Source organism: the organism of the source record quoted next, unplaced genomic scaffold (assembly GCF_019419815.1).
Source record: "Pyrus x bretschneideri cultivar Hongxiangsu unplaced genomic scaffold, Pyrus_bretschneideri_v1 Contig71, whole genome shotgun sequence".
In the NCBI taxonomy this organism is placed as follows: Eukaryota; Viridiplantae; Streptophyta; class Magnoliopsida; order Rosales; family Rosaceae; genus Pyrus; species Pyrus x bretschneideri.
The window spans coordinates 4,919-77,007 of record NW_025999811.1 but is presented as its reverse complement, the minus strand read 5'-3'; the positions used below and the strand labels follow the sequence as shown (position 1 = coordinate 77,007).

Genomic DNA, 72,089 nt, shown 5'->3' with positions numbered 1-72,089 from the left:
GCCTCATTGAATGTTGCCTATTTAATCTAATGATGGACAAGTAATGTATTTTCTTATTGTCAAGGTTAAAAGGATTCATAGTGTTAGATTTGAGCTTGTTGCTAAAGTTGTTTAAGAAGTCCATGTGGGTTGTATTCTCATTAGGCCAGCTATGGTTTATGTACCAGGAAAGACAAAACAACACATCCATGTATAGGAAATGAAATGGATTTTAAGACGACTACAGAAAGAAAAAAATAATCAATGCCTGGGATATTAGGAGTGGTGAGCTATGTTGTATGTATATTTAAAACTCGTTGGCAATCCATACATGTATGGCTCTAACTTTTTGGTATGTCACACAGATACAACAGGGGTACAATTGCAATTTCCCTTCAAATGGGTTTCTTGGTTTTTAAAGCAAGCATGAGGGCTTACCTTGTAATATTCAAAATATTTCTGAGCCAGCCACAGAAGACCATCCTTTCTCTGCTCCTTGTTGTTTAAAATCATGAGACAGAGGCTAGGGTTGTTTTATGATTACCACCATGTAGGAGGAAAAAAGTAAAAGAAAGAGAAGGAAAAAGAAAAGAACTCACCTTTTCATATACCCAGCTCTATCGTAGGAGTAACGAACCTTATAAAACTGCCTAATGTTTTTTCACCCAGAGAACTAATTGGATTGCCTTCTTTTCTCTGCTCCTTTCTGGTTCGACAAGATAAAAGGGGCAAGTTTTTTAAAGTATTTTTCAAGCATTCACTAATTATTACACTTGTGTTTCTCTTTTTTAAAAAAGTTTGGATATTTGTCTAGTCTAGTTTATAACATAACTACTACTTCCCTATATTAGAGATAAAATGCCTCAAGAGTCATCCTCAGTTACCAAACTGACAACACAGCATCTATCTTAAGTAATTAAGTTAATTGTCGTTTAAGGTCATACAATTGAAAGATTCTAAACATTCTAGGCATTTGACTTTTTCCTTAAATGGTAATGATGGAAATTACAACTAATTGGGAAACCGTATCGGCGATGCATCAACTACATCGAAAGCTACAACATTCAAATCGATGCCAACCAATGATTATGAAACATAGATTTGTTTACTTACACTTGCTTGCATCTTTGAACAAAAATCCTCACAAGAATCATAATAGTTTTCAAGTCAATTCTATGGAGTGTTTTTGTAAAAAGTGGGTTTACTCAATAGTCTTATTTGTCGTGGTTCTTTAATTTTCAACATGTAGAATTTTTTTATTAAGAGCCCAATTACTTGTAAGTTGTAATTTATTCATTTAGAAGCATTTCCTTAGGTGTGCTGCCAAAAGAACTCTCAAGCAAGCCATAAACAGTGCACAGTGGTTTTGCGTAAAGGCTACACTCCCTACTTAATGATATGTTGAAGGTCTAACTCCGGCACTCTGAGTTATTGATTGCATGAATCAAGATATTTTTTTTATCATATTGGAGCCATATTTTTACATTGGCATGTATAACTGTTTTTATATAAGCTTTAGTGGATTACATAGAAAGGTAAGTTGGACAGAACGAAGAGACTTTCTAATTTTTTTGGCTAATTTTGTTTTTTCCTTCAATCAGGTGGATGGATATCCTGTGTATAGCATGGCTACACCAACAATTCCTGGTGCCAAAGAGATGTTGGCATATTTAGGTGCCAAACCCAAGGCAGAAGGATCTGCTGCTCGGAAAGTGGTTTTAATTGATCTGAGAGAAGAAGCAGTTGTCTACATTAATGGCACACCATTTGTCCTACGGGAGCTAAACAAACCTGTTGATACACTCAAGCATGTGGGAATCACAGGCCCAGTGGTGTGCACCGATGTTTTTTCTTTCATATTTCAAGTACAATTCTTTAAGTTAACTATAAACTCCAATTTTAAATTCAACGGAACCATTTGCAGGTGGAACACATGGAAGCACGACTAAAAGAAGATATACTATCTGAGGTCAGGCAGTCTGGTGGCCGTATGCTTTTACACCGTGAAGAATATAGCCCGGCATTGAACCAGTCCAGTGTCATAGGATACTTAGAAAACATCTTTGCAGATGATGTTAAGACACCGGCTGAAGTATATGCCGCTCTGAAAGATGAGGGTTATAATATTGCATACAGGAGAATACCATTAACTAGAGAAAGAGAGGCTTTAGCGTCTGATGTGGATGCAATTCAATACTGCATAGATGAGTAAGTATCCACGCTTCGTATGATTCCCATCTGTAACTGGTGATACCACTAAAGATATCAAAACTAACAAAATTATACCAAACAATGAAAATTGTGAAACAAAATTTATAGATGTGAATTACAAGTACTCTCAACACCATTATTTCTTTTGGGAATTTTATCTTTGCCCTCTGTTACGATAACAAAGTTGTATGCTGCAGGGATTTTTCCTAATCATGATACCACAAACATGTTACGGGAGTTTATTTTATATTTTTCTAAATGAAAAACACTCGGAGGTTTTACAGTAATACACCACTTCTGGCATCTGGATACCGCAAACATATTATGGGTGTTCAATTTGTGAATTTATTTATGAATTTAATTATAAAATTCAGTAAAATTGACTTTTACCTATAGCTCTGCAGGGTGTTACCTTTTTGTATCACACACAGGGTTTGGAGGAGTTGCATATGCAATGGCTATTATTTGTATCAGAACTGGTGCAGAAACAAATTCCCTACCAAAGGATCCACAACCATTGGTTGGAACAAACCTCATGTGTACACCTGAAGAGGATTTGCCTTCTCGAGCTTCTGATGAAGAAGTTCTGAGGATGGGTGACTACCGGGACATACTAAGCCTTACAAGAGTTCTTGTGTACGGCCCTAAGAGCAAAGCAGACGTTGACATTGTTATTGAAAGGTATTTTATATATGAAAAAGTCCATGTGGAACTTCTCTCCTTATGGTACTTCCTACTTGTCTAAGCATCAGGTAATGTCTTCAAATGTAAAAGCAGGTTTAGCAATTAGTAGTGTAGAAAAAATAAATTGGGGTGTTGGCTGTGTCATTATTAACCAGGAATTTCATACAATAGCTGGAACGACCCTCACAAATTGCAAATACTAATTTGTAGGGGCATTGGCTGTGTCATGTAACCCATGTCTTCAGTCGACATAGAAAAGAAAATAATGCTTCTATGCTTGTGAGATTGTGTTTCATTTGTGTAATTATGCACTTGCTCCATTTTTGCTTATTTTACATTTGTGGGGAGTAAATGATCCTTAACATACCTTCAGCTGCTAGTAATTGGCACTTCTTGTTGATGTTTCTTACTTTGTTTCTTCAATTAAAAGGTGCGCAGGCGCGGGACATCTGCGAGATGACATTCTTTATTATAGTAAGGAACTCAAAAAGTTCCCTGATGCTGATGACGAGCAACGAGCATATCTCATGGACATGGGGATCAAAGCATTAAAGTAGGTTGAAGTAGCATTGTCCTGCTTTTCTTTAATTTATTATGAATGTTTGCATCGTGTCTTCCACCTTTAGATAAGAAGGTTTAGCCTATGTCAAACCTTTTGAATTGCATTTCATTTACCTTTTAAAGTATTGGATAAATATAGTCAGTCCAGGTGGTATATGAAAACCAATTCCAACAGTAGGAGGTTGCATATTAGTAGAGGATAAGAACTCTTCTTTCATCTCCGAATTTTATGTTAGGAATGACAATGTCGATCCTGTGTAGTGTGTGAGCTGGTGTCATGTTGCCTTATCGCAATAGCGAAGTTAGCTTATTTGCTTTGGTTTAGGTTTGGGCCTAAAGATTTGGTCTTGGCTACAATATTATACCCCTTAAGTATTCTCTTTACATTTCTCTTTGGGCTTCAGGTTTGTCATAGTTTAGGGATTTATTTACTTTCGACTATCTTGCTAGACAGGGCGGCAGCAGAAGATGTTAATATCATGGATTTGTTATGTGGCTGCTGTAGATTTCTGCTAGTTCCCTTTGTATCTGGCTTCTGGTTGTTCACTGGTTACTTCTAAATAAATTTGTTCCTTTTCATAAAAGAAAAGAAAGAAAGAAAGAAAAAAATCATTAATTATGAGTTATTTCTTGTGTTGTATTGAGTCTTGACAATAGGTTCTCCATTTCTCATCTTACCGTTGAAACCCACAGAACCTGAATTTGTACTGCATTGATCCCGGATATGAATTCTTCACATGGATATGTTCAGCAAGCAACAACGTTTTCGTTGAGTTCATGATTCATTTTTTTGTTATATTAATTTAACCCACTCTTTCCATCTGCAGGCGTTACTTTTTCCTTATCACATTTAGGTCCTACCTTTACTGCACTTGTGCGGCTGATATAAAGTTCACATCATGGATGGACGCGAGGCCTGAACTAGGACATCTATGTAATAACCTTAGGATTGATAAATGAGTGTAAAATAAATTTTTGTGCAGTTGGCAATACATTGCCAGTCATGATTTTCATCTCTCCCTTGTTTTGTCTCTGATCGTATCACCCTGCAGTGGCATCACTGGTATGCATGCAAGTGGTCGATAGCCCTGTGGTGGTTTGGGCCTTCGAATTTGTCCCACTGCACCTGTTTCAAAACTTTCCCCCTTAAAACTAGTGTGCAGTCCTGAATGATACGATATAAAACGATCTGGCATTCAATTTCAGCCTTAGGCTCTGAATGCTGGGCAAATTTAAGAGGTTATTTCAGTTGTGCACATGCATAGGGATGACGAAAGTCCCTGATCCAAGGGAGAAGGGAGTGTTTAGAACTCGGGAACGGCTTCTGTGCTAGTTTTTGAAGAGTAAATCAGGATGCTTATATTGAGGCTGATGCATGCATCATGTATGTGACATTATTATCTCATGAAATTCCAATGCATAATGCCTTTGATATGTGGACTCTCGAATGAAGTATGAGCTTATTTGTGATAAAAAAATATTACAATTCGTTGCAGTTTTTTTTAATAATCTTTTCCATTCACTTTGTCCCACGAGTTTGTAAGGTATTTCTGAAGGGTCGTGGTTTTTGGAAGAAGAGCAGCCACCTACAAAGCCAAATAGCCCTCGCTATGAACTGAACTTTAGCTCAGTTTGTACCACTTCCGGTGGTATGGAGACATTGACATATCCAAAAGAAGCTCCAATGCCCGATTTACTATAAATATGGTCCTCTATCGAAACCAACACACAGTGAGCACCTCGATACCCCGAACAAAAACATAAGTGAAAAAAGTCGAGGAGACGTGAGGACCGATAGTCGAGAACCAGAGCCAAAATTCCCAAATCAAACCGAAGGATAAGAACCTTGATTAATGGATAGACATGCAGCTATGTGCTGGAGATCTGGCTCCATCAAATTCAGTACCACCGTTGCTTCTGAGCACGCAAAGTCATGCTATATTACATAAAAAAAAGGCAATGCTTTCGCGAAAATATGAGTTTTCGGCACATACACTGCAATGGACACCGTATTTTATATAGTACAAGCTACTCGACTCCTTTTTATTAGCTAGATTTTCCATCTTGGCATTTTATCTCCTCATGACGCGGTGACGCTCTCGTTTGCGGAAGCGCTCGAGCATGAACTGATCTGTTGCAGCTTGCCTCTGCCCTGCTGCTTCTGTGCCAGTATCATTTTGTCTGGAAACACCACCATCATCCTGTGAACTTCTGTCTTTGTAGAGTTCAGGATGTTCTGTGAGTTTCATGTTTGTTGTTAGTAATTGGTAGCATGCCATACACATAATATAATTATAAAGAATTCAACAAAAAGAAATATTTTGTGAAGTTAAAACAAAGATTAACATAAAAGGAACCTAGATCTCTTTTGTGACTATGATCGCCCTTGTCTTGCCAGTTTGGTCGGAAGTCAATCTAGGTAATCTACTTATATTGTTCAATGGAATGAAGAAGCAAAGCTAACCAACCTCGTCTAAGCTTTTCAGCATAATCCCTGCCACGCTGGAAATAGTCAGCACTGTAACTCGAAGGGATGCTAAATTCTGATTTTGTCCGTCCAATGAGCCGCTTCTCCTGCAAAAACTTCTTGGCAGCCTCAGTTTCCTCAATATTTCTCAGCTTATATCTGCAACCATTAGAAGGAAAAATGTATAGCATAAATTAAGTATCATGAGAATACATGCAAGGATTGTGCCCTCATTCTATCAATGCAGATCTAAACAACCAAGGCATAACCTTGCGGGGATCAATGCTCTATCATTAATGTCAAACGAGAATTTTCAATAACATATACAGTGTAACAAATCTAAATTTAGAAGAGCTTTACTCAATGGGAAGCTGAACCTCGGCAATCCCAGTAGTCCATTGAGTGGAGCTTTCTTCTGAGTTCCGCCTTTTCACCTGGCAGGGAATGAACCAAGTTAAAAGAAGCCATAGGTCTAGATAGGTTCGATGTTACTAACGTAGCGTAGAGCATTTTACAAAAGAAAACTAGAGGACTGAGTGACTCACTTTAAGATGGTCAGGTATTTTGTACAACTCATCTTCAGCACGCTTTAAATCATTTTCAACTTGATCTGAAGTATCAATTTTTTTGCCCCTCTTCTTTGCTAGTTCGTGTTCAACATATTTTAACCTGTCAAATGAATGATCAATATATAAGTCTGTCCTAATCATGCTGAGCGATAACAGCAGTCTATCATAGTCCCATTCAACTACACCTAATGTGAATATTGTTTGTATGGATTATGTGGGTGGCCGATGCAGTGGAGGTTTTAGAATACAACATGTGATTTGAAATACCAATGCAACTCCGGAGAACTCAAAAGCAATAGCAACAGCAAAATAGCAAGAGGACATTACATATTGGGATCTTCAGCCATGACGGCAGTTTCCTGAGCAAAAGTATCTTGGAGAACCAGATCGTCCTTGTCGCCATCGCCTCCGCCTTCACCGTTGTTGTTATTACTCGGAGAATGAGTGTCGTCACTACCTCTTTTGTTCTTGTTCTTATTAAAGCTAGCATTATTATTGCTGTTACTATTGTTGTTATTAGTGGAACCGGGAAGAGTCTGCGCGGCGGCGTTATTATTAATTAAGGCGGGGATCCCAGACTTCCTCTCCCTCTGCTTCTGAAGGAATTTCACCTCCTCCAGCGCCAACCTAAGCATTCAGTTCAGTTCCATTATTTGCAGAAACATTACATATTCTTTCTTTTCAAAATAAAATTACAGTAGAATCTGTATTTCTACTTTTCAGACAGATTTATAAATCGAGAAACGAAAACAATACCTCCTTTCTTTTTCTTCTTCATCTTCTTGGGTTTTATCACAATCTTGGTCGTTATCCTCCGCCGGAAAGCTTCTTTTTCTGAAATTCTTCGTCATCTTCATCTTCTGCTGCTGCTGCGATTGCAATCTATTCAATCTTTCCCCCAAATTCAAATTCAATTTCAGTTTCAATCTCAATTTAAGCACTCGTTATTAGATTCTAATTTTCTTAACCCTAGGCGTAGGCTACCTCCATCACAGTACGTGCCACGCGCGCGACACCCTTCTTATCTGCCCGTTTTGGTGTTTTTTTTCTTTTGTTTTTTATTTATTTTTTTCTTCTTTTTTTTTTAAGTGTACAATCATCTCATTTTGTTGAACACTACCGTACATACTAACCCCACGCCCATTTTTAAAATGAAAAATTATATTTAATATACCTCATTTACCTATCCAAACTACTCTCACTTTCCACAATCTGCACATAAAATTTTAGCACGTATTTGCCAAAACTACATAAAATTTCGGTAGGCCTTCGGTGTTAAATGGTACACCTTTCTCAAGCCCTGCCATCGCAATTCTGCTCTCCTAAGGTCTTCACTTTGAGAATGTACGGCGATCACATGAATATTAGGTACAAGATTATATTAGTTTAGAAGCTTAAAATATTTGATAATTTAATAAAGCAAAATCAATTTAAATTCCATGAATCATTAAAATACTCATTTTCTTGTTTTACTTTATTAAGTTGTTAAATATTAGATCTACATATTATTACTAATATGCATTTGGTCCTCACAGGCACATGTCCTTAAAATGAAACCTTAGGAGAGCAAGACTTCTGCTATCGATAGCTCAAAAAGTGAAGCTTTTGTTGGACATGGTTAAAGCTTCCAAGATTATTTGACTTTGGGGATTGTTTGTGCAACTAAGAGTGTCAATGCAATTAGTGTTGTTGCGATCAACTACGTTAAAAGAGTGATTTTGTTTACACTCCAAAATAGTTTCTGGACACTCAATTTCTCTGACTGTTGACTTGTATAATATTTCCCATTAATTCTGGGATTCTTATAATATTGGGTTTCCTAGTTCAGGTTGTAGATTGATTGTAATTATTCTTTCCTTATTGTAGTAGGATTGTACATGATTATATATACCTCAAAATGAGAAGAATACAATTAACACATTCAAAGCATTTTCTTCTTGGCACCAGAGCCAGGTCGTAAAAAAAGGAAAGAAAGTTTCTAACCCTAACAGGGTTTATTACTGTGCCGTGCCCAACACCACCGTGGTGCCTCTAACGAACAGCAAGCAACGTGAAGTTGTTGCTGTGTCCCGATCTTTTACCCCAAATTTTGGTGAGCAACATGTGTTGTTGCTGCCCTGAGTACCTTTGCCACTGCACAGGTTTCCTATTCTTCGTGAAAGATGTTTGTCGAGAACAACCAAATCGTTTATGCTACCACTCTGATCATGGTTTAGCCGGATAATTCAAGCTTTAACATTGAGATGGTTTTGGATGAGAAGAACTATGATTTATGGGCTTCTCTTATTCAAATTCATATTGTTGAAGGAAGAAGATGGGATATCTTCATGGGTCCATTAAGGCCCCTGCAAAGGATGATCCCAAATATGATGATTGGTTCTCTGAAGATCAGAGAATTAAGAGTGGCTCTTGTCGACAATGAAGTTGAAGATCATGAAACGTTCTATTCGATTGTCAACTTCTAAAGAGATATGGGATGCTCTTAAGAGTGCTTATTTTGATAAGAATGACGAGGTTATAATTTATTCATTAAATCAGAAAGCTTCACGTGTAACGACCCGTCCTTAAAAATTTTAGTCTTTGTAAATTTTAAATGTGAATTTACAAAAATGACCTTCGAGGCAAAGATGTTGACTTTTGTTGGCCATCTTGTCATGTCACATAAGGTTCGTTTTCTTGGCATATCCTTGTAGTACTCGTCGTAACGAATGCGTGGGCGTAAACGGAACACAATTTGGAGTTATAACGAAGAAGTTATTAACGAACGAAATCAAAGATAAAATGGTCAATTTATTATTTTCTGGAATGCTCCAGATTTTTGGAGCAAAATCTGGAAAGCCATGTGTGTGGCCCAGATGAAAAGGAAAAAAAGAGGGGTGGTTGAGATGAAAGACAAAGGAGGGGTGGGACGCCCAATCAGAAAGAAGAGAAAGAGAGAGTGACCAATAGGGAAAGCAGGAAAGGATGGGAAAGGAGAGAGTGGAGGAGGACCGGATCACCCTGACCTGGTTCCTCCCCATGTGACCGACCCAATTCTCTTCAAATTTTCCAATGGTTTTCTTCGATTTTCCTTCAATTTTCCAACAAATTGTAGCCAACCAACACCACCAATTAACTTTGTGTCATACGAGCTTCCATTGCCACCCAAGTTTGATGGCTACTGATCGTGATTTCACGACGAACACTCACGTCTGCTCCAAAGACACCCACGGCGGTGAATTCCGCCATTCCTACAACAATTTTCTTTTGATTGCCACCACTAATATACTTCCCTTGAGCTCAGGAACAATGCCCATTCACTAGTTGGAGTGTCGGAGTTGATTTGAGGACAAATAAAAAAGCCCAAATTCTAGGGTCTCGGTGAGTTCATGGCGATTTGAGGCTTTTCTCGGCCAAATTGGACTTGGCCACAGGTATAAAACTTGTTCTACTTACTGAGATCTTTATTTTTGTGAAGTTTAAGAATTTTTAGAAATAGTTGATTTTTCCGACAAGCCGGGGTGGCCGACCGCCTTGTACGGCGGTGCGTGGGCCAAGGCATCCTCTGACCTTCCTAGGCTAAATTTGATTCTCCAATTCCATACGTGAAGTTTGATTGACGAATTTTCGTCGTTTAAACCTAGTTCCATTAAAGTCCGTCGCTTGATTATTATAACAATCGACGCCAAACTTTGATACGTTATAGTACGTAATATTTGAGGACATTAGAAATTTACAGATTGGGAATCCAACGTACGGATCTTCCTGAATATGATACATAAGTTATGTGTTCTATTGATAAGAATTCTGAGACGTGATTTGATAATTGTTCTAGGCACCAATCGTTTGTGACACCTCAATATTCGTGCTAGGGAGTTGTACCACGTACCTCAGGTGAGTGGGTATTTTTTCTTTTATAGTATATATATACCTTACGATTTTCCATAAATGTTTTAAATTGATTATGCATAGCATGCCATGATTTAAATGTGTATATTGCATTGTGATGAGATTTGTGGTTATGACAAATGATCCTACAGAGGCGCAGGTAAGTTTAGGTGAGTTATTATGTGATTGAAATGGTTGAATATATGAGCATGCATATATTCATTTAGAGCTCATCAATGCTGCACCCCGGTATTAGTGCTCCCGCCATAGGCCAAGGCACATGCTTTACGTGATTGTTCACCTTTCGCACCACACGCTTGCCTTGGATCCAAGTTAGGTGCTAACCTGTTGTACAAGTTGCATTAGGCGACTCCAACTCGTAGGTGACCTACACATAGTGCTAGCTTTCACGTGATCGTAGCATTATAACGTACATATTTACACCCAACCTGTCATACAGGTCACACTAAGTGACTCAAACTCATGTGCTAGCATGGACTGATGAGCAATAGGTCCAGTCGTACATGTCACATTTGGTGACTCCGACTGTCATGTTATTTTAGACTGATCTCACACCTGACTTACATTTATTATTGCTGAGATATTGTGGCATGGCATGTTTTTGTTTTTACTGCACTTGTGCATTCATTTTTCGTACCTACATAGTATTATTTTGTGGAAACTATACGTATTTTACGACGAGGAGTTATAACGCTTTCAAAAGGTTTTTTTTAAAACTTTATTTTCAGACGCACTTACCCTTATTTTTTGCCCCTCCAGGTTCTAGTAGCAGAGTTTTCGTACCGACGAGGATTATCGGCAAATCTTGGGGTAGACGGTTACCATCGATGGTATAATTGTCACCCTATTTTACTGTATTGTACTTATGCTCTCTCATCATGTGTGAAATGAGTTCATACCCGCTCACCGCACACTCTTGTACTTAGACACTTTTAGGTTTAAATTTATTCACATCTTCCACATCAATACACTTTATGGCTTCGTCACCTTCCAAGTGTCGGCCAACATAACTCGATTCGGAGTCCAAGTGGACATCTCTGGACAGTGTGTATCATCACGTCTCAAGTAGAATGAGCGGTCTTTAGCTAGTTACTTTGGAAAATTGAAAGATGTTTTTCAGGAATTAGACCACTTTAACAAAGTGGCCATGACATGTGAAAAAGATGTTCTGATTTTCCAGAAGACAACGGAGCGATAAAGGTTGCATTTGTTTCTTGGTGGACTTAATGTTCATGGAGAAATACTGCACAAAGACCGACCACTTGGACTTATGGCGTCTTATGCGTTTGTCCGTTGGGAAGCAGATCGCAAGTAAACTATGAAGATGGAGGGCCAAAGCTCAGAACTGGCTGTAATGGCAACCAAGGCCCGCAACCCCTCCAATCGCACCAACCGAGGTGGGTCCAAGAATAAAAGTGGGCAACCGATAATCGGCCAACCCAGTCGTGATCGTTCTCAGGGTAAATGTCTCTATTGTGGTATGACGAGACATTCCAAAAGTCCATGCTTCGAGCTAATTGGGTATCCCGAGAATTGGGATAAGACATGTGACCCTTGCTTCAACAAACCTCGAGCTTTCGTTGCAGAAACCAATGATGATTCAGAGGATGTAGCAAGCAAAACATCAGCTCTAATTGTAGCGGCAGGTACAGATGGTAAGGCACTAATGTCTCAAATTATGTTATGAATAATACATGGATAATTGATTCTGGAGCTATTGAACATATAACTTGTGATTCTAGACATGTTTCATCACTAAAAAACTCTACCGACATTGAGGTTAATGTGGCTAATGGTGATGCCGCCCCAGGCCTTGGGGAAGGCATAGTTTCCCTTTATGATACCATGAAACTTGATACTGTTCTTGTGATTCCCTCATTGAATTATAATTTATTATTGGTTGCCTAAATAACCTTTGCCTTACATTGTTTGGTGGTGTGTTGGCCTTATTTTTGTGTATTTAATGACATCCGGACGCGAAAGGATGATTGGTTATGGTATTAGACGAGGGAAGCTATACTACCTTGAGTTAAATTCCAGTAGCTCGGGATTGCTCACTTAAGCATTGTCAATGAATGAAACTCCGGCCGAGAATAATAAAGGGTCCGATGTGTAGATGTGGCACCGTTGTCTTCGCCATACTTCATTTGGTTATTTGCATAAGTTATTTTCTAGTTTGTTTGTGAAAAATGATGTTTCTCAGTTTAAGTGTGATGTGTGTGAAATGGCCAAGAGCCATCAAACTTCTTTTCCTCTAAGTTTAAATAAGAGTTTCGTTCCTCTTATGATTGTGCACTGGGATGTTTGGGGCCCTTCCAAAATTGCCTTTCTTAGTGAAGCTCATTGGTTTGTCACATTTATTGATGATTGTACGAGAATGACTTGGGTTACCTTGCTATGAAAAGTGATGTGAATATGGCCTTTCAAAAATTTCACAAAATGGTTTCGATACAATACAATATGAAAATTCAGGTGGTTCAAAGTGATGATGGAGGCGAGTATGTTAATACTGAACTTCGCACTTTCTTTGATACACACGGTATTGTTCATCAGACCACATGTTGTATACTTCTCAGCAAAATGGGGTGGCTGAATGGAAGAATTGACACTTGTTAGAAATGGTTCGTGCTTCTCTTATTAAAGCACGTTTTCCCTTGTATTATTGGGGTGAGGCCATCACGTCGGCTACTTACCTTATTAATCGGCTTCCCTCTCGTACCCTAGAGTTTTAGACACCATTTCAGATTTTTATGTCTCTGCTCAACTGCCTGCCAATCCCTAACCTTTCCCCTCAAGTTCTCGTCTGCATGGCTTTTGTCCACGTGCATCATTCACAACGGTAAAACAAACTTGAACCTCGAGCTTTTCGATGTGTGTTTATGGGGTATGCTACTACTTAGAAGGGTTATTGGTGCTGTCACCCTCCTACTAAGAAAATGTTTATCACTGATGATGCCATTTTTCATGAAACTGAGATATATTTTGGTTCCTCTGAGTCTTCACTTCAGAGGGAGTTTCAAGGCAATGAAGTTCGTATGTTTGATTATGGAACTAAACAACAAGCTATGATGTAGCCACCCACCATTGAACGGCAGACCACTTCACAACAGCCTGTCGCCAAGTAGCATGCTATGTTGTAGTAGCAAGCCACCGAGCAGTAGGCTACTGCGCAGCAACCTACTACTAAACCCGTGTCGACTGCATAGCAGGTAAGTTCCGAGCAGGTTGTTGCTGCATAATAGCTTCCTGCCAAGTCCTAGATAGTAGGAGACATGACCCCCTTGCAGGTGGAACCTGTGGTTCTAGAAGAAACAGTACATGCCCACTCGTCTCTTAGTGATTCTCATAACCAATCGTTTTCTATGCCAGATGGACCACTGCTTCGTAGTCTCCTAGAAAGAATTAATCGAGATATTCCTAAAGCCACTTATAAGGCAGACCCTAAGTGTAAAACTAAGTATTTAGTGAGCGAACCAACCCATAACTCAAGAGTGAAGTACCCATTAAACAACTATGTGTCTACCTGTCACTTGTCTGAATCAAATAAGTTGTTTGTGAATCAATTGTCTACTGTATATATTCCTAATAGTGTGCAAGAAGCCTTAGCTTATCTTAGATGGAAAACAACAATGAATGAGGAACTAAGGTCGCTGAAGAAGAATGCTACCTGGGAACTATCGGACTTACCAGTAGGCAAGAAACTTGGGGGATGTAAATGGGTCTATAGAGTGAAATACAAAGCAGATGGAACGGTTGATAGGTTTAAAGCAAGACTAGTAGCAAATGACGGTTGATAAGTTTAAAGCAAGACTAGTAGCAAAGGGGTACACTCAGAAGTATGGCATAGATTACACGGACACCCTTGCGCCAGTAGCCAAGATCAATAGTATCCGAGTTCTCTTGTCCATGACAGCGAACCTAGACTGGCCACTTCAATAGTTCGATGTTAAAAATGCATTCCTACATGGAGATTTAACTGAAGAAATTTATATGGAGCTTTCACCAGGATGTACCGGAACAGACATGAACAAGGGTAAGGTATGTAAGCTAAATAAGTCATTATATGGATTAAAGCAGTCATCAAGGGCATGGTTCGGCAGGTTCACTAAATCAATGAAGGCTTTCAGGTATAGCCACATCAATTGGGATCACACCTTGTTCTTGAAACAAAAGAATAAAAAGATTACAGCACTCATTGTATATATGGATGACATGGTGGTTATCGGGAATGACCCAATGAAACAATCAGCTCTAAAGAAGTATTTGTCTACGGAGTTCAAAATGAAAGATCTTGAACCTTTAAAATACTTTTTTAGGATTGAGGTATCAAGAGGCAAGTCTAGGATATTCTTGTCCCAAAGAAAGTATATCATTGATTTGTTAAAGGAGACCGAGATGTTAGCCTGTAAACTTGTAGCAACTCTGTTGGTTGAAGGAATGAAGTTGAGCCTCGACAAGAATCAAGTACTCGTAGAGAAAGGAAGATTTAAAGGTTAGTTGGAAGATTGATGTATTTGGCACATACAAGACTTGATATTGCTTATGCCTTGAACGTAGTCAGTCAGTGTATGCATGATCCGGAAAAACAATATATGAGTGCCATGATGAGAAATTTGTGTTACTTGAAGGGACGTCCAGGTAAAGGAATTATGTTTAAGAAAAATGAGCATTTCAGAATCGAAGGGTATACTGTTGCGACTGGGCGGGTTTGTTAGATAATCGACGCTCAACATCAAGATATTTCACTTTTGTTAGTGGTAATCTAGTAACATGGAGAAGTAAAAAGCAGAATGTAGTAGCTCGTTCAAGTGCAGAAGCGTAATATAGAGATATGGCTCTTGGTATTTCTGAACTCTTATGGCTTAAGTTTCTATTACAACATTTGGGGGTCAACCATAGTTCACCGATGAAGTTATTTTGTGACAACAAAGCTACTAAGGATATCACTCATAATCCGGTACAACATGATATGACAAAGCATGTGGAGGTTGATAAGTTCCTCATTAAAGAGAAATTGGAGGAAAAAATAATTGAATTGCCCTCGATTAGGACCGAGGATCAAGTGGCTGATATACTCACAAAGGCTGGTTCGAGTGACAAGTTCTCAAGCTTCTTGGACAAGTTGGGCATGTGCGACATATATGCACCAACTTGAGGGGGAGTGTTGACTTGTATAATATTTCCTGTTAATGCTGGGATTCCTATAATATTGAGTTTTCTAGTTTAGGATGTAGATTGATTGTAATTATTATTTCCTTATTGTAGTAGGACTGTACATGATTATATATACCTCATAATGAAAAGAATACAATTAACACATTCAAAGCATTCTCTTCTCTAACCACCCATCATTCGAGTTTAGGTTGTTTTGAAAAACAAACTAAAATTGAATAGGAAAATTAAGAAATTAAGAAATAAAGAACCCGAATCTATTATTTCTCTTACAATTTGGTTCTGATCCTCCTCATTTCAACTTCTTTTAGGAGTGGAGAGTCTTAAGAGTGTAGTGGGAAAGTCCGGCCATATACGCCAAGCCCATTTACAAAATTGGCTGTTTATACGCAACGCTAACCGTAGGCGGAGGATTTGAAAGAAGGAAGACCCGGTTGAGCTGAGTTATCCACACACACAACACCAATACACAGGAGCGGAGCATTATGACCATGGCCTCACAGTCACAGTCACTCCAATTCTTTCACAGCCACATAATCATAAGAAAAAGCACTCTTCCTCCTCCTTCCGTTCCTTTTCATTTCCAGGTCCCCAAATCCCTATTTCTTGATTAATTTGCACTTTTTTACTCTTTCTTCTTCTTTCAATTTAATTAGGGCTTTTCCATACTTGCAGTTGCAGTTGCAGGGTGGTTATACTTATACGCCATATGCTACAGTTGGCGTTGTACGCAGGAGGCCTCCCTCCAGATTCTCTCTCAAGTATCAAACAATGGCTATGGCCAATGCCAATGTGAGTGCTTCGCCTTCGCCCACTCCCACTCCCACTCCGGAGGCACCACTTTCATTTCGTTACACTTAGAGCTCTGCACAATCACTACTCAGTCAATAGAATGAATAGGTTTCACAACAATTGGTACGGTAGGTAATTTGGTTGTGTGATTTTAGGATGTAGAGCAGCAGCAGCCGCAGCTGCAAGCCACAGTCACAACCAAGTGCTTCTTGGACATAGATATTGGCGGCGAAGCTGTTGGTCGCCTTGTATTGGGCCTCTTCGGTCAAGTTGTTCCCAAAACCGTTGAAAACTTTCGCGCCTTGTGCACAGGCAAACCCCCCAAACAACCTTTCTTTCTTTTTCCCTTTCCTTTCTAATTGGCATCGCTGCTCTTTTTCTTCTTCTACTTCTTTTGCTTTATAGTTTATACTAATATTGATTTATCGTTCTTGTAGGAGAGAAAGGATATGGTTATAAAGGATGCTCTTTCCACCGCATCATCAAAGATTTTATGATCCAAGGAGGGGACTTCACTCAAGGAGATGTGATCTCTCTCTATCTCCCACTCTCTCCCTCTCTAATAAATGCAGTAGGATCGGATCTCATTGGTTTCTAAGCTAATCCAAATTTAATTGTTTTTACTCGCCGCAGGGAACTGGGGGAGTTAGTATCTATGGTTCCAAATTTGCAGATGAGAGTTTTGCATGTATGTTCTTGTTACATGGCATACAAAATAAGGAAAATGGAATACATTTCTAAATTGTTGTTATTTCAATTTGTATGGGAAACAAGAACTTTTAACTGGAGTTGAGAATTGAGATCCTATCATTTGAGAGGCATTTGATTGTGAGCTGAAAGCCCTTACCATACTGACTTGAAGAAACACTTGCAGTGAAGCATGTTGGTCCTGGTGTGCTGAGCATGGCTAATGCAGGCCCTGGTACTAATGGGAGCCAGTTTTTTATTTGCACGGTGAAGGTGAGATGGCTGCTGCAACTATGCAATCCTCTCTCTCTGTATCACACATTTAACTAAATACTTTTCTCTTACTTGGGTTTGAATTCTCGTCATGCTTTCCTTCAAATTCCAAGTCTATTCTTTATTTCCATCCGTTATGGTCAGCAGTGAATTTTTTGCAACTTAATAGCTGAGTAGGTGCTACTGCTTTGTTCTGTTGCAGTCTGGTGGAGAAGATTTTATTATATTGTCATCGAAACAACCATACTAAACTTTGAGATAAAATATTTAAACAAGCCCATACAACATATATGAGATTCATCAGCAGTTGAAAGAAGCACTGGGATGCTTATATATGCATGCACAAATGGTTTTTTTAAGGTTTTACTTCTATCTATGGATCAATTTGTGCTTTTTGCATCATCACATATCCTGTCAAAGTAGTAGACATTGGAATGATTGGAAAACACTCATTAGTTTGTAGTTAGTATTTTTATCACTGTGTTAATTTCAGAGTGTCGGAAATGAAACCCTGTCCTTGTCTGTAATTAATTAAAAACAAAAAGAAAGAGAAGATATACATGCGGTATTCTGTTCAGCCAATTTAGCTCTTTGTCGATTAATGCTTTTGGTATGCCTCATGTAGACTCCATGGTTGGACAACCGCCATGTGGTTTTTGGACACGTGATTGAGGGAATGGATGTTCTGAGGAAACTCGAGTCCCAAGAGACAAGCAGGCTGGATGTCCCTCGTTTGCCATGCAGAATAGTTAACTGTGGAGAGTTGCTGTTGGATGACTGATCTGTCTGCCTTACTCGGCATAAAGTACAACTGTGGGATGAAGTTTTCCGGTTTGTCAATTCCAGAGTTGTTCTTAACTATGAATATTATTCTTGCGATGTTTTTGGCTGTGAAATGAAATATACAAGACATAAACATTGTTCATTTCCGCCAAGTTCAAATGCGATTTATATATATAAACACTAGAGATGAAGGTACATGTATTCTGTTGGACTGAATACAGGGACACACTTATCCCTTTGTTTTTAGAACAGAAACTCACGGAGTCGATTACGTGAATTAATGCGGCATCCATTAACTCTATTGTTTTACAAGTGTATAACAACTCATAATTCGTAGGGATCCTTAACTCACTTTAATATACCAAATTACCGCCAGCCCTTGTTAATTGAAATTTGGATTACAAGGTGACTGAAATCGTGACACAGTAGAAGAGAAATGTGCAACGCAAGGGCAACTGTTTCAAGACGAGCTTTTGCCTCTCTCTTGTTACATCGACTCAATCTTCCAAGAATTATAAATACAAACCAAAAGGGATTTCTAAATCATAGAATCGATCTTGTACTGCATTTTTCAAGTTTCAAAACCAAAGAGATTAGCACCACAAGGCACAAACTTGTTTGGGAGCAACTGACTTTCAGTTCCGCATTCATTTGCCAACCTCCCCACATCATATTACATAAAGAAAGAAACGATGATTTTGCAGCTGGTGCCCGTATTCGGATAAAGAAAACTAGCAAGGAGGGGCTTTTGCAGAAGATATATGTATAACGATGTCGATGAGGGCATTAAGTTTCAATGGAGGAGAAGCATAAAGCAAAGATTAACAATACAAACTGCAAAAGTACTACTTCAAAGTCAAGACTTAAGTCAAAGACAGATTGATACAATATATTAGCCTTAATCTGCCATTTCTAATTTATTAACTGTGAATCTGGCTGCGTACCTCACATGTAACAATAAATTCCATGTCCTGTCCAAAGCAACTATTCTACTGGAGGAGTTTGGCTCATTTCACTAAATACTCAACCGGGGATCCATCCGAGATGTGGTCTTCTAATTCATCAACAAGGGCATCATAACGTAAACGATACTGCTCTGGTTTCTGAACCATTCCATCTCGCTGAAATCTGAATGTGGTTCTTGTTTTTACTAAATCTAAACCAGGCATGTTCCCAGAAAGAATTCTCTGCAATGTATCATGAATGGTGCAGTACGTTCCAGTTCTCCCAACACCTGTATTGCAGTGCACCACAATTGGGCTGCAGTCGGGTATGGCGGGTGCTACCTGATACATTACTCTTTTCTCAATTTCACGAACAGAAAATGTATCTTCGGGAACTCCATGGTTAGGCCATTGAGAATACCGAATATGCAAAACAGACATTAGTGGTGAAGGTTCCTCTGAGTGAAGAAGAATGAGCAGCCAGCACCATTCGCGGTATACAGCAGGAATACCCAGGTGACGTTATCAGGCAAGGTCTTTGAAGTAGAGCCGAACTTCTAATCTGCACAAAGAAAGATGGACGTTCAACTACTTAAAGTCAAGAGCAGCTCAGTAAAAATTCCAAGCAGACCATGAATGAGGCAGTTCACTTACCATCAATAAACTCAGTCGAGACGCGTAGCCCAGGCAAGAAGTCGGATTCCCACTCTCAGCTGATCCCCAGAGTGTCCCTGGACCACCCATGGTCACATTTGCTTGACAAATCGAAAAGCCCATGGCGAGACCTCAGTTGCCCTACTTCTTCCTAGTGGCCGATCTCAAAGAAATACTAGAACTCATTGACGGTCAGGCTCAAATCAAAGAACTTGCTCAGGTTCGAGAACCATGCTATCGTTCAAACTGTATTCAGGGAATATTGAGCATGAGCGCATTTCATGATGCAGATCACCTGCGCGGCATGAGAAAGGAGAATTCCAACATAAAATAGTATGAATGGGACTTGATGGCTCTCTTCCCAGCTTTGGCAGCCTCACTGCATGATTCATGGCTACGTCCTTCTTCACTTGTTTCATGCGAACTCCGGGCAAGATTGCACACTTATACATCTTAAGGAAATCCCGAAATAGCTCATCTTACTGGAAGACGTGCCTTGCGGCCCAGCACCCCTCGGCCCATGTCAGCAGAGGCCCCAACCCCACTCCACCGTATGTCCTGAACTGTAAAGCCCATAGGTAGGCCCCATGACCCAGCCTCCTCCTCACGGCGCACTGGCCTCTCCCTCTCCTCTTTAACGAAGTGGCCTCGGACCCGCATCTCCCATCTCAACGCAACAACCAATAGGTCTTGCACTTTCTTTCTTGGACCTGCCAGGTAGGCTTGTGACCTACATTTCCCTATCTCTACTCACAAGCTTGCACCCACGAGAGGCCTAGCCCGCGCTGGCCTTCTTCATTGTCTCTTAGCGCTCCAGCACTAGCATGTGGACTACGCCAGCCCAAGCCGCGGCCCCCTGCCACCCTACTCTTAACCCCAGCCAACTATCTCAGCGTACCACCACCAGCGGTAACCTTGCTGCCTTCCATGACGGCTGCCTCGCGACAGCACCCTTCGAGTACAAAATAAAATAAATTAAAAAAAAAAAAAAAGAAGAAGAAGGAAATTTTCTTTTCTTAAATTGGTGTGGGGCGGAGAAGAAAACAACGACGACAATCAACTCTTCGTAAGGGAAAGCAAAGAAGAAAACTAGGGGATATGGTACAATTTCCTCTAGCATTTTCTCTTTTTATTGTTGGGATAAAAATTTGCTCTCTAAATTTATTTAACTTCCTACTTAAGATAAGTCTAAATAAGTTCTAGAGGTAATTGGTTTCTTATTCCTAGAAGACTTAAACTCCAAGTCAACGTGGAGATTTTACATCAAATTAGGAAACAACTATTTGCTCGCCTACTTAGCTTGGGATTTTCTACATACTACCATTTCTACATACAACCCAACAGGTGTAGGAGCATTTGTAAAGCTAAAAAATAATCCCAAAATCTAGAAGACGACATGTGGACATTTTTTTTTCCAAGAATAGAAGATTGCCCTTATTAAATGGGCGGTGCCTAAAATATTCTCATGCACACTTCAACATCCCTAGAGGTTTGAGCAGTTGGCTACAACATCTCCAAGCTCTCCTGCTCATGGCATGAAAAAGTCAAAGACATAAAAGATACGATTAATCACCAAATACTATCTTTAATACTTTCCTGATTGAAGATCAATGTAAACACGAGAAATTCCTGAAACAAGCGACAAGAATACGTGTACAAAATAATATTTTGTATTAATGATTTTGGGGTTACAATCTCTTTGTAATTTGGTCCTCTGATTCTATCTTCGTAGGGTGTGGGTTTGTGGATGAGTTGTTGATCCAAAGGGCCGTCGGGGCTTGATCTAAGGATGCACAGCTGATGAATGGATCTTCAAGGGGCGTTGGGCTTGATCTTGAAGGTTGATGGATGAACGGATCTTCAAGGGCTTTTGGGCTTAATCTTGAAGGATGAACGGATGTGTGGATTTGTTGAGGTTGTTGATCCAAATGGGCCGTTGGGGCTTGATCTTAGGATGAACGGATCTTCAAGGGTTTCTGGGCTTAATCTTGAAGGATGAACGGATGTGTGGATTTGTTGAGGTTGTTGATCCAAAGGGGCCGTTGGGGCTTGATCTTAGGATGAACGGATCTTCAAGGGCCGTCGGGGCTTGATCTTGAGTTGGTGGAAGTTCTTCAAGGGCGTTGGGGCTTGATCTTGAACTGAACGGATGATGAACGATGAACACTTTCCTCAAGGGCCGTCGGGGCTTGATCTTGAGTTGGTGGAAGTTCTTCAAGGGCCGTCGGGGCTTGATCTTGAATTGAACGGATGATGAACGATGAACACTTTCTTCAAGGGCCGTCGGGGCTTGATCTTGAGTTGGTGGAAGTTCTTCAAGGGCCGTCGGGGCTTGATCTTGAAGGTGGATTTGACGAAGAACGAAGATTGCTTTCTTGATCCTTCGGGATTTGCTTGAGAGCTTTAGAGTTTCAAGGCTTCTTTCTTTCTTCCTTCCTTCCCTTCTTTTTCTTCTTTTCCTTCCCTTCCTTCTTTCTCTTCTTCCTTCCCTTCCTTCTTTCTCTTCTTCCTCCCCTTCCTTCTTTCTCTTCTTCCTCTCCCAAAATGAATGCCTTGGCCTCCTATTTATAGAATTCCAAAACTTGATTTTTGGATTTAAATAATCAGATGAAATAAATCATTTCTGCCAGGTATTGACACGTGTCACACTTGATGACTTTTCCAATTTATTTCGATTTTTCGTTGAATCACACGCTACATGTAAAATTTATGTGACACGTGAACGTTGAAATTTTAATTATTGGTCAACATTTATTTCACCGAAATTTTGATGTCTACAAATGCCCCCACTTCAAGGCGCGTCGTAGACATGTGCTTGTCACGTGTTGAAGATGCGTTTTGAAGTCCCTTAATGTAGATGTCAACCCAAGGGCCGTCGAGGCTTGATCTTGAATTGGGCTGGAAATTTCTTCAAGGGCCATCGAGGCTTGATCTTGAGTTCGACTGGAAGATTTTCTGGTTTCTTCCAATCGTTGATTTTCCACAGGCTTAATCTTGAACTGAGCTGGAGGATTCTTTTGGTCTCCTCCGAAGGTCTGAGCTTACTCCTTTGATCTGGAGTTGAATTTGATTCAAGGGTGGTGAACACTTGATTTTGAATCGGACTTATGATTTCTTCAAGGGCCATCGAGGCTTGATCTTGAACTGGGCTGGAGGATTCTTTTGGTCTCCCCCTACCGTTGATTTTCCTTTGTGCTACTCTTGAACTGGGTAGCAGGATTCAGACACATGGCAGGCAAGCAGGAGGTGGAAGTGATGACCTGTTTCTTTGTTCAATCTTTCCCCAATTAGTATTGAAGAGGGTAGATCGGAAGACTGACTCCAAGTGCCGTCTGATTGCTCTTTTCACTTTGTCATGCAAGTAATAACAAGGACAAAGGAAAGGACATGGAGAAAGCATGATATAAGATACCTTTGCTTTTGAGGAAGCAGCGAATGAATCAGCACATATATTTGTTGTGTTTGTCTCCACATGCTTTGATGTATCATTTTCACTTGTCTTACTTGCTCCCTTTGCAGAAGTGGTATTTCCTTATGCAGGTTTGGCATCTTCTCGTGTAGTATTTGTCCTCTGATGCAGGAATGGAATGCAACCTTTGCATTTAAATGGTGCTTCAAAACATTACTTCTCCGCGACGATGAGTACTCGAGAGCAATGCAAGGTAAGCAACCAGGCAAAGGTTCCAGGCAATCAGTTCCAGGTCGGAAGTTTGATTTCAGGTTCCGACTGATAACTCTATTTCCCCTTCTCCTGCATGTAAGAGCAAGGACAAAGAAAAGGACAGGGAAAAAGCATGATATGAGATACCTTTGCTTTCGCCCTTGATGATATGAGATACTTTTGCCTTGGTGTCATTTGTTTGCAAGGGTATTCTCGGAGAGGAAGAAAACTGAGCATTTTGAGATGCTTTGCTGGGAGTGTACTCTCGGAGGTGAGGAAGAGTTGGGCATTTTTTTTTTCTTGTTTGCAGGTTTGCCTTGCCATAAAAGATGAAGGTCGACATATATAGGGATTTCCCAATAACAAGTGGTGGTACTGTTCTTTTACCCTTGTCGACAAACGTTTTGATCCCGCAAATCCGGCTTTTTTGAAATAGTGATGACTCTTCGATCTTTGAATACGCCTCTTTGATTTCTGAACAACGCCTCTTCGATTTCTGAACGACGCCTCTTCGATTTCTGCACGAGCGTCTCTTTTGACAAAATGGCGCGCGTTTTCTGAAAAGCAGAGAAAGCGTCGCCGAACTTTGCGCTTGTCAGCTAAAGACGTGTAGCTGCGATGATGACCTCCACGTGATCTTTTGACAAAGTGGCACCCGTGCTCTGAAAAGCCGCGAAAGCGTCGCCAGCCTCCACGTGATCTTTTGACAAAGTGGCACCCGTGCTCTGAAAAGCCGCGAAAGCGTCGCCAGCCTCCACGTGTTTTCAACTTTGTCGGAGATCTTTTGACAAAGTTGAACGCGTTTTCTGGAAAGCCGAGAAAGCGTCGCCTAACTTATGCCGGAAAATTCAGCTTTTGAGATTTGCAGAGCGATGTCTCTTCACTTTTGAACAAGCGGCCCTTCGATTGCTGAACCAACGCCTCTTTGATTTCTGAGCAAGCGCCTCTTCGATTTCTGAGCAAGCGCCTCTTCTTTCTTTATAGAGGTATTGACCATCTCTAACATGCACACTTTGAAGGTTGCTCATTCCTGAAAATCATCTCCGGCCTTTTGAGTTTTAACTTTATCCACCCATCTCTTTTAATACCTTTGAAAAAAAATGGCTAACCCATCGAACCTTAGCTTAGAATTGAGTCTCAGCAGTGATCCGGTTGCGCCGCTTCAAGGTAATGTATGGTGTCCTTCTTTCTTATCTTCTAACGGTCCTCTTACAGGTGAAGACTCAGTGATGCAGGACGCCACAACAGCTACAATAGTAGCTAGGAACCTCCTTACTCCAAAAGATAGTAGGCTGCTGTCAGGACGGTCCGATGAGTTGGCCGTTCAAGAGTCCCTCGCTCTTAGTGTTCAATGTGCGGGCTCTGTGTCCAACATGGGCCAACGCCTGCTTGCTCGGTCCCGTCAGGTGGAATCATTGATGGCAGAGGTGGAAGATCTTAAGCAGGAGATTAAACAGCTTAAGTACGAGAATAGAAGTTTGCATGTGCTTGCAAATAACTATTCGTCGGGCATGAAGAGGAAGCTTGAGGAGCTTGATGATCGTCAACGGTTTGCAGCTTTCTTCCAAAGGCACCTCTTTCCTGGGTCATCCAGCGTTCCGCCAAGTATTGAGGCCTCGAATGCTCTATCTCCGATGCCTCTTGCTCCAATGCCTTCTGCTCCGAGAGTGTTGCCACGTAGTGGGGCTTCACGTACACATCCTTTGTGAAAGCTTCAACTTTTTTTTTTTTTTTTTTTTTTTTTTTTTTTTTTTTTTTTTTTTTTGTACACATTTGTAATTTCTCGAAAATCAATGAACATGCTTTGTTTTATTTAGTGTATTATGCTAAATACAGATAAAACATATACACCACTGTCCATCATCAATTTTTTATTCTTTTCTTTGCTTTCGGTGGCGCTGATCCACCATTCATTTATATATATATTTCAGATGGTGCCAGAAGCACCACCATTGTTTTTTCCTTTCTTTTATTATATATATATATATATATTTTTTTTTTTTTATTATTCTTTTGAAAGATGCTTCCAGCATCATCATTGCTGTTTTTTTTTTTTTTTTTTTATTATTCTTTTGAAATATGCTTCCCGGCATAATCATTGCTACTTTTTTTTTTTTTTTTTTCTTTTTTTTTTATTTCTTTTTTTTCTTTATAAGGCCATCTGCAAGGCTGAGTTCGTGGGTGAAAACCCAGGCCGTGTCCGAGAGAAGACGGAGGAGATCTTTGAGTGTGTGTTGACAAACTTTGATTTTGTTGATCACATTGAAAGGCAGCAGCCATGGCGGAAGTGCAGAAGCAGCCAGAGCTTGAAGCAGAGTGTAAGGCGTCGAGTTTGAAGACCGGCTAGTCGTTTGACAGCGGTCAATGAAGCTCTTCGTTGATTTTGATTATGATGGCCAGAATGACGAACTCGAGGTAGTGCAAGGCGTCAAGCCTGAAGTGGAGGAATTACAACGGCGCTAGGTGATAAGCAGAGGGCAGATCACAGCCACTGAGCACAGCCAATAGACTCCTATTGCACTACCTGCCGTCGTGGACGAAGCGGACTTATTTTCTTCACCTGTGGATACACCTGTTAAGCTTTGCAGAGACTGATCAAGCTCTCAACACGCCATCATTGCTTCCATTGCGTCAACTCGAACATGTTGCCGCAATTGTTTTTTTTTTTTTTTTTTTTTTTTTTTTTTTTTTTTTTGAAAAGGAATGAAGCAAATCAAGGTCTTTCTCATCCATGACTCCAACATCCTCATTGACTCCAACATCTGTGTTGCCGTGACCACAGGTTTTCCTTGGATGTTGCACTTGTAGATCATCACTTTCTGTGCAAGGAAGATCTTTTCAATTGGAATTTCCATTCCAAGATCACCTCGTGCCACCATGAATGCATCTGATTGTGCAAGGATGTTATCAAACCCAACCAAGCTCTTTTCTCCAGCCGAGCCCAGATATTGCGGTGTTCTTGTCCTATTCCCAAAAGTGTAATATCCGATGAAAGCCACCGGAAAATAGCACAAGGCCACCACTATGTAGGCGATCACCACCCCTCCCCACATAGCATACTTCGATGGCTTTTCTGGAGAAGTGGGGAGTGTAGCTTGGATCTCCAAAACCACGTTGTGGCCTGCATAGGCAAAAGCTACCTGTCCCAAGGCGTTGAAGAAGTTGAAGACTGTCCCCGACGTGCTTCGAGCTTTGTACCCGTACTCTACGTCTGGCTGAACACCTTTGTGGATTGAAGTAGTCCATGCTATGGTAGAGTAACTTAGTGACATCACCGCCGCGGCTAATGAGATGCCGGAGATGAAGTTGAAGTTGGGGAGATGGGAGAGTTTCTGCGGCTGTTGTTTCCGAGGCGCGTGACAGTGAGAGTGGTGTTGAAGTACTCGCGGACGAACTGAAACGATTCGTTTTGGGAGCCGGTGAGGAGGCGCATCAAGAACTGGTGGGTCGGCGGACCATGGAACCACCACTCGAGGTCGGTGATGGATTTGAGAGGGCTTGTGCCGGAGATGCAGAGGTTGTCTTTAAAGATCTGGAACCGCCGCTCCTTCTCTCTCAGGACGTTGTACGCCTTGCCGTGCTCCGCCAGCCGCCGTTAGATTCGACGACCTCGTCGCCGCCTTCACCACCCTTGCCACATCTTCTAGCGGCGAGATGGAATTCATTCCTCCAAAGTCTCTGGCTGCACCCGTTGCGGTAGAGATAGCAAGGATAAAATCGAAAAGAATTTCTCAAGACACCCAACTCCCCGGGTCTCGCAAGTGATGATGATGATGAATCGGACGATGCCGCAACAGCAGAGCCGGCGGAGGTGAAGAAAAATATGGGTAGAGGGAAATCGGCGGAGAGATGGGCGAAAACCTCGTCCATGTGCTTGGAAGTTTCACACCATGACGCCCAGAAGTGCAGAACCACCGGCGCGCCGCCGTGAACCAAGCTATCGAGCTCCTTCTTCGACTGCACATCCTTCACTGAGCCACCCATCGAGAATGGAGTTTGCTGAATTCGGAAACCCCAAAACCAAAAGCGAGAGAGAGGGAGGCGAGGGCTGGAGAACGAATTGAAATGCAGAGAGTTGTGTGGGAGAGTGAACTGGGATACGGTGGAGATAGTTGAGAATGCCCAGCAACTCCCGCAGCTGCCTTGGTCTTTGACTGGGTTAACTGCGCCCTCCTCCCTCCAGGAGCATAACAATCTTGTGCTTAAGCCTCGTCCATCTTCTCCTGTTGCAAATCCGAAGTCCAAAGAGTGAGGTTGTCCCTCAACAGTTGCATAATCAAAGTGCTATCCTTGTACGATTCCGGTAGAAGCGCCACTGGGCACGGCCGATCGATACAGATCGTCGGTGACCAGATCAACCTCGACGGTCGGATTGCCCCTGCTATCAATGATCTGCCTCGCCTTCACCGACTTGACCTTGTACTTCTTGGCGACCTTGGAGGCCGCGGTGGGCGCGACGGCGACTGAGCATTGGACGGAGCCTGAACGACGCCGGGCCGGGCAGGGGACCACGGTGGGGAGCTGCTGGGGTCTGTTGAGATTCACTTCCATCTTGGCCGATCCAACTGACAGCCTCTCTAATTTCACCAAAACGTCGGAAGACTCGTCGGAGGAAATTACAGAGAGAGTGCGGCTACATCTTAATGATCCTGGGCGTTGAGTGAAGGACTGCTGTCCGATCCACTGAGACGACGACGCATTAAGCTTCGCGAAGCTGGAACAGGCCATGGCTTCGAGCAAAGACGATCAAAATTACTTTGGAGAGGTCGACTGGTTGTTTGTTTCCCGAGAAAATGCTGGTTTTCTTGCTGATTTAAGTCTGACCGGGGGAGGGGGGTAGGTGACTGTGAAGAGAGAGAGAGAGGAAGCTGGAGCTTTTTTTAGATCTGTCGAATTGCAACTATAATTGCAATACTGTAGTTAAAGATCCGAGCTTTTTTTTTTTTTTTTTTTTTTTTTTTTTTTTTTTTTTTTTTTTTCATTATTTATTTTTTTTTTTTTTTTTTTTTTTTTTTTTTTTTGGGGTCATTGGAGCATTGGGTAATTGGGATGCTCCTCCTTCTGCGAATTTTTTTTTTTTTTTTTTTTTTTTTTTTTTTGAGTAGAGAATATAGATATATTTACATAGTAACATATGTATATTTTTTTTTTTTTTTTTTTTTTTTTGATAGAGAATATATATATATATATATTCTCTAATACATAGTAACATATGTATTTTTTTATTTTTTATTTTTCTTTTGAAACCAACAACATGTAATTTTTTTGTACAAAGAACGTAATAATATTGACTTTCTTTAATGAAACATTTATTTATTTATTTTGATGTGACTGTACTTGAAGTTTTGAAGTTTCAAGTTGCCTACGTACCCTTGGTTGAGGAGGGATCAAGTCATGACGTAGTTCAAATGAGTGATGGTTTTAATGATGATTTTGCCGTACACAGTTTATGCTCTTGCGGGCCAGGAGCGTCTTGGTGCCGTTTGCATTTTCAGCTCATGCAGGCAAGGAGCGTTTGTTGTCGCCTTTTATGCTCGTGCGGACAAGGAGCTTTGGTTGTCGCCTTTTAGGCTCGTGCGAACGAGGAGCTTTTTGTGAATTTGTCAAACGATCTTAGAGGGGCATTCCTTGCAATCTTCATAGCAAGGAGTCTTGACTGAGTGATTGAAGAAGTCTTTGGGGAAGAAATCGCGCATTGTGATGGCAACGGACGATCTTGGTGTCATAACTTCATCATCCTCAACACTTTCATGTAGCTTTGAAGGTTGACGGTAGCTGCTTTGCCCCCTTTCCGATTGGTGAACTTGTGGAGGAGACCTATGTTTCTTGTGCATTTTCTTTGGAGTGACATAAGTCCATCCTTCAACTTCACTTGACTTGACTGACATGGTTTTGGAGCATGCCCCCAGCGGTTGAAGTGAAGATTTTGAGTTCAAAGAGCCAGAAGTGACGGTGGTATAGTTTGTCTTCACCACATCATTAAGATCTAGCTCGATGATCCCTTTCTGAGCCAACTTCATGATGAGATCTTTTAGCACAAAGCACTTTTCCGTCGGATGACTAATGAAGCGGTGGAATTTACAGTACCTTGGATTGTCAGTACGGTTCATATCTTCTGGCCGTTTGCACTCAGGGAGGTTGATCACCTTTTTGTCAAGCAAGTCTTTCAACATGGCAACCACGTCAGAGTCGGGGAATGGATAAGTTTTCTCCTCAAGCTCCTTCAAAGTGCGTCTACGTGTCTCTTGATCACGAAAAGCTTCGGTTTGAATCGCCTTGCTTCGTGTAGGGATTTTGACTGGAGTTGTGTTGACCGTCATTGCTTCCTTGGTGGGTTTCCACGTAGCCTTATCCACCTTTGGCCCCAAAACTTTGTCATTCTTGTAGTCGGCGATCTGTTCTTTCTTCCCATGACGGGTGATGCTTAACTCCATATCATGGGCGCGGGTGGCTAACTCCTCGAATGTTCGTGGTTTGATGCCTTGAAGGATGTAGTGTAGTCCCCACTGCATGCCTTGAACGCACATCTCAATGGCAGAGGTTTCAGAAAGCCGATCTTTGCAATCCAGACTTAAAGAACGCCATCTATTTATGTAGTCGATGACAGGTTCATCTTTCCACTGTTTCGTGCTGGTCAGCTCTAGCATGCTTACAGTACGACGAGTGCTGTAGAAACGGTTGAGGAATTCCCTTTCTAGCTGGTCCCAACTGTTGATAGACTCAGGTTCGAGGTCAGTGTACCAGTCAAAAGCGTTACTTTTCAGCGAACGCACGAACTGTTTGACGAGGTAGTCTCCCTCTGTCCCAGCATTGTTGCAAGTTTCAATGAAATGGGCGACATGTTGCTTCGGGTTGCCTTTTCCATCGAACTGCATGAATTTTGGGGGCTGATAACCCCTTGGCATCTTCAAAGCATCAATCTTCTTGGAGTAAGGCTTTGAGTATAGTACGGAGTCATGCGAGCTTCCTTCGTACTGTGTCTTGATAGTGCTTGCGATCATCTCCTGTAGCTCCTGGATAGAGAGAGATCCCATGGATGTCGTTGATTGGTCTAGCTTCGGCTTCTCTTCAACTTTCTCCGCTGGTGGCTCCTCTTCTTCGTCGCCTTCTTTCTTTAATAGGCCAACAATTGGGTCGACTTTCACGTCGGGCAGCGCATCTATTTGGTTGACGAGTGCGGCAATCTGCAAGTCCTTCTCTTCCACAGTCCGTGTGAGCTTTGCAATTGCTTCATTCATCTGAGCTAGCTGCTCCTCGATTGAAGTTGCTCCAGTGGTCATGACTTGCATGGTTGTACTGCTGCTCGAATCAGCGTCGGAGAGTAGGGACTCTGAGTATTTCCTTGGGCTCTCCCCTTTTGATGCCCTTAGCGAGGCTAGGGTGATCACAGGCTCGTACCTCAGGTGCTCTTGTTCATTTGACAGAGTTAATGCAGGGGCGGAAGCTGCGGCAAAAAGATCTCTTGCCTTACTTCGGGTTATGATGCCCGAAATATCACCACTTGCGGCGATGATGTTCTTGTTCTTTGCTTTGATTGCAGGAACAGCTTGATCCTTTCTTGATGCCATTTGCGTTTTTGATGATTTGAGGATAGAGATGAGAGGTAGAGATGGTCCCACTGGGCGTGCCAAATTTGTAAACACGAGAAATTCCTGAAACAAGCGACAAGAATACGTGTACAAAATAATATTTTGTATTAATGATTTTGGGGTTACAATCTCTTTGTAATTTGGTCCTCTGATTCTATCTTCGTAGGGTGTGGGTTTGTGGATGAGTTGTTGATCCAAAGGGCCGTCGGGGCTTGATCTAAGGATGCACAGCTGATGAATGGATCTTCAAGGGGCGTTGGGCTTGATCTTGAAGGTTGATGGATGAACGGATCTTCAAGGGCTTTTGGGCTTAATCTTGAAGGATGAACGGATGTGTGGATTTGTTGAGGTTGTTGATCCAAATGGGCCGTTGGGGCTTGATCTTAGGATGAACGGATCTTCAAGGGTTTCTGGGCTTAATCTTGAAGGATGAACGGATGTGTGGATTTGTTGAGGTTGTTGATCCAAAGGGGCCGTTGGGGCTTGATCTTAGGATGAACGGATCTTCAAGGGCCGTCGGGGCTTGATCTTGAGTTGGTGGAAGTTCTTCAAGGGCGTTGGGGCTTGATCTTGAACTGAACGGATGATGAACGATGAACACTTTCCTCAAGGGCCGTCGGGGCTTGATCTTGAGTTGGTGGAAGTTCTTCAAGGGCCGTCGGGGCTTGATCTTGAATTGAACGGATGATGAACGATGAACACTTTCTTCAAGGGCCGTCGGGGCTTGATCTTGAGTTGGTGGAAGTTCTTCAAGGGCCGTCGGGGCTTGATCTTGAAGGTGGATTTGACGAAGAACGAAGATTGCTTTCTTGATCCTTCGGGATTTGCTTGAGAGCTTTAGAGTTTCAAGGCTTCTTTCTTTCTTCCTTCCTTTTTTTCTTCTTTCTTCCTTCCTCTTCTCTTCTTCCTTCTTCTTCCTTCCTTCCTTTCTTCTTTTCCTTCCCTTCCTTCTTTCTCTTCTTCCTCTCCCAAAATGAATGCCTTGGCCTCCTATTTATAGAATTCCAAAACTTGATTTTTGGATTTAAATAATCAGATGAAATAAATCATTTCTGCCAGGTATTGACACGTGTCACACTTGATGACTTTTCCAATTTATTTCGATTTTTCGTTGAATCACACGCTACATGTAAAATTTATGTGACACGTGAACGTTGAAATTTTAATTATTGGTCAACATTTATTTCACCGAAATTTTGATGTCTACAATCAACTCAATCAATTAATAAATCTTCATCACAATCAATCAATGATAATTTAACTGATAATCCCAAGATATGATCTTCTAATTAATATCTTCAAAATTATTCTTTCCTCATCCATTTTACAGATGACTCACCTTGGCCAATTGAAAGTCGCCACTTGTAGGGCAGAACCTTACCATGGCTGGCCACCTTTTTATAAATACTCCATCTACACCATTTTCTGGTAAGCTTTTGCTACTCACTTAAGCCTAAACTCTCTCTTGTTAGGGAAACTGACTTAAGCATTAGAGATCTATTGGTCAGACCACTCCCACCTTGTTGGCGTGAATGATCAAATGTGTTTATTGTTTTGTTGGTTCAAATTTGTCAAGCTGAAAACAACGATTTTTTGTTACCATAAATAGTGAATGGATGGTGGTGGGGGGGGGGGGGAGGGGGGCTGGTGTTAATTTGGATGGGAAAGAGGTTTGGTGAGTTTTTGTAGTAGTTAGATTCCGGCTACAAGTCTGAATTTTGGGTCAATTAGTGGTTAGATCAAGAGAAATTTGGCAAAGTCTTGGATGAGTTAGGGTGGTCGAGCTACAGGTAGGGAAGTGAGGGATAGCGTGACTGTGGGCAAGGGTGGATGGTGAGGGAATGGGCAGTGCAAAGGTTAGGAGTGTTTGTTATTAATTTGTTTTCTTTTATTATTATAAGTTTATTAATTTTTAAATTAGATTTAAGAAACGTGGGAAGCACAAGGCCGAATTCATGGGGTCCACATTTGTAATGGGGCCCAAAGTGTTCATCATCTTCTTTTTGTGGACGATAGTTTTATATTTGCGAGGAGTTCTCTCCAAAAGTGTATGCAATTGAAAGAGTTGCTAAGAGCTTATGAACGGGCTTCTAGGCAAGCTGTTAATCTTTCAAAAAGTAGGGTGGTTTTTAGTAGAAATTTAATGGATACGGATGCACAACTTTGGTTGATTGTCTCGGGATGGAACAAGTGGAGTATCATGATTGGTATCTCAGTTTACTAGTGTTTGTTGGCCGATCCAAGAAAGATACATTTGCATTTATTAAAGACAGTCTATGGAAGAAGTTGAATGAATGGTGTGGTTCCTTGTTAAGTAGTGCAGGGAAAGAAATTTTGATAAAAACGGTGGCTTAAGCAATTTCGTTGTATATGATGTAGACGTTCTTGTTGCCTAAGTCCTTTTGCAAGGAGTTGAACCAAATGGTGGCGCAGTTTTGGTGGGGAAAGGAAGCAGGTAGGCGTCACATATATTGGGTGAAATGGCAAAAGTTGTGTAAACCAAAAGTGAGGGTGGCCTGGGATTTAAGGACCTATATGCATTCAACCTTGCATTGCTTGCCAAGCAAGGGTGGAGACTAATTCAACAACCTCATTCTCTTATTGCTCAAGTTTTCAAAGCTTGGTATTATCCTACAACAGATTTTCTGCAGGCTCCAGTTAAACTAAACTCATCTTATTGTTGGAGAAATGTTGCGGCATTAAGGGAAATTATTCAAAGAGGCGCTAGGTGGAGGGTTAGAGATGGCCAATGAATACACTTTTTTTTTGGGGGTGGGGGGGAATTGGTTGCCAAGGGAGAACTTTTACAAAGTTCTTAGCCCCAGACCGATGGGGGTGCATCCCTCTCTTACTGTGAGATCGTTGATGATGGATGGACAATGATGGTGTTTGGTGGTATACGTCCGTAGCTAGTTTTTAGAGGATGAAGCAAGCTTGATTTTGAGCATTCCGTTGAGTTTATTCAATCCGGCTGATTCTATGATTTGGACTAAAGAACCTAAATGTTTGTTTACAACTAAGAGTGCTTACTTTGTGGCAAGAATGTGTCATGGTATTGGTGGGGACGAGCTTATGGGATATGTGATAAATGAGGAAAACAAGTTCTTTATGGAAAGCATTGTGGCGAGCCAAGGTCCCAGGAAAAGTTAAAATTTGTGCATGGCTTGGGTGTATAAATGCTTTGCCATCTAAGGTGAATTTGAAAAACAGACGAGTTCTTATGGAGGATGTTTGTGGGTACTGTGATAAAGAAGCGGAGACAATTGAACATGCTTTATTACATTGCCCTCGATTTGCTGCTACTTGGTTTGGTAGTCCACTAGGACTTCGTTCGTTTCATAGAAGTGAAGAGGCCTTGGTGGTTGGATGGCAAATATGGCGAAAGCGTTATTGAACGACAGTTTCGAGCTGTTACTTGTTTTAGTATGGAACATATGGAAGGTGAGTAATAAGTTTCTATGAAAGGGTGCTGATGCGTCCCCTTTGGACACCCAACTTAAAGCTCAAACGTGGTTGTCATAATACAAAAAATGGAATAAAGTACAACCGCACACCACCACAGCATAAGTTCAGATATGGCAGCACCCATATTCTGGTTGCATAAAGTGTAATTTTGATGCTGCTTGGGATGAGAATGGTTCATATGGAGGTATAGGGATTGTGGTAAGAAACTCAGCGGAAAATTTCATGACAGCAATGGTGGTCCGGGAGAATGAGATTCACTATGCGCTACATACTGAAGCTGTTGCTGCAGGAGCAACAGCTATGTTTTCACGGCATTGGAGAACTAAATAGGTGCAGGTGGAGGGTGATGCTCTTATGGTGATATTTGCAACCCATAATGAAAGATCATCGCATCATGGTCGTTATGGCCATTTGTTTGCTGATACACGACAGAATCTTCAAAGTTTCAAGCAATGAAAGGTTTCTTTTGGTCGACGAGACACAAACAAAGTGGCCCATCGCCTTGCAAGGTTTAGTTTAACTCTCAATCACTCAGTTTCTTGGTTCGGGGAACCTCTTGATGTAATTTCTGATTTATTATTGGAGGATAGTACTAGTAGTCAATTTGGTGCGGGACACTTTTTTCCCTTCGATCAAGTAAAAAGCTCTGGCAAGGTTTTTATTGAGGCCCATTGTTAGCACCCTATCCTTGATTTTGTACGTATTTCACTATTCAATGAATATCATACTTCATATCACCAAAAAATAAAATAAAATAAAAGTTAACAAAAAATTATAAAAAATAAAGTAAGGGCTGGTTTGACATTGTTGAAATTATTTTTAAAAAGCGTTTTAAAATGGTGGGGGGCTAAAATTGTGTTTGGTAAATGAAAAATAAAGATGTTTTTTGTCAAAATCATGGGTCCAAAACAGCAGAAAACAGAAGGAACTCTATCCCTACTTCTGAAAACATTGTTTTTTTTTTTTTTTTTTTTTTTTTCACGACACAGCAACCCAAACTAGCCCTAAGATTCCCTCCCTTCAAATATGATTGCTATGGGTGATTGGCCAATTTTGAAAAGTTTAGAGCCTGTTTGGTATCCAATTAAAAAAAAATTCATTATTTTGCAAAATATTTCTTAAGAACAAGTTATTTATTTATTTATATTTTTTAAATTTAAGAACTTGTTTTGTGACATCCCGTCCCGAGATTATAAAAACATACGTGTCAATTGACCTTTTTACCCCTAGTTCGTAACATTTACGTTTAGTGTGTTTTGTGTGGTGTTGGCAATCGTAGGGTCACACACACACACACACACACTCTCATTCTCTCCCGGGATTCCCTCTCCCTCTGTCTCTTCTCTGTCTCTCTCTCTCCTCCCTCACAAATCTCTCAGTTCTCTCTCTCTCCTTCGAACTCACACGGACCACCCACAAAACCACCCTAAAACTATACCAACGAAGGATCTAAGACCACCATCGTACTCCTGAAGACCACACGAACACGATGGTACCAATTTTAGGTGAGTTTCACTTCGGAAAACATGGATTTCAATTTCACCGTGTGTGTGCACTGTTCATGCACACGTAAAACTTGATGTTTTTGGGATTTTGAAGCTTGTAGGAAGCTTGGTGAGGTCCTAAGGAAGCTCGGAGTGCTTCGTTTGAAGGAATTGGACGTCGGGATCACGAACTGTAAGTTTGGCCGGAGCTTTCAGGGCTTTTTCTGGAGAATCCACGCCGAGTTAGGGGTCAAGGCAGGTATGGATGTGTTCGTCTCGTCAATACCTTCATTTTGATATAAAGAACGTCGAAAATGGTTAAGAAATGAAGAAGTTATGACACTTTGAAGTTTACCCAGAAATTCCGGCAAAACACCCACCTCCGGCGAAACCAGTCCGGGGACGCGAGGAAGAAGACGCGCGCGTGGGCAGCGCGTATACAGGGCGCGTGAGGGCGCGTGAGAGCTCCAAATTGAGTTCTAAAAATTGTCACGTGTTCGTGACGTCGTGTAGATCACCGTGGTATATTCACATACCCAAATTGAGCAATGTATGAGAAAGTTATTGACGAATATTTGTGTATGTGCGTTAAATAACGTCAATTTGGTTACTTCTCGTATAGGCGAGGCTTGTACGGACGTCGGGCATGGCTAAGGGAGGCTCAGGGACCTACGAGACGTCGATGTGATCTGTGAGTGGGCAGTTTTGTTTTTTAGTATATATATACGTATGCTTGACGTATTTCCCAGAAAACGTATTTTAAAAGAAATACGAATTAAATATCCTGTCATATATGCATCATATTTTAATATGTGCATTACCATAATTATGCATACTGTTGCATGGTGCTGAGGAGGCCCAGGTAAGCTACATTTGATATACATTTGATATACGTATGAAATACATTTGATATATGTATGAATTCGTGCGGTGGACGCACAGATGGGTATCAGGTGAGTATTTATTGTTGTTATGATGATGTTGATATATGCTTAGAGAGCTCATAACCTGCACCCCCGGTGTTAGTGCTCCCGCCCTGAGCAGGGCCCAGTCCTTCACGTGATGTTCACCTCCTGCACCTCATGCTCAGCTTGGATCCAAGCTAGGTGCACAGTCCTGTCGTACAGACCACATTAGGTAGTTCCGACTCGTAGGTGACCCGCGATTATTCGCACAGCCTTCACGTGATCGTAGCACTAGAGCGTATATATATACGTCACACCCAGTCCTGTCGTACAGACCACTTTAGGTGGTTCCGACTCGTGGGCAGGTTCAGTTGTTTAGTTATTGAGATTGAGATTTGAGCTCTAGATTCAGCCGTACATGTCGCTTTAGGTGACTCCGGCTACCAGTAACATGTTATTGATATGGTTTATATCTGAGCACTTGCATATCATTATGAGGCTTTGATTGGCATACCAGTGAGTAGGATTGGCCTACCTTGAGCTTGATTGACATATCTATACATACTTATATATGTTTATTTTCTGGGAAAGTATACAAGTTTTACGGAGAGGGGTTACAAAGTTTTTGAGAAGTATTTGGATTTGGAAAAAGATTTGTTTTACTGACCCACTCAATTTTTGGTTTTGTGCCCCTCCAGGTTCAAGAATTGCAAAGGTGTGGTGACTACGAGGAAATTCAACGGTGTTCTGATAGAATGGACCAATTGAGGACTCACCTTCGGGTGGTTCATCTTAGAAGTTGTATATTTTAAAGCTTCCAAACTGTGTAAATGGTTACGTCACTCTCACGTGACGGCCAACATGCCCTCCTTCGGGATGGGGTGTGTCATGTTTGATATGAAATTCACAATTATTTTTAAAGAAAAAAAAAGTTCATCCTATAGTGGGAACTTCTAAATTCAACAGAGAGGAAGAGGAGAGAGATATGGAGAGAAACAGAGGAGAAAGAAATACGAGAGGGGATTGGAGGAGAGAGAGAGAGAGGAGAGGGTAGAAAAGAGAGAAACGGGAGAGGGTAGAAAAGAGAAACAGGAGAGGAGTAAGAGAAATGATAGAGATATAAAATAATAATAATAATAAAAAGGGATTAGGTGTGAGAGGAAGGGAAGAGTTTTTAAAAACTCTTAAGTTAGTTTTGAGTTCAATTTTTAACATTTAAATCTTGAAAAGTATTTTAAGGAGGGTGTAGTCAAATTAGGATTTGATAGGACTTATGGTATTTTAATAGATTTTAAAATCCGGATGTAGTCAATTAGATTTTAAAAGATTTTGAAATCATAATGTAGTCAAATTAGAATTTTAAAGGATTTTAAATAATACATTTAAATGTAGTCGATTAGGATTTTAAAAAGTCCACAAAAGTCTAGGTAGAGTGAAAATATCAAAGAATTGTTAGGATTTTAATAAATGATGAATTTTGATGGATTTGAGAGTGAATGGTATAAAAACCAAACACCTTAAACAATCTAACATCCACCTCTGCAATTTCATTTCTCCTCTTTAGAGAGGAAGACGTACACAAATTCAAAAACCGACCACAAATTCAACCCCACAAAATCCCCATTCCCAATTCTGCTATTTGAGCACCTCATTCTCGTTGCGAAGAAACCAAATTGTTGACGGGACTCTGAATTTAGAATCAAGCTATTACTTTCATCTTTCGGTGTTCGTCTCGAATGATAGTGATGAATAGGAAATGGAATTGCTTTATCCTAAACTTGTCAATATCGTCTCTCCCTCTTTAGCTTTGTATGTTCTCTCTCATCTTTGTTAGTTTTGATTTGGCAAGGAATGCAATACTGGCAGTCGCTTGGAAAATTTGTTTCAAAATACTCTTGGCAACCCTCTGGGATAATTTGAGAAAAGTATGGGCTCTTTGGCAATATATATATGTCATTTTGGATTGTGTACAGAGAAGAAATTCATTTTATGCAGTAGAAGTCAAATAAAAATCTTAAGATTCCATGAAAGAAGAACATACAAATTCATAGAAATTTGTAATATAAATTCATATAAATATGTCAAAATTCATATAGAATTATAAAATCCATTAAAATCTTTTGAAATATGTCACTTAAAACAGCTTATTAAAATCTTATGAAATTCAAATTGATTACACCCCGCTAAAGTTAAAAAAATTAAATTAAATTAAAATACCAAACAAACCCTAACATTATGTTTGGATGATGAAATTTATGATTATTAAGAAATTTTAAAATGACAGAAATTAAAATGCTGGGATTTTATTTTCTAAAATTTGTGAATTTTCTTATTTAGTTAACCTAAAAGAACAATGAAATTGAATACAAAATTTATTATTTTTAAACTCTCAATCATAGAAATTGAGAAATGTCACATATTTACGTGGAATTTAAACTTGGGAATTGAAGGTCCCAATTTCAAGTTTTTTTTTAATCACGCGAAAATTCTAAATTTTTATATTTTGAATCCAAACAAAAAAATTAATACATGTCGATTTATAAATTTTGATTTTTATTAAAATTTCAAGTTTATTTCCCTTGTTCAAAGATAATGTAAGTTCTTGTTTTTGGTCTTGCCCAAAAATAAAGTTCTTATGTTTGGTCAGAAAATGCAGAATTGGTGGTTGAATAATATATATAGATTATTTTGTGTGCAAAATCGAATTGAATTGGAAACAATCAGGAAAAAAAAGAAGGAAGAAGAAGACATCAATGGTATTATGGGGAAAGGGGGGAAGGATGTGGTGATATAACCCAAGCCAATACCTAGCTACAACCTTGACGGTGTGGTAATGGTGGGTACTGAGGAAAGGAATTGCACAGCAAGAAGAAGGGAAATTCTAATTGTTTTTCATATATGCTTTCAAATCCACTAGCTGAGGCTTTTAAACCACAAGCCAACCATTACATTCGCGTGAATGCCATCTGGCATAACAGACAACTCAATTAAAACTAAGACCCACAATTAACAAGACTATTAGAATCTAGTCCTTACTCTATTACAATCCGACCCCATTATTTAACTACTATTTCATAGTGATCCAAGGATTCACTAATAGGCCAAATGCATGATCATAACATCATTCCCTTCTTCGAGAAAACCTTGTCCACAAGGTTAAAGAGAGAAAACAGGGAATTGAGGTTGGAAGTCTTGAAAGTCTTAAAAGGCTTCCCATGTTGCAGAACTGGCATCTTGATCTTGCCACTGAACAAGCAATTAAACTTCGGCAGAATTACCCTTCTTATACATGCGCCTGGCAAGAATGGAGGTAGGAACCAACTGCTGAAGACCATCTTCTGTAACTTGGGGCAACAGGTTGTTGCCTACCAAATTCAGACCATATCACCAACTTCAAAACTCTGTTCCAATCTCTTTTGATCAGCTTGTGACTTCATCCTTGTCTTAGCTAATTCAAGGTTCCTTTTCAAAATCTCCAAAACCTTGTCTCTCTCAACCAAACATTATTCCACAGAAGCTAACTTTGTAGAACCAGGTTCATATGGTGTGATATGAGGTGAGAAATAGCCATACACTAATTCGAAGGGTGTGAACTTAGAAGAAGTGTGGTAGGTGGTATTGAAACATCATTCGGCCCATGACAACCATTGCACCCATTTTTTAGGTTGGCCCCTAACAAAGCAGCGTAGGTAGGTTTCTAACCATCGGTTCATAACCTCAGTTTAACCGTTAGTTTGAGGATGGTAGCCCGAACTCATACACAACTTAGCATTTTGCAGTTTGAATAATTCCTTCCAGAAGACACTTAAGAAGATGGGATCACGGTCACTTACTATAGAGTTGGGCATGCCATGAAGTTTGAAAATATGCTCAAGAAAGAGTTGTGCTACACCAGCCGCTGTATATGGATGTGCCATAGGAACAAAATGGCTGCATTTGGATAGCCGATCAACCACCTCCATGATAACAGTCTTAACCTTGCAATTAGGAAGTCCGACAATGAAGTCCATGCTTATATCAACCCAAATTCGCTTAGGAATTGGAAATGGCCTCGGTTTTTCAGGAGGTGCCACTATTTCATACTTATGTTGTTGGCAGATGTGACACTCAGCGATAAAGAGTTTGACATCATTTTTCATACCTAGCTAATAAAAGTCCTTAAGTTTGTGGTAAGTTTTAATCACACCTTGATGACCTGTAGCAGGTATGGAATGATAAGTTTTTACAAGCTTAGTACGCCAAGGAGAGGAAGGGCTTAACAATATCCATGCCTTATACTGTAAAAACCCATTCTTGAAAGAGTAATTAGAAGAGGTAGAGGTGGTGGCATTAGTCTCCTATTCTTGGAGATACTCCTTAGCTTTACTTTGAATCCAAGAATCTTGCTCATTATATTGTCGAAGTTCATCAAACCAACCAAAATGAGGATATGATATTGCTGCACATTCAGGACGGAGAAGAGAACCATGTACATGATAAAGAGCATCAACAATATGGTTGTCACTTCCACTATGAAACTAGATCTCATAATCATAGCCAAGAAGCTTAGAAACTCATTTTTGTTGGAAATGAGTATTGGCTTTCTAACTCAAGAAGTATTTGAGGATGCAATGATCAGTTTTAATGGTGAAGTGCTTGCCTTGTAAGTAGGTATGCCATTTCTTCACGGCATAAACTATGGCAATAAGCTCCCGTTCATAGGTTGAGAGAGATTGATTTTTTGGACTAAGTGCTTGACTGGTAAAGGCAAGAGGTCTTCCCCCTTGTTGTAACATGGCTCCAATGCCACTACCAGAGGCATCACACTCCAGTTCGAAGGGTTTGGAGAAGTTTGGTAAGGCTAAAACTGGTAGGGATGTCATAATGTCTTTGAGCTGATTGAAAGTTGTTGTACCTTCTTGAGTCCAGTGGAAATTGTCCTTCTTGGTCAATTGATATAACAGCTGGCAAATCTGACCATATCTAGCAATGAACCTGCGATAATATCCCATGAGACCCAAAAAACCCCTCAATTCTTTAAGAGTCTTAGGAACCGGCCAATCATGGATGGGTTGTAATTTGGAAGGATCTGCAACTACCCCTTCCCAAGACATGATATGGCCTAAGTACTCAACACACTGTTGACCAAAATAGCACTTGGATTTCTTAAGGAACAAGCTATGTTGCTGTAAGATTTGGAAAACAGCCAACAAGTAAGACATGTGATCCTCCCAATAGTGGTTGTAGATGAGGATATCATCAAAAAATTCGAGTACACACTACCTTAAGAAAGGTTAGAAAATGTCGTTCATGAGTTGTTGAAATGTTGCCGGGGCATTAGTAAGCCCAAAAGGCATTACCAAGAACTCGTAATGGCCTGCATGAGTTTTGAACGCTGTTTTTTTTCAACATCTTCAGGTTTCATCAAGATTTGGTGATAGCCGGAGCGAATATCTAACTTTGAAAAATAAGTGGCACCACAAAGTTCATCCAAGAAATCATCAATAAGAGGAATTGGATATTTATCTTTGATAGCAAGAGCATTAAGCTCCCTATAATCAATACACATACGTCAAGTGCCCTCTTTCTTCCAGACAAGAAGTACGAGAAAGGAAAAAGGACTATGACTGTGTCGGATAAAGCTGACATCTAATAAATCCCTGACAACTCGTTCAATTTCATTCTTCGCAAGAGGCCCGTAGTGATAGGGTCGTATATTAGGTGGTTTGGCACCAGGCAGCAATGGAATGTGGTGATCATGTGAGCGAGAGGGTGGAAGTTGAGATGGCAACACAAAGAGGGACTCAAAGTCGGCCAATAGTTTGTTCAGTTGTGTAGATTGAGCTGGGGACAACTCAAAGTCATTAACAAGCACTGGTTGTGTCTCCATAGAATACAACAAAAGGCCTAAGTTGGAATTAGCAACTTCTTTCTCAAGATGCTGTAAGGAGACTTCTTGGATAATAAAGGGTGAAGTCGCCGAATGAAACAATTTGTATTGCTGATTGTTCTTCGTGAATTCCAGAGTCAAGTGGTGGAAATCCCATAATACAGGACTAATGGAAAAGAGCCACTGAACCCCTAGAACTAAATCATAACCTCTGAGAGGCAATGAATACAAGTCAACACTGCAATCATAACCTAAGGACAATGCACTGGACCTCCAACAACCTGAACTCTTAACCTTACCACTATCGGCAATCATGACCTCAAATGTTTTAGTAGGATGAACCGGTTGACCCATTGTTTTAACAATCAAGTGTTAACAAAGTTATGTGTGCTGTAGGAGTCTAACAGAATCCTCATAGAATGACCATGGATAGTGCCCTGCACTTTTATAGTTTGAGCCTTCGGAGTGGCGGTGGTCCCATAAAACGCACACTCACTAAGTTCCATGTGATGAATTTCAGGAGGTGAATCCGAGGTGAACTCATCAAGCTCCTTATGGTCAGCAACATCGAGCATAAGCAATTGCTTCAACCCACAGTTATGACCTGGAACCCATTTGTCAGTGCAAAACCAACATTCGCCCTTGTCCCGTTCTAATTGAATTTCAGCTGGAGAAAGCTTCTTAACAGGGTAATTTTGGACCCGAGGAACATAAGGAGTGATGGCTGTGGTAGTGTTAGGTTGGTGTTTAGGGACTGTGGGTGATGGTTTAGTGATGCCGCCTTTAAGCTCTTGAAACTTAGTATCTAACTGAACCGTTATGGCAATAGCATCATGAACAGAATGAGGCTTCAAAAATTTCACATCATACTTTAATTCCCGTTTAAGAACACCAAGGAAACAACTCTTTAACAAGAAAGGACCAACATTACAAGTACGATTAGCAAGTTTGTGAAATTCAGCTATATAATTACGCAGGGTACCTATTTGGCGAAGTTTGAAGAGTGCCTCAGCACTATCTTCAAACTTGGAAGGACCAAACTCCTTACACAAGGCCTGAGTGACGTCCTCCCAATAGGGAGTAATAGTGGAACAATCCATCCATCTATGCCATTGAAGAATCTACCCCTCAAGGTGGAATGAAGTTGTGACCACGCGTTGAGAATCGGGAATGCCATAATAAACAAAAAATTGTTCAGCCTTATAGATCCAGGCTAATAAATCGTCACCATCGCCAAATCGGGAAAATTCGATGTGCGAAGACCACGCTAGCTTGACCGTAGCACTGCCAGGGGTGACCGGACTGCGCAAAGCCTGGATTCGGTCTATGTCACGAGGTGGAGGAAGATCGGTGAAAAGAGAAGCAGAACCCTCGCCGCCGCCATGAGCGACTTGCTCACAATGAAACTGCTCGAAATGCACAAACAATCGAGTTTCAAAAGCATGATCAATGGCTTCAGCGAACTAAGTGGGAAGGTTGACTAAGGTGTTTTCGATGGCAGCAACACGAGATTCAATGGCGGAGATGTGGGTCATGGTGGTGGGACAGGGCATATACAAAGGGATACCAGAATCGAAGGGTGATACCAATGATAGCCAATACCTACCTACAACCTTCACTGTGTGGTAATGGTGGGTACTGAGGAAAGGAATTGCAAAACAAGAAGAAGGGAAATTCTAATTGTATTTCATATATGCTTTCAAATCCACTAGCTGAGGCTTTTAAACCACAAGCCAGCCATTACATTCGCGTGAGTGCCATCTAGCATAACAGACAACTCAATTAAAACTAAAACCCACAATTAACAAAAATATTAGAATCTAGTCCTTACTCTATTACAATCTGACCCCATTATTTAACTACTATTTCATAGTGATCCAAGGACTCACTAATAGGCCAAATGCAAGATCATAACAGTGAGAATGGTGAAAGGGGTGTCTCTAGTCGCCAAGGAGTTGGCGAAGCGATCTCCCACTTTGCTGAGCGTCAAAAATGGCGATTTGGAAGCCCTGATCAAGAAAGCCGTGGTGTCCGCCACCGACCTCTACGGCCTCACCAAAGGCACCCTCTCCCAATTCACCAACAACCCCATTGGTACTAATGACTTCAATTCCAATACCAATACGAATACCACAGGCCAAAATTCCGTCGTACACTTCACACATAAACAAGTTGAAGTTGAAGCAGCACCACCTCCTCCTTCACCTTCGTCTGCTCCTGCGGCGGAGCATGAACAAGAACACAATCAACAACAGTTGCAGCAACCAGTGCAACAACAAGAAGAACATCAATCCACCACAGTGGACGTCCTTGATTCCGCCAAGAAGGAGAATTTGGTGGAACAAGAGCCACAACCTCAGCCGTCGCCGCAGCCATTGCAGAGGCGGAAGCCCAGAGAGAGACGAGTTCCTTCCACCCCCTTCTCCAGAGCACTCGGGTCTCTACTCTTCTCCTTTTTAGTTTCCTTATGAATGATATCATGAATATGTATGTGATTTGCGATTGTGATTGATAATTTAAAAAGGTTTGTGGTCTCGGAACTGGGCTCGCGTGGGGAACCATTCAGGAGTCTACCAAGAGGTTCGTTTATGGTACGCCAACCTCATCAGACAAGCAATCTCCACTTTCTCCATTTTTGTCCCTCCAAAATGCAGAAAGTTTGGCTCTCGCACTCTGTAGAAGGCGTGGAGCTGCCCTCAAATTGGGACAGATGCTCAGTATACAAGACGAGTCCCTCGTCCCTGCTCCTGTAACATTCTACTTCTCTCTTTTTTGAATAAAATTCATACGCATTGCAATGTATTGCATGTTTTCAGTTTCTTAATGTCTTTGCTATATTCATTTTCTTCTAGATCTTGGCAGCTCTTGATATTGTCCGTCAAGGTGCAGATGTCATGCCCAGGAAACAGCTTAATCAAGTTTTGGATGCTGAACTAGGACCTGACTGTCAATCTAAGCTTATTTTGATTATGTACCTTTGGCGTCTGCAGGTGTAGGCCAGGTGACAGCGACAGACATTGCTTGTTTCTTGTTACTTGTTACTTGTTACACACATTGCTTGTTTCCTGTTACTTGTTACACACAGTCATGCACGCATACCTACCCACTGTATGTGTATATGTACAACTTTGCATGGTGGCATCAATGTATTTGTAATGCCATCTCTTTGCTTAAGAATACAATCACAATCAGACATGAACTTCTCCATCTCTTGATAGATTTCTGTAATTGAAACTGTCATGTAATATACATTGTTCAGACTGTTTATCTTACCATCTATAACATTTTTAGGTTCATCGAGCTGTCACAAAGGATGGTATGGATGTTGATAGCATTGAAAGTGACATTGACAACGTCAAACTTCTTCTAGATTATACAAATCTAATCCCCAAGGGACTTTATCTTGAAAGAGCTATGAAGGCATTTTTATTTTGTATGCCCTTGGCCATTTCATCTGTATGATTCACATGGTATATTAGGAATATTGTAGGTAAGTTTAATTTTTCTAATTGCTCCACTTACACATTTGGCTTTATACTTTTTATTTCTTGTGGATGTGTATCTAATCCTCATTGATCATTCCCTTGTGCTCATGAAGTTGGAACTTGATTCCATATGGAATGTATCTGGATGACATTGAATTGTGGATTATGATTTCAAACTCAGAAGATGATAAAATGTCTTAAATGTTCAAAATTCATGCTTATATTCTTCCTAAATCCTTTGTAGGTGGCAAAAGAAGAATTATCCCCTGAATGTGACTATGCGTTGGAGGCACAAAGTTAAAAACGGTTTCGTGACTTGCTATCCAATGCACAAGGATTTTATGTTCCATTCGTAGTGGATGATATCTCGAGCAAAAGAGTCTTAACTACAGAACTTGTTTCGGGCAAGTAAACTTTGCCAATTATGCTATTCCTTTGTTTAAACTATGATATAGTGTTTTTTTACTCCGAAAATTTTATGTTGTTGCTTGGGGGCAATTTCTCTGATTAGCATTTACAGAACTGATTCCCAACTGTTTTGTTTTGTTTTGGGACTTTCTCATGGACCAAAATGCAGAGCTGGTTAGTTAGTTAATATTCGAACACTCTTACTTGAAGAAACAATGTTTATTTCAAGATTTGTTGTAATATTGAACAGTACAACGTGTTGTGGCACACAAATGCTGATCGAGAGACCACCTTTTGTTTTCTACTAGTGGTGGCAGCATTGGGAATTTCTATCAAAATTGTGTGTGTAGCTAAACAAAGCTTATGAATCAAGGGATGATATTGAAAAGCATGCTACTAATTGTGTGATGTCATATTCTTTTCAAGCTCCATATGCGTAAGTCACCTTCTATCGTAAATGAAAGTAATTACGGACAGTTGTAACTTTTGGAAATGAGTTGCAACATTTCCATTAAACCCATTTGCTTTTGGTTAGAAATTTCCTTTCGATCTTAAGTTACAGGGTTTAAGAATTTTATATGTTGGAAAGTTGCATTGCTGCAATTTGAAGAAAGCATAAAATGGTAATGATTAAAAGTAATTAGGGAACTTTAACGAAAAGCTCCTGGTACTGTTCACTTTAACGAAAAACCATATTTTTACATTAAAAAGTCAATTCTGGTACTATTCACTTTACCCTTTATTTTGTCCTTATCGTTAAAACTTAAAGTTTTTCAAGCCCTTTTCATTAGTTTTCCTAAGTAATTAACCAGTTTTAATGATTTTTTTTTTTTCCTGTGGTATATGTCACTTAACTTAGCTATCTTTTCTAGGTTTTTTCTACTGTTATCATTAAAAGCAGTTATCTTTTTATGGAGCTTTCAATGTAGCGTTGGTTGTATCATCAATAGAGGATTAATGTTGATGTGAACATGATATTGCTTTCTCATGCTGCAGGAATACCTATTGACAAAGTGGCACTCTTAAACCAGGAAACTCGCGACTATGTTGGCAGAAAGTTTCTAGAGCTCACTTTGAAGGAGTTATTTGTTTTTTGTTTCATCCAGGCATGTTCTGTGTTGTCTCTTCACCTATGCAAGCATATATAGTATTTTATTTTAATCTTTACTTTGTTTTTCTTACATTACTTTTATAAGCATTCACTTTGCTCAACCTTAAGAATAACTTACTCTCAACGATGAAATTGACTTGCTATCCAATGCACAAGGCTTTTTCATTTTACCAGTCATCTTAAAGTATGTCTCCTACAAGCAATCCCACGAACTAAGTTCATTTGTCAGGGACCTAGGGTAACAATATTATATAGCGGCAGTAGCCAGTAAAGTTGATGTAGCACAACATAAGTGTTTACTACGACTATGGTGGGCTGAAGATGACACAAATATTAAGCAACAACAAGAGCTTTAGAAGAAAGACGAGTCTGGCAATGATTTATGATTGCTTCCGTTGGAAAAGAAATAAGTAAAGGGACCAACGGAGGCTCAATGGGAGTGGTTGAGGAATAGGTTTGCACCATTTGGTCTTGGGTTTGAAACCCGAAGGTACTTATGTAGCAATTGCTAGTGCTTTGTGCCCCTAAAGATTGTAGGGTTTGGCGATGGGCCCCAGTTTTGAAGCTAGTACATTAGTAATCCTTAACAGGACCCTTTTTATCACGTATGCTGAGTTTTAATCTCCAACTGCAGATTTAATCACGTATGCTGAGTTTTAATCTCCAACTGCAGATTTAAGGTAGCTAATTTCCGTGGAGTGGGGGTCAAGTTAAGCGACACCTTTGGTCTAGTCCAGTTCCTATGTATAAAGGACTTAAATCTTCAGTGCATTTAACATATCAAGATTCCGGGGTATCCATTTTGCTGGACAACTGATCCACTGTTATTCATCATTTGAACTTTATTGTATGGTTTCTGTTTTAAATTTTTTTTCTGCACTATGCTTAGAGGAATTAACATTCTGAGAGTTGGCAAGTCATGCATTCTTCCTAGTTTTAGGCTCGCAGCTCATCTTGCTTTAATTGTGCCTTATGAATGCAGACTGATCCTAATTGGAGTAATTTCTTGTACGAGGAGGCTAAGAAATCAGTCTGATAGACTTTGGAGCAGCTAGGGATTACCCCAAGAGTTTTGTTGATGACCATCTAAGAATGGTGAAATCTCCTTGCTCTTTATATTTAACTGAGTTTTGTGGTTGAGTATTAGTTATTTGTTTGATGTTTAAATTTTTTTAGACTGAGCTGCAAGTTGCTGAGGACTTTGCATTGCATATGTGATCAGGTTCTTGCCTGTGCAAATGGTGATAGAGATACAGTCCTTGAAATGTCTAGGAGACTTGGATTCATCTCAGGGACGGAATCAGAAATAATGTTAGAAACGCATGTTCAAGCTGGGTTTGTTGCGGGATTGCCATTTGCCAAGCCTGGTGGGTACGACTTCCGCGCATCCAACATCACTCAGAGCGTTTCAAACCTTGGGGCAACCACCTGATGAGGCGTACAGCCTTCACCGCAATCTTTCTAGCACGTTTTTGGCTTGCATCAAGCTTGGGGCGGTTGTGCCGTGCAGGGAGCTCTTACCCGAAGTATATGAGCATTATCAGTTTGGCGAAGAAGGCGGAGCGGTGTTGTCAAGTGCGATTGGTTTATAAGGGGCTTATAAATGATTTTGATTTAATTTTGAACATGTAATAAGTGGGCAAGGATCAAGCACTATAATAAATACGAATGATTTTTGTTGATGAAGGGGAAACTTAGGGGTAGATTTGATTTCTCGTGGGGGATAGTTTTACGGTTTTACCCTTGTGAGATAGAATTTATTTGTATATTCATTCGACCCATTAGAATTTAGATATAAAACATTCTTCGACAGTGATTCATAAGGAGGGAGGAGGAAGGGAAATAAATTTCTTACTATTTTACAATAAAGAGCTTGAAATTTGAAGTTTGATAGGAATTCCACTCAAAGCAAATGCTTCGTTGTATTGGCGCAAAAGAAAAGGGATGATGGAAACAGCTGCATAGTCTCTGGCGTCGTTTGGCACGTCGTATAAGCGGTCGGACAGGACTAATAGTATGAACCTGGCCGTTTGATGTTCTTTCGTACTAAATAGTTGTCGGATTACTTTAAGTCGGATGGGATAGTCGGGTATACACCTTCTTAATAAACCCTTCGAAAAGGAGTGGATTATTGGTTTGGTTGCCTTTCCTTTCTCTCGCACTTCGTTCTCCACGACACCTCCTCTCGCCGTCGTCGCCCTCGCCGTCATCCCTCTTGTCGTCGTCGTTCTCCCGATCATCTCTTATAGCCGTCACCTCATCTCGCCAACGTCGATCTGCCTGTGAGGTGCAGAGAAGAAGAGAGGCTGAGGGGGAGGTCTGTGACAGTGAGGTGCAAAGAAGAAGAGAGGCTGAGGTGCAGAGAAGAAGGGGCAGGTCTGTGACAGTGAGCATCGCAACTTTAGGGAGGGGGATGTCTGTGACACCGAGCATCTTCTTCTTCATTTCCCCTCCCTCTGTTCTTCCCCCTCCTTCCCACAAATCCCAAAACCCAATTCCTCCGCAGGCCACCATGAACCACCACCACCACCAGGTTCCATCCAACCACCCAGAACAAGACTCTTCTCTCCCTGCATCTTCTTCTGGCTACCGGATCTCCCTCCTCCGCCGCTGCATCTCCAAACCCTATAAATGAAGCCAGGATGTCAATTTTTTTTTCTTTCCTTTCCTTATTACCAAATAAAGTATAAATAATATTATCATTAGTCCGATACTATACTAAATGCCCAATTAATTTAATCAGTATTATTCGATGTCTATTTATACTATCCAACAGAAATAATCAGTACAGTCCGAACTATCAAACGAAATTTATACGTACTTATACAGTAGGGAGAGGAGAGGGATGAAGAAATTAAATAGACAAGTTGACACGACACAATCCTCTCTCTTCCCACACTCAGCAATGTCACTGATAATTTCTCTCTACGGAAAGTAAAAAGACTATCATGACTGATTAATGACCACTTTTACGGATGCTTTTGCTCTTTCCTTTTTTGGACTTTAATGAATTTAACTTTTGGAAGTTTTTATTACAAGAAGTTGAACTAAGTTTATTTTAATAAATAATTATATTATAAATTTATTTAATAAAAAAATTAAAATATTAATAAAAAAACTCTTAAATTTTAATAAATATGACAAAAGAACATAAATTTTAATAAAACGGACACAATTTTAATATATAAAAAAATGACCTGATACTCGAGACTCGTTGATATTTTTATCCGTTTTCTTTTTAACTTAACCCGTTGATATTTTTGTGCTTAATTAGTTAATTATGCTAAAGGGAGCTAAATTCTAAATTCTAATACGAGTTTGAGAATTCAAAGTTGAGATAGCTTGCTTGAGGAAGAGGGGAGAAGAAAGGATCGAGGAAGAATGAAGCATCAATCATGTCGTGTGGTAGTGGTTGTGGTTGGTGGTGGTGGTGACGGTGGCATTGGCGGCTGGGTATGCGAACGGATCCCAGAAATATGAGAGAGCAATTTGGTTAGAGTTTCAGTTTGCCGAAAAGGAGGATGTATGGTTGGCCTCAGTCTTATCGACTCTGCTGCTTCCAAAGGAGCTGGTTAGTTCACCCGAAAAAAAAAAAGAGCTGGTTCTATCGTCTCTTTTGAATTGATCATTCAACAGAACTCTTTATTTATTAACTAATAACTCATTGATTAAATTAATTTAAACCCATTGTTTATTATTGAATGAAACTTAAATGGCAATCTGTTTGGATGGCACATTGCCTGGTTACCATCTTCATGGTGGGTATGGATTGGGTGCAAATAGCTGGCTGATTCAGTTGGAGGGGAGGTGGGCTAAGCAGAGCCCAGTGATGGCAACGGATCGGTTTGGAGACAGAAAACTATATTTATCCTCGTAACCATGAAAATTAACCATATTTATAATCGTAAATTAATCATCGGGTATTATCCATAACCATACTCACCGGATAACGAATTTCTCATCGGTTAACAGTTATATTCATCTTCGCCAATACAAAAAATATATTCGTCCAATTAACGCATGATAATTTAATAAATATTAATTTCATCATTAAATATTTGATGTATAAAATGATTTAATTAATGGATCTTGTGGAACATAAAAATTAAAGCTAAACATTGATAATGTTGGTTGATCTTTGATATCTCGCATAAATACTATTAAATTCTCATAAATTTTGATTCATATCAAAACTTTTGAACTTTGCCACAAAATGGAACTCACACAATGCAATTTTTGTATTCTCAAGGTAATGGATTCGATGAATAATGAATACACACACACACACACATAGATACATATATATATATATATAATTATATTATATATTATTCGGTTCGGATTTAGGTACAGATATGGATTGGGGACCCTTATAACCATATAAAAACCATAACCGAATAATACTCACGGTTTTTTCCCATACCGAAAATATACCCGAATTTTTATACCCAAAGCTAATTCATTCGGGTGGTTATCCACGTTTATCGGGTTTAACGGTTAGAATTATCATTCCTAGCAAAGCCCAACCAAGATGTCAGGTGGAAATCCAAGGCCAGAGCACCTGGATGGATGTGATGTAAGGCTAATGTCATGCTGACGTCAGCCACGTTATTAAAAAGATTTGCGTCTGGCTCGTGGAGGTGCGTCTCCGACATATTTTCAGAAAATGGGGCCCGCATGTCAGCCCCACTAAGTTACCATTGCTTAATCAACACGGCTGCTTCCAAGCCATTGGATTTCTAACAGCTATTTTTCTGGGTCATTGAATTTCCAACAGTAAAAAAAATTCAAACCTCTCCCACAATTAGATGATGTGGCACACACTGGACTGTTTGATTTCCAAATTAACTGTCTACGTTTTTCAGCTTTAAAATATTTTAAAAAAAAAAAAAATTACGTTAGGCCACATATCACATTCTGGACGGTTGGATTTTAAGTTTTTTGAATCCAACATTCCAGATTAATTAAGTTAATAAAAATTTTAAAAAAATTAAAAATCCGAAAATTTTCAAATTTTTTTAAGACAATTATAATTTTTTTTTCTATAAATACCTTACCATTTTCTCCCACTTTACATCACATTTCAATATTTTCAATGATTTTAAACAGGTAAGGACACGTGACGCGATAAAATTGGTTAAAAATCTTATCAAAATCTATTCACAAAATTGTACTTACAGAGAATGACATGTGGTGTGACACGATCGATTAAAAAAATCCTATCCGAAATTAAAAATAAAATTATTTTTTATTATTTTATAAAACAAAAAATACTAATATTTTAATACGAATTGCCTCGGCTATTCATTATAGGGGTGGACATGCAATAGGCAATTACTGTTCATTAAAAGTAGTTACTATTTGTCACGCCCTGATCCTAACATACGTCTAGGATCGACACGTGACGTCATCCAAATACTCGTATAACTCACATACCCCGTCTCAGGAATATGGCAATCACAATTTGAGAATCAAATTGCAAAGAAATTTTTCGTTTACCTTATGGCTGCATCTAACCTCCTCGTTAGACTCCCTACGTCCCCTCAAATAGGGATCAAGCCATTCGTAATTCATTTCCACAAAACTAGACGTTTATTCTTCTAAGTTCAAGCAAAGAAGCATAGCATTCCTTAATCATTTATTATAACCTGACAACATGAAATTCCTAGACTCAGGCTACAAAATCAACCCCTATGAAAACATGATTTATCTCCCATCCAACATATAAATCATTATGTCTCACCATGATATCACAATTCACAACATACATCATATTTAAGAACCGACGAAACACAAAACCATTCTCTAGCCGCATTAATTAATTAATTTGATCAAAGTAATAACAATCATTCCCATATCTTCTAAATTCATACCTTATGAAATAATAATCGAATCATGAAAAATCCCGAAGGAGTCACTCAGACGTCCAACATCTTTTCTAACTCAATTCACAAGACTCTCGAAACCATTGACACAAATATATATAAAACTAAGGCTAGAGTTACATAGTTAGGCCAAGCCTACTTCTCTAAACAATGGGATTTTAGGCCACTCCACAAAATTCAACAATCTCAGGTTCTTGACCACTCAACAGAACCAAACCAAATATGATTGCCTAAGAATGTACCATGTACAACCAATCAACATCATCTCTAGAATGCGTATGGTCCCCCATCGCGGATATACCAAGTAAGATCATCCATGTGCCATAACTACGTGGTGCAATCTCATCATCACACATTAAACATAATTATACGCATACCTGCTATTGATTCCACATATCAACCAGCATCCAACTATATGGAACACAACACAAGGAATTCCCTTAATTACTAATTCTACTAAAAATCTAATAAAGTACCCAACTCATCTCCTGACTTCCATCTTCATCTCATGCTAGGTAGTAATGCCAAGTTCACATAGGTATTCAGTTGGCAAGCATATCCAAATAATTATCAAACAATATTTAGATCCCATAATTGTCATAACATTCATCATAGTTATCATTCACATTATTAAAAAGTTAATCAAACACACACACACACACACACACACACACACACACACACACACACACACACATATATATATATATATATATATATATATCACAACATCAATACACAAGCCAAATCTTAGTTAATTAGCATAGGTCATGGCTAAATATATAAAATTCACATTTCAATAGAAATCATAATTATAATACCAATTTATATTTGCAAATGATACTAATATAAGAAATTAAGATAATCACCATATCACATATGTTAAAGTTTGGTGACGTTCCAACGGTCGGATCATCGATTCACACTTTTACCAATTAACGTATCGTAGAGAATTTAGGTTCCAACCATCAATTTATGTCATACAATTACCAAAACTGAGCTCAAGGCATCCAATTTAGCCTAAGAATGACATCGATGGCCCCTTGGCCAAGCACCGCCGCACGCACAACCGTGGGTGGCTGTCGGCCGCCCCGACTCGTCGAAAAAATCCAACTATTTCCAAAAATTACCAAAATTTATAGGAATGAAGATCTCAATGAGTAAAGTAAACTTTATACCTGCGGCCAAAGCCAATTTAGCCAGAAAACACCCCAAATTGGCCATGAACCGCCGGAATCCCTGTGACAGCCCGTCCCAAATTATTTGTACCGTAGGTGCGAAAAGACTAAAATGCCCTTGGACATTAATCGGTGTTGTGGGGTGTTGTTTAGTTGTTTCTTTTGGTTGTTGACTCATCTAGGACCACACACCCATACCACACTCCCGTGCCTTCTTTCTTTCTCTGTCCCCTCCCTCTTTTGATTTTCTGCAACGTCCGTACAAGTCATACGGACAACACCAAACCAACCCATTTCTGTGCAGATCGAGCTCGTGTTTAGTACCATCACCTTCATCTCGTCATCACGAACTCATCTTTACCAGTTTTTAGACGTGAAACCCTCGAAAACCTAAGAACTGGGGAATCCCAATTTTGTGCAATGTTCATGCACACGTGGTCGTGGGGGTTTTAGAAGTTTTTAAGGTCATAGGAATCTTTAGAATACTGTCACGAAGCTCAGAAAAGAAAGTTGAAGTGTTTTGGACGTCGGGAAGCCCAGTTTTAGTGAGTTGCAGGTTTGGCCGGAATATCGTGGGTTTTTCTGACGAGATTCCATTGGTTTTAGGTCCCCAAAGTGGTAAGGTTTTGTTCTACTCTTTGTAAGCTTCATTTTCATACAAAATTCATGAATTTTGGTTGAGAAACGAGTTTTTGACGAATGGAAGTTTTTCCTAGTATCTGGCGACGACGACGGAGTCCGGCGACTAGCCGGAGAAGAAAAGGGAATATTTCGTTAAGATTAACGGAATATTCATAACGGCAGTTATTGGTGTTAGGTTAGTTTTAACGGTATATTCTATTTTTGGACGGAATATTCCCCAACGCCGTTAGGGTTTCCATACGTGTGCTAGGCACGTGCCCATGCATGGCCAGCGCGTGGCGACGCGTGGGTGGTCGGAAAATTATTTTAAAAATATGGGGATGTTCATGAGGTTGAGTAGATCATGTTGGTGTATTCACATCCCATTTGAGTATTGTATAAGAAGTTATTACCTATTTTTGGTTGTGCTTTAAATTGACGTTTTTATAGTTGTTTCGCATATAAGTGAGACCTATCCTGAGGACGAGCGCAGTCACTCGAGGCAAGGGCGTTACGGCCCTTCCACATATCAATGAGTGGGCTTTGGTTTTCCGTATATACCTATATACTTGTGGTTTTTCCCAGAAAATGATATGGAATGTTTATATGTTTTAAATGTCATGCATAGCGTTTGCCTATTTATTTTTGCATTAGTAGCTGCATATATGTATGTTTGGTGCTGCGGATGCATAGGTAAGTGCCAAGTAAGTTTATAGTTTATGATTGTGAATTAGTGGTTATGTGAGTTGCATAGAGAGCTCATAATCTGCACCCCCGGTGTTAGTGCTCCCGCCCATAGTAGGGCACAGTCCTTCACGTGATGTTCACCTCCCGCACCATACGCTCATCTTGGATCCAAGTTAGGTGCACAATTCTGTCGTACAGACCACTATAGGTGGTTCCGACTCGTAGGTGACCCGCGATTATTCGCCCAGTCTTCACGTGATCGTAGCACTTAAGCGTATTTATTTACTCTCAGTCCTGTCGTACATACCACTTTAGGTGGTTCCAACTCGTGTGCATGTATAGTTAGCAAGTTGGGAATTTGAGCTCTAGATTCTGCCGTACAGGTCACGTTAGGTGACTTCGGCTAACATGTTACTTGCATTGATTGATATTACCTGGGTTACTTACATTTTATGTGGAGGCATTCGACATGGCATATTTCTAAATATGTTTTCGATATTTGTGTATATTCTATTTTCTGGGAAACTATACAGGTTTTACGGCGAGGGGGTAGAACTTTTGCTAATGAAATGATTGGTTTTTGCCCACTCACACTTTCTGTTTTACACCCATCCAGGTTCTAGTTAGAAGCAGCTTTGGTGGTTTACGAGGACTTGACGGTGGTTCTGATAGAACATCACAAATGTAAGATCACCTTTGGGTGTTGTGTAATTAGTATTCGTTCTTCTGGACTGCACTTAGGCTTTCTGTGCTCTGATTATGTTTATCACACTTAGTCACGCACTAGTGTGTTACTTTAACTAGTTTATTTAGTAGTTTGATTTTTATTTATTTGTACTTTTATTATTATCTTTTGCTTCTGCACTGTGCACATGGCTACATCACCCTCACGTAACGGCCAGTACGCCTTGATTCTGGTCGGGGTGTGTCAATCCCCTGGGTTTGTGGCTTCGAACTAGAAAAATGGGAAAGAAATTGGGAAATCTAACACTACAAAGATGTAGGGCTCATCAAGGGCTTTCCATGGACACCAAGATCACCTAAAACAAAGTTTGGATGAAGGAGATATGACCGGGTCAAAATTGGAGTTTCGCGGGTCAAAATAACCCAACTCGGATCTCTCTCCTTGCCCTCCTTGCCCTCCTCTGATTGGGCTGTTTCCCCTTCCATAAAAATCTGATTGGTTCCCTTTTTTCCCTTCCCTTTAACCCACATGTGGGAATTAAATAATTTCCGCAATCTATAGTTCACAATTTCAAACATCTGTAACGGTTATAATTCGAACTTGCAAACGGCTTTCGCTTATGCGTTCGTGGGTTCGAGATTTATTAGAAAACGATACTTGTGACTTCAAAAGGTCCACGAGTAAATAATAATTTTCCAAACTTCACTCTTCGTAACTAGTTTAATTGAAGTCTAGTTTCAAATAAATTAGTATACTTTCTCGAAAAATAATATAAAATCTCAATAATACAAATACGTAGATTATAACAGTGTAATTCGGGAACAAAATTTCACACTATTCACTCGAGGAGATTGAATTGCTTATTGCCTAGATTGCCTTTGCATTAAAGGCATCAGAAATTGGGTTTTCCACAAAACCACTTGCCGCAGTTCTTCCATGTACATGGAAAATCAATTGCTTTTCACTGGATTATTGAGCAATAAACCTCAACAAAACTTTGGTTCGTTGGTTTGCTTAAGAGAAAATTGTAGTAATGGTCTCCAACTTCAATCTAATTGGAGCAGTGATCTCTAAACTAAAAATTCATTATCATTAGTCCCTTAACTTATCAAAATGTGTAGCAATGGTCATTTTCGTTAACTTTGTTAGAATTCCATCAAAATGACTCATGTTGGAAAGATCATTGCTACAATTGAGTTAAAGTTGAAGGTTCATTGCTCCAATTGGTTTAAAGTTAAGAGACCATTTCTCCAATTGGGTTAAAGTTGAGGGACCATTGTTGCAATTTTTTTTATTTGGTTTTTCATATTTGCCTTTGATTTAGCCTCACGTGCGTGACATGTGACTCATTTTGATGGAAGTTCTAACAAAGTTGACGAAAATGATTATAGCTGCACATTTTGATGAGTTAAGGGACCAATAGTCATATATTTTTAATTGAGGGACTATTGCTCCACTTGAGTTAACGTTGAAGAACTGTTTCTACAATTTCCTCTTTGCTTAATGCACTCCATTTTTTTTATTATTATTGTATCGATTATCAAATCAAATGCATTTCCAATTGGACATGCTTAAGTTTTAATTGTTCTGTAAAACAAAAAAAATTAAATCAATTAAGAAAAAAAAAAGCTTGCTATCAATTAATCCTCATAAATAATTGAGGTTTATTTTTAGCTACGTCCACCTAGAATTCTATTTTGTTTTTAGTTTGCCCCATATAACTCAAAAGTCATCACTTTATTCCTTAAAACTAAAATTTCATTCCACTTTACCATGTTTCCATTTCTTTTGTCAAATAGTTGTTAAAGTTGTTGAAGAGGATGGGTAAAAATGTAATATCATAGCTTATTTTTAGCTATGCCTTCTGAAACTCAATTTTAATTCCACTTTACTCCCTGAAACTCAAATGTCGTCAATTTATAAATTTTCACCATGAATTGTTGAATGTTAATGCAGAGTGGAGATTTATAATCAAATTCATCTCCACTATGTGTTAACATTCAACAATAATAAAAATATTAAGTTTAAAAGAAGAAATTAAGGATTGGAACCTTTTGGGGTTGATGTGCTTGAATTGCAGAGATTAGAAGAAAAAAAAAATTGATTAATCTGGTGTACACAAATTTGACTCACAAATTTGCTCCAATTCCACTGGATCGCAAATCAATCTTAGAGAAAAAATGAGAGAGAAGTTCAAAGCAACTTGAGTATGCAAACTTAAGCTGGTTTGAATCTTGCTTTTTTTCCATATATGCATTTTTCAATCCACGTCAGCATATTTGATGAATTTTGAACGAAATTAACAGAATTAAGGCAATGTGGAGCGAATTTTGAGTTTCATATAAAATGACGACTTTTGAGTTTTATGAGGCAATGTGAGACCAAAAATGAGTTCCAGGGCCAAACTAGGATCAAAATGGAGTGAATTTGACATAAGAAATGGAAACATGGTAAAGTGAAACAAATTTTGAGTTTCAGGAAGTAAAGTGATGATTTGGAGTTACATGGGTCAAAGCTGGCAAAATCGAATTCCGAGAGCGTAGCTAAATATAAAGCCAATTGGCATTGAGGTTACAAATTGATAAATTACTGGTGGAATCAGACTATGCAGTTACAATTCATTTGGTGTTGCAAGCTGCTGACAATAATCATTTGTTGGGTCCCTTTGTTTTGGCTTGCTGAGAATTGCTTTCAAGACCTTGGCACTGCGAACCTCAGTATGTTTAAAGAGAATTTTTTTTTTTAATGGGGGACAATTTAGCATTAGTTTTATTCGTGAGGATCGACTTAAGATATTCCGGTCTATATTTATTATTGAGCAGGTTTGTTTGAGTTCTTGCTTTTAGCTCCGTTTCTCAACCCAAAAAATAATGTTTGTTTTATATATTTGGTGACCCAAAAAAAAAAAATAAATAAATAAAAAAAGAGTAGGCAATAAACAGGTGAAACATGGTGCAACACTTAAAATTCGTAAAAGTTTGGGGTTGGAACGGAAGAAGGGAGAAAGAGCAGACATCAAATAATTAATTTTCATTTTTCTTTATCATGAGATTTGTAAGTATTGTGATATTATGCACATTAAGTTAACAGAGTGAATTTGTATCTTTTTATACGACATATTTATGCACAAATAATGCTAGGAGATCAAAATTTTAAATTAAATTTGCAAACCAAATGATGTGTTATCAAGAAACAAGTAAGTAGACAATCAATAATCCAACAATCTACCACCATATCATTTGGTTTGTAAATTTGGTTTAAAAAATTTAGTCTCCCTAACGTTACCCTTTGCACTAAGTATGTAACACATTTTTTCGAACTTGTAATCTACAAGATTCAAACTTTTACTTACAAATAAAAATGAATGGTACTATACTATTGTACTAAATAGGTAACCCTTGTCTGAGTGGGAGCTTCTATGGCTTATTTTAATGTTTTTTTTTTAATTTCAATTTTGTTCAATTAACAGAGACGATTTGAATTCAGCACATCAGCACAACATGAATTGTAAAATCTAGTTTTGATCAAACATATGCTCTTTCAAGGGAGGAAAAAGAAAGTCATATATGCATTAGGAGATTAGTCTCAATTTCCTGTGAACGAACCGAAGAAATCCGGCTGGATCTCTCTTGTTTTCCTTCCCCTACTCCTACTCTATGCTTTTACTACATCATATTCATTCTTCAACTATATATATTCATGTGTTACATGAAATCACATTTAACGGAGGATCGAATAATTCATACCAATTACCAAATACAGACAGACTCAATTAGATCACTGTTATATTTCTAAGCAGGAACTGCAATAGACCAAGCCATTTGGTTACTTTCAAGGCCGGCAAGAAGCAATCTTGGGGGCTGGGGCTGTCTAGTTCTAAACCTTTATGTGAGCTGATCTGTACACAGTTTGTGTATATCAACTTAGAATGCCGTCTTTTAAACACAATGCCAGTTCGTGTTTCAATTGGAGCATCTTTTCACGCGCCATCTGCAATTGGTGAGATCAAGGAAATACGTTAGCTATACTAGACACCTACGCATTATCCCAAGTAAAAAGAGCTGGAGGAGATGACAGACTGAGTATTACAAGATGACAACTTTTTTAAACATCTTAAGTTCTCAATTCAACTACGAAGACCATGACTCCACAGTCCAGAGTCAATTATTTCTAGGGAGTTTAGAACTTAAATCCCCGTTGGATGAGCCTGAGACTGAGGGTTTTCCTCACGAGGTCCATTGAGTGACACGCACTGAAAAGTGTATCAGCCCATTATATTCAGCCAGCCACCTGTATATTATTGTGGAAATGATCTAGTAGCTAGCTAGATATATACTCAAAACAGATGCTGCATGATAAGTTTATAGCTACGTACTACAACCGAAGGCAAAATCAACAATATGCAACACAATGTCTAGATTACATTATGCAAATAATTGCACAAAACTCGACAATAAAATTTACATAGATAGAAGGAAAACTTGCCCTTTGGGTGACTTGGATTTTTCTTTGGGCATTGTTGAGTTGGGTCTCAATTGCTTCTTCCACTTGCATGAGAAGCTTTCTGTGTGATGCTTCTGCAAGTGAAACAGAATCAAAAGAGTGTACCAGGATTGGAATGTTATTTGTTTGCAATGAGAGTACAAACACTTTTAGCTCATCTAAAAAGGCCTTTCACGGTACGGTCTGGGGTTCACATGAATGATTTTTGCTGTATAACACAATGCAGACATGAAAACAGAGTATCTAGCTGCTTATTTAGTTCATCATCATCATACCAAGAAATGCTGGATTTGTGTCCATTTTATTGCATGTAGTCTATATAAGCATAAGATGCATGGAACTTCAATGCATGTTGTCAGCATTCATTGACTACTGTGACTATGGAGATGTCACCATATTCAACTATCATCGGGAAGCTTGTATATCCATTATTTAGATTATTGAAAGTATAATTGATAGGCAAAATCACGATGGACATGATATAACAACTTTACAAACACATTTCCATAATGAATTGACGCATGAAATTAATACAGAGATAATAAATGTAAAGAAGCTGCCATACTTTGCCTATCAACAGTTCCCTTAAACTCTGTCTGGTATACTTCCAGCCCTTCAAGTGTGCTCCTGCATTCCTGAAGATGCTGATTGACTTGTTCCTTGAACTTGTCATAAATCACTTTCAGTTGTTCTTGTTGCTCTGCATAAAAAAAAAGGTGGGGTTTCAGGCATAGCTTCAATGAGAAAAAATTCCAATTCCGGGCACACACAGGCTAAATTGATTATACACATGCGGGCTAAATTGATTATATACATTGTGATATCCATAAAGCCCTCCCTCCAAGAAGAAAATATGGAGTGTGAAAAAATTTCAACTCAGTATAACTCATGGATTTCCAATATATTAAATGTTGAAAGCTAGACCATCCAATCTAATACCAATAGCCAATAAATGGATAAAAGTAAATTAAATTATTGTGATACAACAATTATAATGTCCGATGTGAGATTCTTTATTCTCAACACAAACCCTCATGTGCAAACTAATTGGGTCAAACAAGTGGTTTAACATATTAGGTGAAGTTGAGCACATGTGGCCAAATTGGACATGGGACAAGATGAATTGCCGTTTTGATACCATGTTAAGTTGGAGCTTCCAACCAAAACCAGTTACCAATGGATAGGGAGGCCTAGGAGTTTACATATTACGATGAAAGGCCTATAATGTTTGATGCCAGACTTCATATTCTCAACATAAGCAATTTAAAACATGTAAAATTAAAACAAGTGAGCCCTATTTCCTATTATGGTATTGGTATATCATATAGTCTTATAGCCAAACAAACAACCTCACGACTTAGGGGATAAAAGGAACAAATTTCCTGGTAAAACTTGCAAAATCACCCAATGCAGGCGAGTTTTGCAGAAAAACCAGCAAATTTAATTTGAGGAAATAATCACATAATTGAAACCACTAAAGAAAGGGTGATTATGATCAATGAAATAAGTGATTATCAAGATATCTAAATATAACTCTTTTCACATATGTCATAAACATATCTGTGTGCAACAGGAGTGTGTACAGTTCATCTTGGTCAGAAAATTGTCAACCACCCTTAAACAGAAAAGTGAAAGGAAATAAATATTTGGAGATGGAAAAATAATTTTAATATTAGTTACTTATTAGATTCAAATTAATTAATTCCAAACATAATAATAATCAATTGAAAGTATCAGAAATACAACTTTCAGTACCTTCAAACCTTGTTTCCAGCCTTTTTTTCTTTGATTTACTGAGGTTTGTATGCTTTCCTCTGAAAATTATCCAAAACAACTTAGAGATTGTTGAAATTAATAGGGAAACCTAAAACGTCTCAGTTGAAAGTACCTACATGTCTGTTTGAATCTGAGACTCAATGGTTTGCAGCTGCATATGTACCTCCGCGGCAACAGAGATCAAAATTTCAGAGGATTTCCTATGAGTTGCGCACTTCATTTTGGTTTTAAGTTTTACTAATTCCAATGTAAACAATTCAACAGCCCTGAAACATTGTCAAGTGCAACACATACATCACAAACGCATAGCAAACATAGAAAGCTAGTACATATACTGCACCAAATCACATATGACAACACACAGAACAGAGAGAATAAAAACCTAGCCAGTCCATCCTCTTGATTATGCTCTGAAGGTTCCTCTATCCAGTTGTCTTCTTCAGTCCCTGCAACATGAAAATATTACTGCAGATTAAGAGCGGGTGAGGTAGCTGAAATATTTAACTGAATAAATGTGGTGCTTTGTGGGCTGCAAAGCCTTTCGTCTGAAAAAGTTTGAATTTAGTTTTTCAGCAGTACTAGTTTCCGGAGCAAATGTATCTATTTCTAAGAAACCTACACAACAGTAAGGTAAACGAAGTGGCTATCATTCTTCCATGTGGGGCAGGGGGAAAGAAACATATCCAGCTTCTTACATCATGCAACATACAATTAAAATCAAAAGATGCTTAACCAATCAAGCAAGTTTAACTTCAGCAGTTAATATTTTTTCAAAAATGCATTTATCCTACAGTTTAGATAAGGGTCTGGGTGAACATACAGTTGGATCCTTGGATAATAGGAGAACCTTCTCCACAACTCCTCAAGTCTCCCTCTTCAGATGGTGATGAAAGAAGGCCATCTTCTGCAGCATTTTCTTCCATGTCAGGTGTTGTTTTTCTCAATGGCGAATCCTTGAGTTCCTCCACAGAATCCTGAAGTTCATTAAAGAAATACAGAAGGCAGAAACAAAATACTTAACAGAGAGTAGTATACTGTGAAAGTATCTGATCAGAACCATTCAATAATAAAGGATACAAAAGATTTTGTTTGTTCATTATCACAACAATCTTGTTTTGGAGTCCAGAAAGTACTGAAACTTCGAATATCTCCGACAGTAAATCTCCTCTCTGTTACAGCAGGACTACTAGCATCTACCATTTGGTCTGAGTTTGGGATTGAGCTAAGGGAAGAAGTTGACGCGGGTGTTTTAATTCCAAATGCAGGACTTAGATCATCTTGTTCTGGATTGGCAGCTTTCCTCAAGGTTGGATTGCCATTGTCTTCCTCGTGGTCTTTATTTGCTGGAGTGACAAAACTCGCCTTAAATTTCTTGTTTTTGAGTGGTGATTGGTAGACTTCCTGCTCTTGAATATTTTTTTCCAGTTCGTGATACTCTCTTTTATTCTCATGTAGGTAACCATGAAAATCTCCTATTTTCTTACCTACAGAACTTGTTTGCTTAGCAGATGATTGTGGCTCACTCCTATTAATCTCTTTCTGAGTCTTGGTTGGTTTATCCTTTTCAGGAAGGCAGATCCCATGCAACTCGGTTCTGAAACTTTTGTCCTCGCTCTTCTTCCGCATAGACATTGAGGATCCACCAGCAGAAGAGCCATGTAGCTTCCTATAACATTCTTGTTCAAAGGAAAATATGTTGTTGTCTTGATGTTTCAGTTTGTAACCAGAGGATGGACCATTTTTTGCACTTGCCTGCTGTTTTTTGGTTGGACCTCTCTTTCGGCTCAAAGAACGAGTCACAGGTCTCCTGACAACATTATCAGGACTTTCAGATTCCATTTCTATAGTATCTGAATTCTGTCGGGGTTTGATAAATGCATCACCCTTCTCATCATATTTTTGCTCTGGTATATCAGAGTTATGCTTAGGCTTGACAACTGTGGCACCCATTTGATCAAATTCCGGCTGTGGATTTAAATTATTATCAGCAACCTCAGGAGGCTGAGATTTGGAATGCTGACCATCAGGCGAAGAAACAGTTCCCAATATCTCCCAAAGCTTTTTTCTGAGAGTTTCAGTTCTCCTGCCTTCTGTTGCATTTTTATCCACTATCACGTCCTGATCTGTTGCATCTGTTTTATTAACTGGTGTATCCTTATCCGTCATTACGACTTCCTGTGCAGTCGCAAATGTGAAATCCTGAAGTTCCACTGATCCATCCTTCACTCTCCTCTTTCTGTAGCTAACTCCATCAAAGTTCTTCTGCTTCTTACCATCAGACTGGAATAACGATGTCTGGTTTGCGGAAAACGGAACAGAATATGTAACAGGTGCATTCCTTGTTCCATCCTGTTTGTACTGCTTCCCACTACCAGATGGCAAATCAGAAGACTGTTTTGCATGAAGAACAGCATTTGTAGTATGCATTTTCTGGTGGAATGATGCAGTACTAATACATGGGGAATTCACCTGCTCTGGATCCTTAGCTTGTTTTGTTTTCTTGGCAGCTGTGACTTCTTGCTCCTTGCTTATTTCCTCTGTGGTATTGCCTAAGTTATATGTCACCCTTTCTGCATTTGGCACCACACCCTCACCTTCCTTGGTGACTCCAGACTTTTTATTGGTTGATGGATCTACCACAACTCCAATTGATACCTTTCTCGATTGACTAGATGGATGATTAATGCTTCCAAAACTCCTACAATTGCTTGTTTGGTCCTGAAACATATTTGGTGAGGGATTAAGCATATAAGTTTTGTTTGTTTTCAATACTGACTGAAACTTCCTAGTATTCATGTTCTTTGGGGATAATCCCAATTGCACTCTACCATCTTGTTTCCTTTATATATTGATATGAATATAAATCCAATAGACCATCAAGCAAAAGGGGAAAGACCTATCAGGTGGAACAACATTCAGATTGCAGAAATCTGGAATACCTTAACAACTAAGTTATGCACAACCAGATGCAAACAATTTACTAAACAAAGTAAAACCAAAATGCCATCTATGGGTCTTATGCCCGACGACACAGATGTTAACAGTTAACAGATGAGTAATCATGAGTAAACGATAGCATATGTATAATGAGCTTTGTAAAAGCTTATGCACCAAGTACCAAATAAGAAGATGAACACTGAAAAGTTAATTGGAAATTTTCGAGAAACTCAGTCATTAGCTATATAACTAGAACATATTAAAATGTTAGTGCTTACATCTCGTAAGTATTGCCGTGTATCCACCTCCATTGTTTGAGAACAAAGAAGCAGCAAAACTGCAGTTGTGACCTGGACAGTAGACTAAGCAATTTAGCTCAAAAAACAAACAGAGTTGCATAAGAGTAGGGTCAGGGCAAGCGAATATTATTTGCTGAGGAAGAAAAAAAAATTGTGAAATGAAGTTAATAGAAACTCAATATCATGATAATTCATTTCAGATCAGACACAGAGCACCAAGATGGATGGGTAATTTTTTCATATTGTTTGGGAACACACACAAGTAATTAAATTAAGTAGCGATTTATTATTACTTCATCATGATTTCTTATCCAAACTGAACATAGTTTGTTACACACAAGATAAACAGGACTGTGAGAACATTGGAGGAGAACCACCCACCCAACTACGAATTCGAATTAGTCATCCAACATGAAAAGAATCAATAAATGGTAATAATCACCAGTAAATCATTTCATTGCTTCTGAATTAGACGATAATGATACGACATAAACCCTAATTCACCGAAAATTAAGTTTCAGGCGCTCACACAACCTTGAAGAATTTAACATTTTAGGTTCTGAATCCCAGAGATCAGATGACATATCATACCACACATGGAAAATTTACGAATGTGCGAAATTCAAAAAATGAAATTAAACAAGTGAAAACCGGAGTTCAAAATCTGATAACCAGAAAATACATGGAAGAAAAAGAAATTTACAAAAATAGCGAAACAGCTAACAAATCATGGTAAATAGCTTACTGCTTGTGCAGCGTTGATGATTGCTGATCTCCAGAATTCTATTTTCACAATCAATTTTTCTGCCGACGGCGAATCTGAGCGTGTGTGTGTGTGAGAGAGAGATGCACGGTTTGAAAATGTATGAAAATACAAGGCGGGAAATACATGTGAGTTTTCTCATGGCGGGGGGTGCGCACTCACTTTCAAGTCAGTTGACGATAGTGCCCCGTGCTCTTTATGGATAATAGGTCTGTTGGGTTTCGATATTGGGCTATCTGTAGCTTCATGGGCAGCTTCTCCATTTTAAATAGAGTTCCAAACTATTATAAAAATTCAGGAAAGGAAGAGTTTCAAACAGCATATGTGTAAAAACACTTGGATATTAAATCATTTTACTTTTTTTTAATTTGTCTTTTTTTACGTGGAAAAAAAACTTTTTTTTTTTGTCAAACAATAGATTTTGTTAGATTAAACATTGCTAGGGTTCGAACCACGCCATCGTGCAAGAGCACAACATCTTTCCACCAATGTGGTAAAGGGCCACTTGCAAAAAAACTAACTGACCCTTTTTTTTATGTGTTTATTACTTGAGAAGTGTTGAGATGAGCTGGAATTTTTCTTTAGAGCAGTTCCAACTTCCAATGTATAAAGGCTCCCCATGACAATAGGCAATTCAATCCCCTTAAATGAATAGTAATTGTCTTTAATAAACAATAATTGCATCTTCATCTCTAAACTAATAGTCCAGGCAATTCGTATTAAAATATTAGTATTTTTTATTTAATAAAATAATTTTATTAGTAATTTCAGATAAGATTGTCAACCGATCTCGTCACGCCACGTGTCATTATCCAAAAGTACAATTTTTGGTGATAGATTTCGGTAATATTTTTATCCAATTTCGTCTCGTCATATGTTGTTACTTGTTTAGAATCGTTGAGGATAGATTTCCAATAGATTTTTAATCAATCACGTCACCTCACGTGTCACTGTCTGTTTAGAATCTTTAAGAATAGATTTCGATAAGATTTTTAATTTTATTTGGGGTGTTTTTTTAAATTCATTTAGTGTGTTTATTTTAAGTTTATTTGGTGTGTTCTTTTAGGAGGTTTATTTGGTGTGTTTTTGTAATTTTATTTGGTGTGTTTATGTAAATTTATTTGGTTTGTTTATGTTGTTTGAATAAAGATGCTCTTAGTTTAAATAAAGTACCAAATTAAATAAAGTACTACATTAAATAAATACGAAATTACATAAAGTACTAAATTAAATAAATACAAAATTACATAAAGTACCAAATTAAATAATACGAAATTACAACCTAAAATGAATGGAAAATTATGGGTTCTAATTTTACAACAAATTCCCTAGTCATCACCTAACCAATTGTGGTGCTAGGACCATCTCCACTTGCTCCTTTGTCTCTTGGACGCCTTCTTCGCACCCCGTCCCCTTTCTCAGAATTCCAAAATATTTAGAATTCGGAAACATTTCTTCTATAGGCGTGTTCATAATGTCACGATCTTGTTGAGCCCTCATTTCTTCTCTAAGCATCTCTCTTTCTTACCTAAGTAGCTATTTCTCTCTCATTAGCTTGAAATAATCTCATAGTAGCTGCAGCTTTTGCCTCATCTCTAGCCTTATCAACATCAAATTTAGCCATTTCCCACACCAAAGTCAATTTTCCTTCGCGAGCAAGTTATTCCATATATTTTGCATAATCATTTCTAGAAGAACTCCTTTTTTTCTTTGAAGCCTTCTTACCTTGAGGCCCGAGTAGATAACGAGTCGGCCCTAACACTTCTGCAGGGGTCACTCTTGGCACTTGTTATGTGTCGCTTTCATGAACATGCAAGTCGTAATCTAGCATAGAGTGTAGATGGGTGTTGTTCATGACAACTTCTGGATCGATATGCACAACTTTGTATTTGGGACAATCTTTAACAATATTCCAACATTCTCACTGGTTGAATGAGTTGTTTTGTTTTTGGCATGGTACCAAGCTTGTGCTTGAAGTTTAATGTAATTTTGGGCATAATACAAACAAATAAATAATATATTGTTACCTGATTCGCATAATTTTCGCCACTTCGAATATTAGTACTAGATTGTGCCAAGGCATCTCTCCAACAAGTAAATGATTGGTTGAGTATTCTCCAACGACTTGTGAGAGATTGTTCTGTTCTTCTGCCGTCAATCTTCTTGAGAAAAAGGGAATGAATATTCTTCCACATTTCTCACAACTTCATCTCATACCCTTAATTGGATCATGAGTAGCTTGAACCTAGCTAGAACACAACAGAACATCTTCAATAATTGACCAATTTGCACTTGCATCATTACCCATTTTTTTGCAAACAAAAGTACATGAAAACTTTGAGAGAAAGGTTGGAGTGTGGTTGAAAGTATTTGGAAATATGAAAATGTGGTGTAAGGTGAAAGATAATGGTAATGTAAAAAATTAAAAACTTTTAATTTTTTTTTTGAAATTTTTTTGGATTTTATATTTTTTTAATTTTTTTTATTAACTTAATTAATCTAGACCATTGGATTAAGAAATTCAATAGTCCAGATTTTGACACGTGGCCCAACGGTAACATTCTATTTTTCTTATTTTTATTTTATTTTTTTACATTTTTTAAAGCTCGAAAACGTGGACTGTTGATCTAGAAATCAACAGTCTAGAATGTGCCACATCATCCAACTGTGGTAAGAGTGTGAAATTTTTTTGACCATTGGAAATCTAACACCCTAGAAAAAATAGTTGTTGGAAATCCAACAGCCTGAAAGAAGCCACAACAATGGTACATGAGTGGGCTGCCACGTAGGCCCCATTGTTTGAAGCCATGTCGGTGACACGCCTCCAATCACACTGTTGTTCACGCGCCTGATGCAAATTTTTTTAAGACGTGGCTAACACCACATCCATCCAGGCTCTCGGGCCTTGGATTATCGCTTGACTTGTTGCTTTGGCTCCCTTAGCCCAATTGCCCGAGGTGGGCTTGAGGGGTTTAGGAGGGGGATTGGATTTAAATTAAAGCCTATCCACATGGTTATTACCCACAATTGAAGTGCTCTTAACGGGTCTCAAGCAATGAAACTAAGCAAAAGGGTTAAGACTATAGGGTCTAACGTCCATAGGTAAACTAAGATTAAATATCAAGTTCAAGATAGGTTTGAAAGAAAAATAACATGTTTAAGGAAATATACCAAGTTCAACTAAATATTTTAGGATAGGCCATAAACTTAATTGTAATGTGAAGGGAATGCTAGCCGAACTTACCCCTAAAGAGTGTCCAACCTGACTCGCCAACCACATGGATTTCACTTCAATTGTAAATGGGACCAGGATTTTCGCCGGATCTGGTCGAGATCAACTCATCCTAGCAGTACACAACACATCCTACGACTAGGAATTATTTTTGAATTTTTTTATCCTTTTTTCCTAGTTTGCACGCACAACTCACGAGCCTCGTTTCCCTTTCATCCATTCTTCTCCATTCACTAGACACCGGAAACACCTCTGATATCACCTCCCTATACTCATTGTCATTGCGACCTTTTTTCCTACCCTACAAGACCCAGAACCTGCAACACCTATCCAACCTTTAAGCACAAGCTTCTCTGCCATGAGGACTAAGAGAATGTATGGCGAGAGATTTTGATATTGCAACACCTATTCAAACACCCCTAAGAGCATCTCCGAATGAGATGTTAAATTTTAAACATAAAATTTAAATTTGATAGCCTATGTAGCATTTTGACATTTTTCAAAATTTTACCATCCACCCGATATGTCAAATTAAATATTATTTTATTGCACTATTTACCTTTCATTTTATTTTATTAAACTATTATTTTATACCCTTTATTTCTAGACTTCTCCTTTTCTGCAATTTCTGCAGATTTGATAAAAAAAAAATTCTGCAATTTCAATTCCCATTGCTTCTACCATGGTCTCAATGTCAGAAACCTTTGTCCTCCCTAGCGCTTTTGGTGTCGGTGCCACCCACTTCTCCTCCAACCTTTCTCTGTCAAACCCACCCCAAAATCCTCCTATCTTTATTGTGGAAGCCATGGCAGCACTCATGCGTCCTCGTCGAACTTTTCCGTCATGGAATTCATAGCAGTACATGTGACAGCCCGTCCCGAATTATTTGTACCATAGGTGTGAAATGATGTTTTTTGCCCCTAGTGGTTATTTGTCATTTGTGTGGTTGTTTTAAGGGCTTGGTTGGTTGCATTTGAGCCACACATTCATCCTCATCTCCATCACCTTCTCCCGTATACCTTCTTTGTCCTGAAGACTCTCTCTCTTTTCTTCTTCTTTCTTCGTATGGACAAGACCCAAAACCTATGAAAAAGTTGCAAATCGAGGTGGAAAACTATACCTTTGTGTTCGTGAGGACTATATGAGTTCAACTATATCAATTTCAGGTAGGAAATCCTTCGATTTCACGTCGAACCAGGAATCTCTGTTTTGGTCACTGTTCATGCACACGTGAAATGTTGTGTTTCAGGGACTTTGAAGCTTGTAAGAAGCTTAGTGAGGTCCTTAGGGAGCTCGAGGTGGTTCGTTGGAAAGATTTGGAAGTCGGGATCGTGAGTTGTAGGTTTGGCCGGATTTTGCGAAGTTTCTACGACGAAATTCGGTGAATTTCAGGGCTTGAAAGTGGTAAGGTTTTGTTCTACTTGTTGTAAGCTTCATGTTGGTACCAATTTCATGAAATTTGGTTGAAAAACGAGTGAGAAACGAAGGTTTGAAAATTTTCCAGTTTTCCGACGATGGCAACGGCACTGGAGGTGTGCCGGAGAAGAAGACGGAATATTCCGTCAGTTTGGACGGAATATTCTTAACGACATCAGGTTAACTTTAACGAAATTTGTTAGTTATAATGGAATATTCCCAAATGCCGTTAGGGTTGCCACACAAGCGCAAGGCACGTGCCCGCGCGTGGCCGACGCGTGGTAGCTTGTGGGAGGTCGGAAAATTATTTTAAAAATATGGGATGTTCGTGAGGTTAACTAGATCACGTTGGTATATTCACACACCCCATTTGAGTATTGTATGAGAAGTTTTTACCTAGTTTTGGTTATGTGCTTTAAATTGACGTTTTTATAGTTGTTTCGCATATAGGTGAGACTTGTCCCGA

At 39.3% G+C, this 72,089-nt stretch overlaps 4 protein-coding genes, 1 long non-coding RNA gene and 1 pseudogene across 5 annotated transcripts in view; 3 read left to right on the top strand and 3 right to left on the bottom strand.

The window, feature by feature from the left end:
- Positions 1-4,869, top strand: part of LOC103933564 (paladin) — a 15,850-nt gene extending 10,981 nt beyond the window's left edge. The window contains exons 16-20 of the mRNA XM_048574399.1: positions 1,581-1,811; positions 1,904-2,187; positions 2,587-2,871; positions 3,305-3,427; positions 4,263-4,869. Of these exons, the coding sequence (XP_048430356.1) occupies positions 1,581-1,811; positions 1,904-2,187; positions 2,587-2,871; positions 3,305-3,427; positions 4,263-4,395 (1,056 nt within the window). The 3' untranslated portion in view covers positions 4,396-4,869. The remainder of the gene's footprint in view (positions 1-1,580; positions 1,812-1,903; positions 2,188-2,586; positions 2,872-3,304; positions 3,428-4,262) is intronic.
- Positions 4,870-5,252: 383 nt separating this feature from the next.
- On the bottom strand, positions 5,253-7,504 carry LOC103933565 (protein COP1 SUPPRESSOR 2). Its single transcript, XM_009343260.3, has 6 exons — positions 7,228-7,504; positions 6,799-7,098; positions 6,448-6,571; positions 6,263-6,336; positions 5,904-6,061; positions 5,253-5,671 (listed from the first exon to the last, which is right to left on the bottom strand). The coding sequence occupies exons 1-6, from the start codon at positions 7,326-7,328 to the stop codon at positions 5,508-5,510; spliced, it is 921 nt and encodes a 306-aa protein (XP_009341535.2). The 5' UTR covers positions 7,329-7,504; the 3' UTR covers positions 5,253-5,507.
- An 8,345-nt stretch (positions 7,505-15,849) lies between these two features.
- LOC103933566 (peptidyl-prolyl cis-trans isomerase) lies at positions 15,850-18,367 on the top strand. The gene is made up of 7 exons (XM_009343261.3): positions 15,850-16,118; positions 16,207-16,323; positions 16,479-16,635; positions 16,761-16,849; positions 16,957-17,011; positions 17,198-17,283; positions 17,909-18,367. The coding sequence occupies exons 1-7, from the start codon at positions 16,017-16,019 to the stop codon at positions 18,062-18,064; spliced, it is 762 nt and encodes a 253-aa protein (XP_009341536.1). The 5' UTR covers positions 15,850-16,016; the 3' UTR covers positions 18,065-18,367.
- Positions 18,368-18,857: 490 nt separating this feature from the next.
- On the bottom strand, positions 18,858-20,703 carry LOC125472667. Its single transcript, XR_007254588.1, has 2 exons — positions 19,665-20,703; positions 18,858-19,572 (listed from the first exon to the last, which is right to left on the bottom strand). It is a non-coding gene; the product is annotated as an uncharacterized LOC125472667 (long non-coding RNA).
- Positions 20,704-44,479: 23,776 nt separating this feature from the next.
- Positions 44,480-49,323, top strand: LOC103933574 (annotated as a pseudogene).
- A 10,919-nt stretch (positions 49,324-60,242) lies between these two features.
- On the bottom strand, positions 60,243-67,118 carry LOC103933575 (meiosis-specific protein ASY3-like). Its single transcript, XM_048574470.1, is given in 11 exon segments — positions 60,243-60,687; positions 61,183-61,274; positions 61,766-61,900; positions 62,956-63,014; positions 63,093-63,242; positions 63,359-63,422; positions 63,797-63,950; positions 64,054-65,694; positions 66,192-66,263; positions 66,958-67,010; positions 67,013-67,118. Coding segments are annotated over 11 exon segments (2,583 nt in total). The 5' UTR covers positions 67,104-67,118; the 3' UTR covers positions 60,243-60,615.
- Between the last annotated feature and the right edge of the window lie 4,971 nt (positions 67,119-72,089).

Bases quoted from the DNA above. Each gene is read 5' to 3' on its own strand.
- LOC103933566 (XM_009343261.3), top strand. From the start codon at position 16,017: ATGACCATGGCCTCACAGTCACAGTCACTCCAATTCTTTCACAGCCAC. The intron at 16,119-16,206 runs GTCCCCAAATCC...CCATACTTGCAG, and splicing joins CCGTTCCTTTTCATTTCCAG to TTGCAGTTGCAGGGTGGTTA. The intron at 16,850-16,956 runs GTGATCTCTCTC...TACTCGCCGCAG, and splicing joins GGGACTTCACTCAAGGAGAT to GGAACTGGGGGAGTTAGTAT.
- LOC103933565 (XM_009343260.3), bottom strand. From the start codon at position 7,328: ATGAAGATGACGAAGAATTTCAGAAAAAGAAGCTTTCCGGCGGAGGAT. The intron at 6,572-6,798 runs GTAATGTCCTCT...TTCATTTGACAG, and splicing joins ATGGCTGAAGATCCCAATAT to GTTAAAATATGTTGAACACG. The intron at 6,337-6,447 runs GTGAGTCACTCA...ATTCCCTGCCAG, and splicing joins AAATACCTGACCATCTTAAA to GTGAAAAGGCGGAACTCAGA.